This window comes from Drosophila nasuta, chromosome 2R (assembly GCF_023558535.2).
Source record: "Drosophila nasuta strain 15112-1781.00 chromosome 2R, ASM2355853v1, whole genome shotgun sequence".
NCBI classification, from domain to species: Eukaryota; Metazoa; Arthropoda; class Insecta; order Diptera; family Drosophilidae; genus Drosophila; species Drosophila nasuta.
The window spans coordinates 11532279-11604367 of record NC_083456.1 but is presented as its reverse complement, the minus strand read 5'-3'; the positions used below and the strand labels follow the sequence as shown (position 1 = coordinate 11604367).

The 72089-nt window shown below is 38.7% G+C and overlaps 1 protein-coding gene across 1 annotated transcript; it reads left to right on the top strand.

The window, feature by feature from the left end:
* The first annotated feature begins 19739 nt into the window (after positions 1-19739).
* On the top strand, positions 19740-43994 carry LOC132785041 (neurogenic locus protein delta). The gene is made up of 6 exons (XM_060791005.1): positions 19740-20605; positions 26591-26902; positions 30326-30392; positions 34201-34449; positions 37726-37780; positions 40172-43994. The coding sequence occupies exons 1-6, from the start codon at positions 20549-20551 to the stop codon at positions 42030-42032; spliced, it is 2601 nt and encodes an 866-aa protein (XP_060646988.1). The 5' UTR covers positions 19740-20548; the 3' UTR covers positions 42033-43994.
* Positions 43995-72089: the final 28095 nt, after the last annotated feature.

Here is a 72089-nt window from a genome sequence, read left to right as displayed (position 1 = left end):
TACAAGCTTAGAGAAATCTTTTCAAAACACGTAATAAGTATTTTTAGCACCAATTTTTATATTGTAAAAGAAAATACCTTTCTCTCAAATTTTAGGAACTCTTAAAATTATAAACTTTCAAGCTCTTTAATTTGAATAAAAATCCATCATAACGAACAGTGAAATATGTGTTATTTCTCCCAATTCTCCCTTTATAATGATAGCATCTGAATGAACATGATATATCCTATTTCTTTCAACTTTAATAAGATAGAAACTAAAGAAAAACATCTCAACATATTGAAAAGTATTTAATTCAAAATCTTTTATATTATAGTTTATTAGAGGTAGTTTCCAAAGAACTCTTATTCTGTCTGAAATAATATTTTACAATCTCTCTCCTCAGAAATCCACCGTCAACCACAGACTGCATTGTGCCTGGGCATTGGAGCATACTGCCGTATCTCACGAGGCTATACTTTAGCTATCAACCTTTTTCAACACATTCAATAAATTGCATCACATCGGGAGCAAGAAGAAAGCGAGTCGCTGTCCTCGTCCCTGTTTTGACACCATTAAATGCACATTTCTGGCATTCAAAGTCTGTGAAGCATAGACCAGAACTTTGGTTGCGTGCGTTGTAATAAATTTTATATAAATTTGACAAAATGAATCAAAACAATACAGGGACGAAGGATGCAAGGATGGCCGAGCGAAACGTAGCAGTTAAAATGCAGCGACACGCACGAAATGCGAAACAATTGCAGCACGCGGCAGGACACAAAAACCCTGACGACAGCAGAAACAATGGGCCAAGTACTTGAGTGGACAATGAGCCAAGTCTTTTCTTGGTCCTGATAAGACTCTCGGACTAAGAAATGCTGGCAAACGCAAAGGCAGAGGCGGCTGCATGCAGCACCTGGTGTTTGTTATTTACTGACACGGCCAGGACAATGAGCAAGGACGACGGACGTTGGCAGTACAGTTTTGGCAAAAACGCATCAAGATGCAACTGCAGCAGCGCAAACAGCACGTGCTCTAGCTTGTCCTTAAGTGGCTGGCAGTGCTGCCACTCGAAGGACATATGGAGTATAACTCTGTTTTGTGTTGCAGCCGCCGCATCCCACGAGAAATGGGAACGGCTCAATTATGAGCGTCAAATTAAATTTTGGTAACACAAACAACCCTTTTGTGCATCTCTCTCTCTAGTCCTTGGTCCTTGGACATTGGCCAGGTTCAAGTTGAGGTCCAGGTGGTAAATCCCTAACCCGTCGACGACGATAATTACGCCATGCGCCGCGCATTTGACTTGGCTTTGAAGGAGCCCAAACTAAAACTCAAACCCAAGCCTCAAACGCGAACATGAACCCTTCGGCAACTGTTTCAATTTCAACTCTTTGCTCTTGGCTTGGCGTCTGCTGCTTCTGCTGCTGCTATAATTCGATGGCATCTGTAACCGAGGGTTTTTTATCCTTTCGTTGTTTTTAGCCACGTAGATTTTCAACAACGTCGTTCATTAGTCCATCCTTTTTTTTCCATTTCATTCGATCCTTCTGGCCCTCACTATGTTTCTTTTTCTGTCTTTTTGGCAGTTGGTCATTACGCATGCACTGGCAGATGCTCTTTCTTCATCTACGTCTTCGTCTGCGCCTTCGCCATCGACTTCGATTCGTTTCGTAGAAGGGTCAACTGTCCATTTGGATGCCGTTGGCTGCCGCCTGTAAACAACACCTTTGATTTTGAGCTCAAGTTGAAGTCGAAGTCGATGGTAAAGCTGGCAGTCAAATTGAATTCCCTCATCTGCTTCTGTTGCCTTCATCTGGCTGCAGTTAGAAGGGTTTGCCCTTAGTCCTTTGGCTCCTGCTTTCGATGCGACGCTCTAGATAAAGCTTCACAGCGGCTGCAGAGAGTGAGGTAAATTAAAATTATATATAAATAAAAAGAAAAACTTTGCAGCCGTTCCTTGCTTCCTTGGCAGTCAATTTGGCTAACAATGTTTTAAATCCAAGAACTGACAGCCAAAAACAACTGTTTCGCATGTTTTGCTTTCTGATACTAATCGGAAATCATCCAAATACAATATATAATGAGAGACAATCGTTGAAATAAAGTACTTTGGATTATATCAGAATCATTTATTTCGGTAAATGTTATACAAGAGTACATAATAGTTTAATACGTATTGTTTAAAAATACTGAGCATGTAATTTTTTTTTTTATATATTTCTGAATATATTTTCTACTCAGTTCACTAAGAGAATAAAATCTAGATTGAAAAAATGTTTATTTCATATTTTTTCGATCTTAAGAAGAACCATCTTGATAGGTTAAAACAATCTTAAATCAAGATTCTTATGCTAAATTTGCGTTTTAAAATGAAAAATATTTTATTCTAAGATTAAAATATTTATTGAAGAATGTTTTTTCTAGCACTCTTTTCTTTCTTTAAATATATATTATTTCGGATTCAAATATTTCGGTTTGAAATGCATCCCAAACTTATCTAAATCTGAAAGCCAAAAAAAAATTTTAAACATTTTCTAATGTATTCACATTATGCATAATCTTCATTAATGTCATGCTAATATAATTCTTTAAATAATAACAAAAATTTATTTAAAGATCGTTGAAAAAATGTATTCAGTGTTTTTATACTTAGTTTTCGATTTGTTTTAGTATCTAGAAAAATCCGGAAAACATTTTGCAAAGTACTTACTAACTTTGCTGACACATTATGCATAATCTTCTTTTATGTCACTCGTAATCTGTTAAATAAATTAATTTATTTTAGCTGCAATGTCGCAAATGACTCGCAACTGTGCAAATAATGAAATTAGTTGCAAATCCTTTGTATAAACAGTGTCTGAATAAATCATTTACGTAAAATGAGCACAATTTGCAAGAAGCTGTCAGCAAGCAACAAAGCAAAAGTAAAACAATGAGACGAAGAAATGAAAAATAAAATGTATAGGAAAAACTAACAATGATTTGGCGATAGTAAGGAGTCATGTCAGTCGGTAGCCAGGAAGGATATCGGTAGCCTTGGCGACAGACAGACAACTCAAACAACTGTCCACAGCTATGGCATATGGCGATAGATACTATTTGCTCGCATTCTATAGAAGTTTGTGGAACTCAATCCCTGGTCAAGCATCAGTGGCATCGTTATGGACTTTAAGTGGCAAGAACTCGCCGTCTGCAACGCCGCATGTGTCGTATCGGATGCCATACAACAACCAACAACACAAAAAAAAAGGACCAAAAGGAATCACTGTAACTCTGCGTCTGTGTCTGTATGTTGTAGGTGTTGCCAGGTACAACCCACCCAAGAGTCCGAGGTCTGCGTCTGAGTCTGCGCCTCCGTCTGGTGGCACGAAGGTCCTGCGGTGTCGTTTACATTTGTCATTCTTGTGGTTTTTCTTCGACTGCCTTTTGTTTCGTTTAACGCATCTTTTGGCATCGCTTACTGCGGCTGCGGCTGTGGCTGCCACATAAATTGCTTTCGTATTACTTACAACAATTTGTTGCCAATCTTTATGATTGAAATTGAATTCTATATCAAATGTTAATTCTCAAAATTGCGAACCATTTCCAGCACAATTTGCAGTAATTACTAAGCTTACCAAATTTAGCTTGGCTCAAATATCAAATATTGAATGTAATTTAAATTGCTGCTAAAGAATATAGGATTAATTTTATTGTTAAGAATCTTATGGTAAACAAATTTAACTATCTGCTGAAGACTCTAATTTAAGAAAATTCATTTGCTCAAATATCAAATATGAAATGTAACTTAAGATATCTGTTGAAATTTAGAAGATTCATTTTGTTGGTAAGCATCTTTAGGCATAAGGCCTATAGTCGCTTAGTTGGTTAACTACAATAATCCACATATTCATTTGTCCGTTCAAAACTCTTTTCATACCAAAAGAATACATTTAGGAATTTAAAGCCAGTTTAGCTACTCAAATTTCAAATATCAAATGTTACTAAAACGAACTCTGCAAGCCATATTTTTTAGCTTGTAATGCTACTTATACTACTACTTATAATTTGCTTAAAATATGTATCTTAGCATATTTCAGATACATATTTTACTAAGGCATTCTCAAAAAGAAGCAAGTTTATATCATTGGTCATAACACCATTATGTAATTCAGCAAATGTTCAGATTGGATCATATACAAAATTTAATATTAAACAAAGAATGCATGCTATATTTTATAAATATAAAGAAACTTATGGTCGCTTCAAAGGTTCTCTCCTCAAATTCTGTTCATTTAGCCATAGCATATATTAAATGTATCGAAGATAACTGCTGAAAAATTACAAATACATTTTATAATTATAAGCACTTTTATTTTTAAGACTGTTCAGGCAGTTTAAAATGTCAAATATCATATATTAAATGTAGCTAAAATAGTTGCCGGAGAATGCAAGATACACTTAATTGCTAGGTGTTTTATGGCCATCAAAGTCTCTGTTCTGAACTCTTGTTTTTTTTTTCAAACTGTGCGTAATATTTCTCAGCGCTAAATGTATCTAAAAGATACAAAGGTATTTTGCAATTTAGCGCACCCTTTTTGAGCTGGTTTCGTCCCTCGACATAGCTTTGAAATTACTTTCTGGTAATTGGCCAGATCCGAGTGAAAAATAGAACATATTGCTGAAAAGCTTGAAGCAGGCGCAAAACGATGTTTGGCCTGACCCCGCGGCAACCCCAGCGGTTAAAACTTCGAGCTGGGCGCAGAGACAACAGTTGGTCTCTGACAGCAGCTCTGACGCTGACGCTGAGTTTCAGTTTGAGTTTGAGATGGAGTTGGAGTTAATGTTGTTCGAGTAGTTGTAGCTGTAGTTGGAGCACCAACCTGCCAGTCTCCCCTCTCTCTCTCTCTCACTCTCTTGATGTATCTTACTCTCTGTCTCGCTGTCTGGCTGTAAAATTGCCAATGCGCATGCGCGCCGGGGCAACAATTTCACATTTAATGATAATAATGATGGCGATAATAGGCTAAAATTAGTTAAACACGAATTATAACTAAAGAAACAAAATACAAAACAACAAAAAAAAAGGGTTTGGATATTGCGAGGGAGCGCGCAACATGCCAGAGATAAAGAGAAAGAGGGACAGAGGGGGGCACTCAACTATTTCCTTTAGCAAGTTAAGTGCCGCCAGCTGTTGTTCGAGATTGGCTCTGGCAAAGCCAAATTGCCTTGGCTCAAAGTAAAGTTGGCCAACTAATTTGGCTCAGGTGCTGCGCACCAGCGAAAACGGAACAAATTTATAACAATTTTGTGATCGGTAGGTCGGTAGAAATTGAGTTCCATTTTCAGCCATGTGATTGAAATGCTGTTAACCAACAAAACTATTCTCTACGACTCTCTATTAAACACATTTCCCTCCAAGCTCTCAAGCATTTTTGTCACGTCCATAAATGATAAACATTTTGTTCGGCTGTCGAGTCTTTGGGATCATTTTATGGCTACTTACTTGCATTTACGATTATTTTGAGGTTGGCCTTTGCCTTTATTTTTGGGTTTTTTTTTGCCTTTGCATTTGTTTGTCACCCAAAACTTTGATCTGACCGCCACCGGGAGACAAGCGGAGAGTCGAGCTATTAATGAAGGTCCAGTTTAACGAGTTAACAGACTATTTAGACGGCTTTAAACTGCGCTGATGAGCTGCAAGTGGCTGCCAACTGGCTAACTGACCACACACAATTGAGCTGAATCTTCTTTGCTGCCAGCCATGGGACATTTTTCAAGCTCTGACAATGAGAATCATTTATAGATTGCACTCGAAGACCACCCATAATTACTTCCACTTATCTCATGATAATAGATTTGTTCACATTTAAACAACAACAAAAAAAACTCCATTTGATTGCATAATAGTTTAAGATTCAAATAAAAGCAACATCCATTTGTCTTGCTTTATTTCAAATTATATTGAAAGTTGCATTAAAAGCTAAAATTGTTAACTATAAAAGGCGCTTAAGACCCTGAGAGTCATGGCATGACTTTTAAATTCACTTCAAGTTGTCTGTTAGCTTAAATAATAACAATAAAAAAAAAATTATCAACTGCAATATTAGAAACTTGTTCCCATCATAAGATTTTTATGCAGGAGCTCAACTTTAAGCTCTATTAATAGGTTGAAAGTATCTGGGAAGTACATAATACGTTTAAGTACGTTCTCCAAAATTATAGAATATCAACTTAAACATTATCTGAGTTTTTATTAAATATTTGAAAGGCATATTAGTTTAAAGAAACTGAATAAATTTTCTAATAGAATAGACATATTCGTTGTATTATGGTAAAGTTACGGAATAATATTTCAGTTCCTTCAGCTGCTTGAACAAAATATATTCAACAGCATTATCTTTCATTAAAGTTGCGGTATATTCAATAACATACTTGAGATCCTTGCGAATTTGGAATCGGAAACCGTTTATTGAGAACGAATAAACTCTTCTTTTCATACTTGACCCAATTGCATAAGAAATTTGCAGCTGATCGCACATTAGACTCCAGGGGCTTGTATTATGGCTATCGATTTCCCGCAAGATGGAAATTATGCCTCAAGAAAATGAAGAGAGAATAAAGGAAACCACTCAGCGGCGCAGCTTGAACTATGAACTAAGGCACAGACAACGGAGCTGAATTGAAATATTACATGATGGATAACCAATCAAGCGATTATCCTTATAATTATAATGATGGACGACTGCCAGTCAGTCAGCTACTGCTGCCTGTGTGCTCCAGTTTTTGGGCCTTATCGCTGATCGACCACAAAATGCAATAAACAGAAGGCGCAATGCAGTCAAGAAAATTTGACAGGCAAGTTACCGCTTCATTTTAGCCGCACACAAAAGAGCCAAATGTGAAATGTATAACATATATAGAACAGAGAAGGAGGAGGAGGAGATCAGCCAAGGCATTCTTTACGCTTTGACGACAGCCTTAAAAGATGTCAGAATAGTGAGAGAGGGGGGGAAACTCATCTGCTGGATTCGTTACAGACAGGGGTGGAAGGAAGAGAGAGAGGGAACAGACCTGCACACAATGCGATATACGTTGATCTTTTGTCTGACTTTGAGCCATTGTCTCTGAACTGCCGAAGTACAGTCTCTCTTTGTGGTCTATTAAATGAAGATTTGTAGCCCGATACGGCATGACTTTAAGGATCATTTTCATTGCGCAACATAAGCCGAAGTCATAAGTCGAGATATATATATATTTAAATTAAATTAAGTACAGGCAAAAACTAATAAAAACTAAACGATCAAGAGCAGAGCCCACTTAATGAGGCGCAACAAAGTATCCGGGGAAGGGGGGAAAAACAGGATAATCAAAGTCATAAAAACGACGGAACGAGCTCGTAAAACTCTTATCCTCGCGGACAGATGCTAAAGCGGAAGGATACGCAACACTTTTATTGCACTTTTGCGCAAACAGATAAACACAACTATATAGCTATGACTATATAGATGGTCTGAGAATCGAGCGCGTGCCGTGCCAGGTTTATCTTTTTTTTTCTTTTTTTGAGCAGCTGCCACCTCGATAAGAACGATCCATCGAGTTCGCTTAGCTCTTTTACCTTTTCATTTAATTTTCAACATTTCAAATCGATATCGTTTGGCTTTGTATTTGCTTAGATTTCGGTCGGTTCGGAATACTATCTTATCTTCTGCAACGCTTGAACCCCTTATCTCTATCTGTATCTCTATCTGTTGCTGGTATTTGTATCTCTCCCATTCAAACTGAGTTTGTCTCCGGCTTAAGTGCTGTCCGCTTTGCACTTCTCAGTTCTCAGTACCTGGCACTGGCACCCAAAACTGAAACTGAACTTAACCCCAATATTTCTCAGAAATATTGTTTGTCTGCGCATTTGCGGAAAGCTTAGCACGCGCCAAAAAAAAAAGATACAAGATACATGTATAAAGTATTTTTTGTTTGAGCTGTGTCAATATTTTTTGGATTCCTTCGGTATTTTATGTAACGGCATTTTTGAAAAGGGAATTTCTTATCAGAGGGGATATTAGAAACATTCCACGATTAGAGAGGTAAAGGGTTCAAAAGAACGAATCTATCTATTTTGATATTATTTTTCTAAATAATTGAATATTTCTCACAATTCAGGTACAGTTCCGCTTTACATTGATTACAGTCACAATAAAACATGCTACATGAAGAATGAAGAAACGTCGCATTCAATAAAAATAAAGAAGTCAACAACATCATCGGCGACAACAGCAACAAGCAACAAGCGACAACAACAAGGCGAAGGTAGAGATAATCAGCCCGCATAAATACAAATTAAAGTGCAGGCGACTTACGGTTAATATATGCAACAACTACAACAACAACTACAACGACAAGAGGGGAAGCAACAACAATGATAAATACAAAAAAAAAAGAAATAGCATAAAAATTAAATTTGTCGCGTGTTTGCCGCCTGCTGCTGACGAAGTAACCGAAAAGAGAGACTTTAACTTGAAGTTGAAGACGAACTTGGAGTTCGAGTTGTAGTTGAAGTTGGAGTTGGAGTCGAAGTCGAAAGCAGAAAGATGGCAAAACCAAGTTAAAGCCAGCGACTCTCGAACTCGGGCCCAGCATTCATTGCTAATCATGGTAATTATGGCAATGAAAAAGTTGCCCAGGCAGCACAACCAACTGAAGAAGATACGTAGAGTTTGGGGAAATGATCATCCAAGGAATACCCTGTAGTAAAGTGTAAGATATCTAAGTAACGAAAAATAAATTAATTAATTAAGAAGTCAAAAAAAAACTAAATAAATTAAAGAAAAAGTACAAAAAAATAAATTTGTTGAAAGGTTTGCCACATAAAGTCATTTAATATTTACTCTATTAATTTGAATAATCTATAAAATAATATAAAATATTTGCTTGAATTTCACTAAAAAATTAATACTAATAAACATGCATAACATTTAATACAGTCAAAATAGAATTTGTACTTATATCTAATAGTTTATAAAAATGTGAAAACAATAAAAACAATATTTCAACAAATAAATAATTGAACTTTCAAGAGAAACTCTTTTTATAAATTACATTATATTTTCCACGCAAAATTTTATTGAATTAAATGTATAATAGAGTATTAAAATTATTTGAAATTAAAATATGTAGTTTAAAAAAAAAATCGACAAAAAATTGTTTTAATTTCAATAAATAATTTATTTTTTAAAAAAATATTTTATTTTACTTTATTTTATAATAGACTTTTAAAATTTATTTCAATTAAAATATATTCTAAGTGTTCAGCCAATATTTTAAAAACTTAACTGTTTTAAAAGGAATATAGGTCCAATTTTTTACAGAATACAAACCCATTTCTTATATTATATGTCGTATTTAATTTGATCTATATTTATTTATATTTAAATAGAGTCAGAGTATAAAATTTATTCTTTGCAAAATAATCTGTTTGAATTTAAAAATAAACTTAGGTTAAAACATACATGATTATATTAGTGTATTATAAAACATGATATTTATAGTTAACAAAAGTCGACTATACAAATCTGACTATCAGATGATTGTTACTAAACAAGTTTAATTGATTTCAATTATCATAAGATCTTGGTTCCCAAAAGAGAATTAATACAGGGTATAAACAGAAATGAAAACCCAACTGAGGAGCACTTCTTTATTTTTTCGTGTGTCTGTCTGGTTGTTGTCCCTGATAAATAATAAAAGAAAAAACAGTAAATACACCTGTTGGCAGCAGTTGACGTGCATGTTGTTGTTCTCTCCCTCTCGCTCTCTCTCTCTCTCTCTCTCTCTTTCGCTCTATGAGAATGTGTGAGTGTTGAGCGCTGTCTGTGTCTGTATCTTTGGATGTGAATGTGACTGACTTGTGGCTGCGCATGCGCAAAAGTTGTTGCTGCTTGCTGCTGGCAGAAAAACGGAAGTTTGTTGGCATCAACACAAACACCGGATGCAGCTTGCCTGCTGCTTCTTCTTAAACTGCTGCTTCTGCTTCTTCTTCTTCAACTGCTGCCAGGACAACAACGCATTACTCGTAATGTTGTTGCATTTTGTTGTTTTTTTTTTGTGTTTTTGGAGTGCAACAGGTTGTTGGCTCCCATTGGCAAAATGTGGAAAAGCTTTGCTAAATTATTTTTTATTTTGTTTTCGGGGAGCGACTCTTAAAATGATTAGCTCTCCGCAGGGAACCCGTTTTGCTTATCTCACTTAAGCAACCCCGAAAAAAGGGTTTTCATTATGCTTAATCTGACCAATTCCCAGCTGCCGGCTTCGTTCTCATCAACGGTTTTGGTTTTTTAACTCAACTTTCCATTAACCTGTAATCTGTTTGATACACATATTCTCACCACATGTGTTTCTCTGTGTGTGTGTGTGTGTGTGTGTGCATCAGATTTTCATTATCGCTTAAAAGTTCATTAAAAATGACAAAATGCACAGGAAGCTACTGCGATTATTTTGCATGTGATTGCAAAAGTTGACAAAACTCATTTAAATATTACTTTCAATTTGGGTCAGCGATTCCATTTGTGGCCCCAAGTAATGCGATTTGACAGCCAGATATGACAGGTATCTCGTAGTTTATATTGAAAAACGGTGTAAAATATGATAGTCGAAAAACGATTAAAGAATGAAGGAAGCTTTTTCAACAGATTTTTACAAAAGATGTTACAAAAGTATTATTATATATTTTATATATGTATTTACCAAAGGAATTTACAAAAGTATTATTATATATTGTGTTAAAATATCTATGAAATGTTCAATAACATTTGAGTGTGTATATTACTAAACTGTATAATAGATAAAATTGTAACAACTAAGCCAAATGATTTTATGTTTTTTATACACACTACTTATAGAGCATAAACGTATGTAACCGGTAAAAGACAGGAGGAGAAATCTTCGTCGAAATAAAGTATTTATATTCTTGATCAGCGTCAACAGCCGGCACGATATAGCCATGTTAGTCTGTATCTGTATCTGGTATATTTTGCAGTATATGGTATATTTTAGATACATTCAAAATATACCATAGAGTTGACGCACTATACCAATATACAATAACAATATATCAAACGCATTATTCAGTATATTTTTGTATTTTTGGTATATTATTTCGGTATAATTTTAGAATATGGTATTATTGAAAATGGGTTGCGGGTATCTCATACCTTTAGCAGACTCGAACTTTGTAACTTGTTTTGTATTTTCTTCATGCATTTGTAGCTTCTAATTGATTATAGTATACTAAGAATATTTAGGTAAAATAATAATTGTTATTGCCATTTTAACATTTTTTAAATTTAAAATTTTAATAGTGGAATAATATATATAATAATAATGGTTGTTGAAAGAATAGATAACTACTTCGGTATTATGTTTAGATTTCGTAATATAACAAATTCCGAAAATATATTAAAATATTTTTACATTTATCCTCTTAATGTTCCCCTGTTTAACAGGGATAACCATCGCACCAATAAATTGCTCTCCTAGCATTTAGTTTTAATGCCAACTTTTCGCCCTTAAGTGAGACAGGAGACAAACTTTATTGACAAAGCAATTTGAAATGGAAAACGCGGAGGGGGATTTGGCTTATTTGTTATTTTGGCTAATTGCCGAAATGGTAAGACTGCAGGATAGCAAGGATAACAGGATAGTCAGCCAGGACTAAAGTAAACAACATTAGCAAGCAGCAATTTGCTGATATGACGACGCTGTCTAGACAGTCAGGTTCATTGCCAAGGGTCAGTGTCAGTTCAGTGTTGAATATAATATGTTGTTTTTTTTCAGTTATTTTAAATACAGGTGCACCTGCAGTGTCTTGGAAATTAATCATTTAGGCCGAGGGAGTGCGCCTCAGAACGCCCACCGATGTTACCAAATTGCAGACGTGAGTTGGCCCAAAAAATAAAATAAGAAAACACAAAAATGATTGTGCAAAATGGCTGAACTAACAAATCTCTTGGCCGCTTTCTCTTTGTCGGCCCGCCATGTAGATGGAAAATGGAAAATAGAAAATGCAGCGACTCAGCAGCAGGTCCTTAGATCGAAAACTACGTATGTCAAATCGCATTTTGTAGGCACGCACTGGGACGTGTCCTTTGCGAGCTGCCGCCTGATCCTTTGGGTTTTCCTTCGATTGGTTTCGTTTTGTTTTTTGGGTATTGCCCGGCAATGTGTTTGGAAAATTCATTAGGCTTCGAAGTGGAGTGAAGTTAAGTGAAATAGAGTACTGTACTTGCCAAGTGCAACATGTGTTGTACATAGGATGGAAATGGTCGCATATCGGAGTACTTGACGCGATAAGATATAGGCACTTGAATTATTATAGCATATGCTTCGGAGGCCATTTTAAGTGATCCTTGGAATCAGTCGAAGGTTTAGCATTGTGGGCAAAAATGCGATGTGAAATCAATTTCAAAGAAATATTCAATATTCCATAAGGCAAAGGCTGTTTAAGAATTTAGAGAAATGCCATTTGGTAAGGAATGTGCAAAATAATTTAAAGTTGTAAGAACAAAAAAATAAAAATAGTAAATAAATACAAATAAATGATAATCTAAATTTACACTTTATGTATACTTTTTTAAAAACCATATTATTAATCCTGAACTAAGTATTTTTATGGTGAGATATAATGATACCAAGGTTCAATTAAATAACAAGTGATTTGAAAAGAAAATACGTATTTTAAAATGTTATTAATTAATACTAACAATAATGAAAAGTCAAAAGCAAATCAGTGAGACATCGAAATATATGTGACTACCGCTCTTTAAAACCTTGAACTTGATTTAAGATCAATAAATTTCAATAAACTAATATTATTCACCCTCTATAAATTCAGAAAGTATTTCTTTTATATTAAATATATAAAAAGTATAAGTATTGAATATCATTATTGAGGTATAATCCATTCCTCCTTTAAGTTTAAGTTGCCTAAAATACTTCTCATCAATTATTTGCCGATTTTAATAATATTGTCAAGTGAAGTTATTTCAATTATGCGTCATTGTACAAATAAAATATTAAATACTAATACAATATAATAATAGATAAACAAAATCATATTCCCAAATTGACCGCCAAACTAAAAACCTAATTAAAATTGCAGACAAGACACGGAACTCTTCCGAAAAGCATCTCGAATTTCATCCACACTAACCTCACACTCTTACTCTTATCAAGCAAATATTTGATAAGTCTCATAGACCCAGATATTTGCTGAAGCTGGAAACCCTTTTTGGGGAAACTCTACTTCACTTAACATTTCCCTGAATGCGCCTGTGAAACATTTCCCTCACTTCCCACGCTTAGAGAACTTCCGTTTGCATAAGATCCTCAGATACCAGATTCAAACACAATCCAAAACAAGAATAATTCCCACACAAAACAACGCGCTGAGATTCCCCAAAGAGCCAAAAGGAGGATTATGCAATACACCTGATATACACCCTCGCATTTGTTTTTTTGTTTTTTGCCAAACTGAGCTGAGGGTGCTCCTTAGTGTCTCCCTCTTCTTTGCTCTCTATCTCGCTGTCTCTGTCTGTCTTGTGGTCGCAAAGGATGCGCCACTTCCGTTCTCAGAGCGCTGAGAAATCAGATAATATTCATTTCGACTGCTGCCAATTAGGACAACAACAGTTTCTAACAGAAAGGATTAAGGACTAGAAATTGGCACTTCACCAGCTGTTGCGGGAGTCAAGATGAGAGTGAGAGAGAGACTCCCTGGGACAGTGGGAAACTGGCGAAAATCACATGGAAATTCACACGGAAGTAAATGTCGAACAATCAAAACAAATCTCAAAACTGTTCTCAATCTATCGAAGGTGCTCAACAGCTGCTGTCGCTGCTTCTTCTGAGCCTCCTGGGAACATCGAAATGGGGATAGTCAAAGTACCTGCTGTTTGCAACATGTGTGTGTGTCTGTGTGTGTGTGGGAAGCACACATGTCCTGCTCTCGGTTGAGTTCTGTTCTCGATGTTTCCTTTCACTGTTTTACGGTTTTGCATGAAATCAAACATAAAAATGTCGATTTCTGTGTTCCTTGTGTTTTGTTACATTTGCATCCTGTGGGAAACTCATCGTTGCACTGCGAGTCCTGCGAGTCCTGAGAAAACTCGGTGGAGTACACCTGCCAAGGGTGGCAGCGATAGTATTGCGGTTGAGAAATCTTAAAGAGACAAGGGAGAGTCCTTTGCGTGAGGAATGTTTTATCTGGAGAACTGAAGGATGAATTGAAGTAGTGATGCTAAATTGATTGTTAGGTTTAGGATTTGGCTAGAATAATGTTAGAAGAAATGAAGATTGTTCGAGAAAGTTCGAATATCCTCGTTATAAGCAGTAACAAGAAACTCTAATGTAGTAAGACAATGAATAGATTTACTTCATCAAACGTTCTGTCCTATTAATTGTAAATTTCTTAGCGAATCTAGGTAAAGTAGAGTAGCAAGGAAACTAATTAGTATTTTTATACACTGTATTTACATATGTACAGTAAAAAGAAACTCATTATAAGACAAAAACTAATATACTTTATCGAACGTTCCGTCCTATTAATTGTAAATTTCTTAGCGTATCCAAGTGAATTAGAGTAGCAAAGAAACTAACTGGTATTTTAATATACTATATGTACGTATGTACAGTACAAATAAACTCAAATATTGTAAGACAAAAAATAGATTAACTTCATTAAGTGTGCCCTCAAATTAACTTTAAATTTGTTAGTATATCCAAGTAAAGTATCAAAGAAACTAACTAGTATTTTAATATACTAAGTAAAGTAACAATGAAACTGACTAGTGTTTTAATATACTAAATGTATATTATTTATTTTAAGCCCAATGAAAATAAACAACAGATATTTAATCATAAATAAAGAAGCTGACTGACCTTTAAAAATAATATATGTAATTATTAAAGACAAAGACAATAACTCAAAAACCTTCGTCAATTATCCTGATTGCACAGGATATTTTTCGAGTCCGCACACAGACACAGTCTGAGTAAATGCTAAAAATGAAGTCATCTCATATTTGTGACAGACGCTTAAAACTTGCGACACTTGAAGGCACTTGAGAGCAAGGAGACACTTGACTTCGTTTGCAGAGACTCGATTTCCAATCGATCGAAGAGACAAACATCCGGGCAAAGGACCAAGTCGAGAGACACTTGTTGTTATTATTTGGCGACATCCGACATCCTTATTTGCATGGCGTGGGCAAAGCGCAGGAAATGTGCGCGAGGCAACTGCAAAACTGGTCACAGCAGCAACAACAACAACGGCAACAGCAACAACAACTACCTGCTGCGTTGTCATCGTCGATGTTGTTGTTGTTGTCCTTCGCGCAAAACCGGAAGTAGTCAAGGCTCAAGGTGCAAAACAACAAGCCAGCAGCATGTGGATGATGGATGGCTGCCTTGGCTGGAGACTGTGCCAGGGACACAGACTGAGACTGAGACTGCGATAGAGACTGAGACTTGGACTACGATGGCGGCGTAGTTTCGCCAGGACACGCGTAATTTGATTCGCGCTCATAGACAGCGACATCAACCGAAAAAAGGATCTACACCCGCGCTCGCTTGCCTTTGTTCAGTCAGGAAGGAAGAAAGGAAGGAAGTACCTTATGAAATTCCCACGAACTGCGAACTTCTTCTTCTTCTTGAGCCTGTTGCTGGACTATCGCAAGGATCCACGCCATCCACACTTCCGGTTTGCTACGTCGTTGTACACAACTTTTTACGCATCCACCACAACACCAATTCACAAAAATTCACTATTCACAATTCACGAATCGCGCCTTTCCAGTTTCTGCAATGTTTTCGATGAATGAAAACGCGCAAACGAGTTATGCTGTTTCATAACAGGATGTTTACTGGTATCCCCAACAGGCTCTACTCCTCTTCTCTCTCTCCCTCTCTCTCTCTCTCTTTGCGTCTCTTTCGTTTTATTGCACTTCACAAGGACACTACTGTGGAACATGTGCTGCGAATTCTTGGAATCATTTGAATAGCAGCGTCCAGATAATTATCGGAAATTCCCCAAACCAAAGCTGGACACACAAAGCACAAAAAGGATACAGCAAAAAAAAAAACATGAAAAAGGATGCAAAATCATATTTGGCTGCAAATTAAATACAAACTCATTAACTAGATTATTTGGCAGATAAAGTTTCATGAATGAAAATATCATATTTATTTTATAGAAATTAAATAATAAAATAAAAACTTATATCGCATTTGGTTACATTATTAAATATTAAATAATATCATGAAAAGTAATATATTTATAATTAAATCTCTATATGGAACTGTAAAATACCCGCTACCCATTTTTAATAAATCCATATTCTAAAAATATACTGAATCAATATACCGAAAATATTAAAATATACCGAAGATTTGTCTGTCGGTATGGTAATGATTTATTTCTTTTATTACCAACTACTCATTTTCAATAAACCATACTCCAAAAATATACTGAATTAATATACCGAAAATATTAAAATATACCGTAGATTTTGTTTGGTATGCCGGTATGGTAATGATTTATTTCTTCTAATACCCGCTAACCATTTTCAAGAAAACCATACTTCAAAAATATACCAAGTTAATATATCAAAAATACTAAAATATACCGAAGGTGGTATATGGTATATAGGTATGGTAATGATATATTTCTTTTTAATACAACTATCTATTTAAATTTGAACTATTTTGTATTTCAAATGAGTTAAAATAAAAAAAATAAATTGAGTTTTTAAATATTTAATACAAGTATGTAGAAGAAAGCTTATACTATGTATATGTATTGTAAAAGTAAGCGCTAGCTGATGCTCGACTTTATTTAATTGTAGTCTTGTGCTATCAGACTGTCGATAAATACAAGTATAAACAGTTCATAAGTTTTTCGTCAGCCCAGCTGCCTCTTTTCTGCCTTTTCCCCCTCCTTTTGCACAGTGTCACAGCCACGCGACTAATTTCCAGCTTTTTAACAAAACAGAAAAAACAAGTAAACCTAAAGAAAAGAAAAAGAGAAGAAAACATCAAGTGCGTTGGTCCAAGTGAAAGATGAGCAAAGGCGAAAAGAGAAGCTGCAGAGAACGAGGCGAGGAGATCAACAAGTGATCAACTGATCAAGTGAGCAACTGGGCAACTGATCGACCGATCGTCAGTTCGCCAATTGGCCAAATCGCCGCGTGCGTGTGGAGTACATGACCCCAATTTCTTTTGGCTGTGTGTTTTTCGGTCTCTTCGTGTGTTTTTTTTGCGCTCTCTTCGTTGTCTTTTTGTCTTGGCTTATTATTCAAAACGGCAAGGTGCCCGGCGGCTGTAAAGACAGCAAGGCGCAGCAGGGAGGGGAGTGTGGGGACACCCTTTTGGAAGGATGATGTATGTTGCGCTTTCAATTTGGAGCAGCAGGACATCTGTTTGGCCAACCTGGACTCTTGGCTACCTGCGCAGCCCCAACACCAAAAAAAAAAACACACAGCACAATACAACCGGTTTACAGGTGCTGACTTGGCTCAGAGTCAGACTCAGACTCTGAAGCTGAGGCTGCATCGCTTTGGCCCTTTCGGCTTTGCTGCCCCACAGCCCGCAGCTTTTGGCGGCCATAAATTTGTGTTTAATTTAAAAACTTTTCACTCTTCTCGCTCGCATTTTACTGCCTAATTTATGGCGCGAAAAGATTTTTGTTTAAATATTGAACTTCCCAGGAGTCTGCACAGCCACAACTCCAACTCCATCTCCAACTCCATCTGCATGTCCATGTCCATGTCCCACTCCCAGTCTCAGTTTCATGCTTGAAAGTGAGGTGAAACTCTTGGTGGCTCTTGTAAAATTGGGTGTTGACTTGATTGCATTTTTATTATACCCAGCAGCCAGAAGGAAAAACGGGTAGTTGGAGGCACTTCAATAGATCAGCAAAAAATAGTTTTATTGCTGCTGTAATTGGAAAAGAAAAGGCTTCGGAGCGGAGCACAACACTAGCGACACCTAGCGTGTAAAACGTTGTTCCATAGAACATATAGATCTCTTTAATCTAATCTATATAAAATATTTTAATTACTAAATCAGTAATCCAATCTATATAAAATAGTTCCATGCAATCAATTTATATGGAATTGTCTTAATATTATATTTTTTTTTAGTTTTTCTTTTTTTTGCAATTTACTGCATATGAATGTATATTTTATTCAATATTTATATAATTATAGTTTTATCTATAGATTTACATATATTGAAGTTTACTTTTCAAGTTGTTTACTTCTCAGCTGTTATGAAATAAGTTATAAGTTTACCATATATATATTTTGTTTTAAATATGCGACAATTATATTTTTATGTTATCCTTACCTATACATGGTATCTTGCTGTTGAGCATGCTTCTTCCGCATGCTTTGTTGCTGCACTTTTTACACTTCGACTACTCCTTCTTTTACTCTCTGATCATGCAAATGTTCTCGTCGCCCCAAACAATCCACAAAAACATGCAAATTAATGAAGACCGATTTTTATATACAAATTTCGGACAACTCTATTGAAAAGCCGCCCTGGAATCGATTCGCTGGATGAGCTGCAGCTTCCCTTTTGGGTTATTTATCAGTGTGTCTAACCCCTCGATTCTCTTTCTTGACTTCCCAGCAGTCTTGGCTCCTTTTGTGATTTACAATGTTTGCTAATGTTAATGGAACAGCATTAATCTTTTTCAATTTTCCAAGTCTCAAATCATTTTTTTGTTAACCTAACGTTCTCTCTTAAAAATAAAGTAAAATGAAAATAATTGTTGAATATGCTTTAAAAGATTAAGGAGAAATCTTTAAATTTAAAAATTTACACATTCAAAATTAATTTTTTTTAGAATAGTTTTTTATGAAAACTCTTCAGGATGTTAACGTAAATTATAAAAAATATTTATTTTTAATTAGTACAAATGGTTACATATATTTAATAAATGATTTTTTTACCAACTCTTTGCATTCCTCTTAAAATTTCTTGGGCGTTTTTTTTTTCTTGTTTTTTTTGCTTCTGAGCGCCAAAAACTATTGAAAAGCCTTTCACATGTAAATCACATTTCATAAAAGAGCTAAAAATCCTTTTATGCGGAGTTCCTGCAGCTTATCTAAGGTTCTGCTGCCCCTAAACAATAAAAAAAATCCCGAACGAATAATCAACCCTTTGATAAACAGGAGGGTTCAAAAAGAAATCATACATTTGCGATTTTTCGCGGGCAACATTTGTACCCAACACTTAAATATAACAGCTTACACTTAAAAATGATTTAATTGAAATGTATATTTTAATAAAACGTATTTAATCTAATGTTATTCATTAAGGTAAATTATTAAATGTTGCTGACTACCAAACACCTTATTTCGCAGCGCAGCAATGTTGCTGCAACATTTCGCTCAGCTCGCAACATTTTCAAGAAATGTACTAAATATGCACACAAAACGCGTTTCGCTCTCAGCAACACCAAAACACACAGCAGCTGTCCCGTTTGCACGCGCAGGCGCACCCAGCTTACCGCTCACATATAGCAGATGTAATACAGGGATGACCACGAAAAAGTACGTGAGTACGGCAGACGTTTTGTGTGTTGCGCTCACGAATGCGCTCTCCTTTTGGGCGCTCTCCCTCTCTCACTATGTGTGCGCTCTCTCTGCAGCAGAGCGGTCGCCGCTAAAAAGACAATTTCAAAAATAAAATAATGTCTGCTTTCATTCTGTTTTGGATTGTTGCGCTGTGCGGTTCGTTGCGGCCAAATACGCTCAGTGGCTCATATCGCTCTTACGTCGTGCTCACATCGCAGCGTTCATCGTTTATCGGTCGTGTGTCGCGCGTCGCTTTCAAAAACCAAAAAATATATTTTTGTAGCACAACCACGAAATTTTCAATTTTTGAAAGTGCAACTTAAATTTCCAAATAAATAATAAATATCAAGAGTGAAGAAGTTTTAACGAAACACAATTATTGCATGTGTTTATGTGTGTGCATGTGTCTATTTTTCTATATGGCGCTACATTGAGAGTGCGTTTTTTATATAGAAATCATCAAATTTACTAGCGGCATTTTTTGTGTCCCCCTTTCCACCCTCCACCCCTTTCACGTGTGTGTGCGAGAGTGCGTGAAAGAGAAAAAGGCCGCAAATCGCCAAAATAAAAGAAAAATTATTTCGTATTGCAATAAAAAACAAAACGAAAAAATGTGGCGCGTGCACGTGTAAAATAAAATAGCAAAAAAGAAACACACACATAAAAAACAACAACAAAATGCACGCAAAAATAGCAACAACAAAAAGCATGTGCCGCAGTTAGCTGCAAATAAGATAAAAATATATGAAAAAAGAATTGCCAAAAATACAATACAATAAAATACGCAAAGTAAACTATAATATTTTGATGTTGTAATTGTGTTTGTGCGTGTGTAGCAGCAACAACAGCAACAACAACATTGCCGCCTCACAAGGATTATTACACTAAAAACACACAACCAACAACTTCAACTTACTTCAATAACAGCAACAACAACTAAACCAATAAACATGCATTGGATTAAATGTTTATTAACCGCATTTATTTGCTCCACAGTCATTGTGCAGGTGAGTTTCAATCGTCCTCTTGCTTTACCTTTACATCATGCATTAATTTTCATAGCAGCAGCTACTTGTTGTTGCCTTCCTTTGCCGTTTTCTTTCGTTTTTGGCAATTCTCGCTTTACACACACTCGCACATAGTCACATGAATGCGCGCCTGCGTTTTGCAGCTGCCGTTTGCATTTGTATTAGTGTCTGTCGCCTCGTTTTGCATGCGGAGCTTTTAGCGTTGCCAGTTCTTACGATTACACCAATTTTAGCAGTTTTACAGCCAATTTATGGCATATTCGTACGCATATCTGAAATACCTCTGTAAATAGCTAAATTTTGTATAACTTGATCATTCTCCTTAACTTGAAACCCTTAAAATGCATAACAAATTTTAGTTCTCATTTAATTTTAAATTATCGCAAGCCAACTTTCTTTTGCTGCGTCAATTATTTGAAACATAAATTTCTTAGTTAATTTCACATTTTAAAATGAGTTTTACGAAGTTGCGATTTTTTTCTATTAATATTTTAGAATACCTCATAACTTATTCTATGATTTACTAAAATCATTATAAATGAAAATGAACGCAGCTGAAAAGTGCAACATTCTTCACATTTAATTTAGGATTTTATTTTTATGTTACTTTAATAAAGTACATTTCCGTTATTCCTTAAAATAATAATATCAATTTTAGGCAATACGAAAATCTGAAAAATAGGCGACTACTGTAATATGATATGCTAAGTTTCTCCCCTTTCAAAACAGCTGAGCAAACAGGGGTTGGTTTTGGGCAAGGGCGTCGACACCCTTCGCTCACTTCTCGTTGATACGGTTATTTTAGATGAAAACTAGTTTTGGATTTTTTTCTCGATTGCCAAACAGGTCCATGCCGAAAATTCAACAGCCTTTAGACAGGCTCAAAAAATTACCACCAACGGCGTATGCCTTAAAATTAAAAAAAAAGAATGAAACGATATGCGTATAAAAAAAAAAAAACGAGAAGCTGCTCGATTTCAATACGTGCAGAGTGTAAAGTCAGAAGAGAGTGTGTCGGTGTGCGATGTGTGTGTAAATGGCAACATCTGCCGCTGTCAACATTTTTGCATGCGCTTTTTACATGGGCGTTTTTGGCTACACTTTGCGTAGGTCAACGTCAACATCGTCGTCGTCGTCGTCGTCGTCACACATGCGCAGCTTGCTTCTGCATCTTTCATTGATCTTTAACGCAGGCAGTCAGCAGCATCCCCTGGCCACATTGCATGTGGTTCTCCACTCAGCTTTGACACGTTGCGTGCTTTACTTTTGCTCTTGTTTTTTTTTTTGCGCCGTCGTCTTCTTCGTTTTCATTTAGTTGCTAATTTTAACAGCACTCGAAAAACTGTCTTGAAACCTCCTGCGGTCTCGAGAGACGCCGATTCCACCAGCTGAAATGTTTTACAAGTTCAACTTAAGAAAGTGCAGCTGTTGTTGCCTTGCTTCAGGACAACACAGACTTTTTTTGCCTGCTGTTTGGTCACACTAATTTAAGGCAGAGCATCTCTCACTTTACTTTGGTATTAGAATTGATTGCGCTCTCCCTCTCTTTCTGTCGGGTTGAGTATTTTAGTCTGTCTGTTTAACATATTATACCCAACATGCAGTATAATTGTTGTTGTGCTTGTTTTTGTTCTCCGTTTCATGCAATTTTCATATTAACATTGAGACAGCGTTGACGGTTTGAGTGAATGGATGAATGAATGGCGCTATTTCATCTTTTTCTTAGCTTTTGTCTCCGTCTTCGTATTGCGCACTTTATAACATAATTAATTGCAATTTAGAAACGAATGTGTGTGCGAGATGTGGGGGAGCAACAGAGACAAAGATGTGGAAGTAGTGACTCCCACACACACAGACACACACACACTGGCATACAGAAGCTGTTTCCCAAGCCCGTTGTTAACGGTTGATTGTGATGATGAATTTAAATGATTAATAAACAACGTAGCAAAGCCAAAGGGCACACGCTATCTCGCTCTCACTCTTCCTTTCTTACAGTACTCTCTAAGTACGTATCTCTCTATTTCTCTGTCGCTCGTTCTTGCTGTTTGGAGTAGCAAATGCTAAGCAAACACCTGTAAAATGAGTGTGTTCAGTTAGTTTGCACATGTGTGTGTGTGTGAGTGTTTGTGACTAACCCACAACATTCAAACTGTCAGTCAGTTAGTTAGTCAGGCAGTCATTGTAAGTTGACGTTGAAGACACTGCGCAGAAATGGCAAAAATAAGAAAATGAAGAGAGAGAGGAAAGAGGAGTGCGATGTGGTCTTAACTAGTCGCGTCAGGGCTGAGTGATCACAGTATAAATTTACCATAGCTCGTAAAAACCAACAGCTAACTGAGCAAAAGCAAACTGAGTCAAGCAAAAGGTAAACAATGCAACGCACTATTTTCTAACACTTTTAACAAGTGTCTTCTCCTCCCCGTCTTCTTCTTCTTCTTCTTGTTCGTTCCCTCTTGGCATTTCAGCTTTCAAGTTCTCTCCTCGTCAGTTTCTCTTCCTCTTATTTATGTGTGCCCAAAAGGTCTTCAAGCGTAATAAAGTTCATAGTTGAAGGCAAAACAAGACAAAAGAACTATAACAAGTGTATAAACAAAAAAATTCATAATAATAAAATTAAAACAAAAAAAAAAATTATGAATTCGGATTGCAACAAGTTTTTTTTGCTTTCGACAAAAAATTCCATGAAAATGTGTTTGTTGGGAAAGCATGGAAAGAAAAAAGATTTGCTGCATTTTCTGTGTGTGGGGGCGACTTAAGCGAATTTCCCTTGCTTGGGAAATTATGCCCAGCTCTCCCCAAAAAAATAAACGAAAAAGCAAAAAGTGTGAGAAAATATGTTAAACATTAAAATGGTGTCAAATTGTTGGACAAAACTATTGTGGTTTCTGTCATTGCACATCTTCAATCTTTGCAGCGCTTTGTTTCTTCCCAACAAACACGTGTGTGTCTGTGTGTGTGTGTAAATGTTTCAGTGTTATGCAAATTGATTTGCTTTGTACATATTTTGACAACTGCCTGCACCTTTGTTTGACTCTCTTTCTCCCTATGTATTTGTGTTTGTGCGCTGCATATCAAATAGTTGGATAGTTACAACTCCCAACTCCAAGCTTCGACTCCCATCACCAACTACAGCTGTCTCGCTCTTGCACTTGCCTTTGCTTAACCTTCCTTCCGCTTATTGCTTTTTCTAACATTTCTTTTATGCGAGCTTTTTATTAATTCAGTTTCGTTCGCTTGTCTCCAGCATCAGCAACGCATCATTGCTGATCGTCTATTAATTCTTTTTTCTCCTTATATTATTCCATTTTTTTGTTGTTGTTCTTGCCTGCACTGATCTTCTTCAAAGCGCCGTTGAAAACAAGTTTTTGGTCGCTCTTAGTTGCTCTCAGCAGCTGCCAGCTGCACTTTATGGAGTACAAGCAAAAGCACAAAAAAAAAAAAACAACAAAAAACAGCAACAACACTTCAATTCACTTTTAAGTCACGTTTTGCTCTTTTTTTGCGCTTGATGCTGCTCTTTCGCTTAAGTTGCAGCCGCAGCACCAGCTGACAACAACAACGGCAACAACAGACGTTAAACTGTTATAGCCTATGGGGCTTTTTTATGCTCTCTCACTCAAGTTGCTCTCGCGCTCTCTTTGGCTGCTCTCTCTCTCTTTTAAACATGGCGAGCTCTGCAAGCATTGCACTGCTGTTTGTTGTTGTTGCTGTGGCTGCTTCTTCACCTGGCGTTTGGTTTGCTGCTTACACCTTTTGCTGCGCCTCCGACTAAACTCGGCGTCGCGTCGCTTCGTCACTTTGTCGTTCTGTTCGCTCGTTCGTTCGTTCGTTTGTCGTTCGTCCGCTCGTTCGTTCGTTTGTTCGTTTTAACCATCAATGTTGACCGGCAAAATCGTATGCCGTGGGAAACAATTCGGTTTTACTTGTACATTTTTTTCAACGTTTTTCTGCGCCTGCCTGTTGCTGTCGACGTCGCTGCTGCTGTTGATGTTGCTGTTGCTGCTGCTGCTTCTTTTTGTGCTGCTCTTTTGCGTCCGTTTTGCCGTGTGTTGTTTTGTTTTGGTTTTTTTTTTCTTACTTCTACTCATTTTTTTTTGTGCTGGCCTGCTGCTTATTAATACACGTTTTGTTGTACGTAGCGCAGCAGCTTCGTCGTCGACGTCGACAGCGCAGTCTGCTGCATTGCATTTGTCTGCGCGTTCGTTGCTTAAGTCTTTAGTTTTGCGTGTATCTTGGGCGTTTTTTTTGCTTTTTCGTTGGTTTGGCTTACTCATTTCTTTAGTTTTTGTTTGATTTGCACAAGGTTTATGGTGTGTTTGCATTCGCAATTGCAATTGGAATCAGACTCGCAATAAAGCTTTATAATTGCATTATCTCATTTATCGACGCCCTTCTTCTTCCGACTATTTTTCTTCAATTGCCGCTGACAATTACAAAAGGAGTCCGATAAATGTTAGCGCCAAGCCCATTAAATGTTAGTTATGCGGCTTTGCTACAGTTTTTTCTTTTCGCTTCTTATTCTGTTCCCCTCTTTTATTATATATTTTTTAAATTACATCTCGTATTGTGGCAGCCACGCTTCGGCTTTTTATTTCGTTTGGTTACCCCAGCGGATTACACCTGCGCGTCGAAAGGGGCCACAGCATCTGAGGTAGGCTGAGGGGCAACCTCAGACGACGCACTTCTGCTTAATTGAGCAATTAAACACCCATGTTCGTACAAAGAGATGAAGTAAACCAACAACAACAGCAACAACAACAGCCAGCCACGTTAACAATAAAAGCTTCCCAAGCCAACCACATGTGGAGCACCGACTGCTGCTCTGTCTGTATGTCTCTCTGTCTGTGTTTGTGTGCTCTCTGCTCATGTCTTGTTAACAATTAAATTGTCATTTTAACAAGCTTCACTTGTTGTTGTTAAAATGTTAATTGCCGAACAGTTATAGAAAATGTTGAGCGGCAATCAGAGCAATAACTCTAGAGCGCCTATTTTTGGGCATTGCCTTGTTGTACTAACGTATTGAGAGCTTTCTGTTGTGCGCCCATTTATGGCTGCCTGTGAAGTCATAATTACTATATGGCTTAAGTGCTCCCAGCAAAAGTCCATATACACTTGACGACGCACCATAATCAGCGATGCACAAAAATTTCCCTACAAATTTCCCAATATGGGAAATTTTCTAATCAACTCAATAACTCAATTAAATGATTTGATAAAGTGTTTAAAAGTGTTTGCCAAATCATTCATGCCATAAACTAAATTTCCCATACAAGGAAATTCTCTTGAAAGTGTCAAATACACGCGCTGACCTATTTCACAAATTCGCTTCACACCTTGTAGTCATAAAATCACCAATTCGAATTAATTGAGAAATTTATGATGACGACGTCGACTATCAAAAGAAAGAAATTTGCAAATCTAAATATGCAAATGCGGCGCTTCAAAACCAAAACAGAAAACTAAACAAAGTTGGTCTCTCTTTTACCCAGGTTAAACTTGTAACCCGAAAAGCCGAAACGAAGTTAAAAAAAAAATCGACCGCTTGCTGTGCATTTTGCTTTGCTTTTTGTTTGCTTTGCTACGTCGTTCTTGTCTCTTAATATTTCATAAGCCAGTTTTGTCCTTTGCATGGGTCTCTTTTTATTGCCTTTGCGCGAACTGCAGCCAAATTGCTACTCGATATTGGTATTTTTGGGGGCTTTGTTGCTGATCGCCAAGTAAAATTCCACATTCAGTTATTTGCAGCTCCTCTTTTCTCGTTTTTTGGTTAAATACCATGCTGAAAGATTTATTGTTCATGTTTGTTGGTTTGTGGGGATGCTGCATTCTTGCTGATTTTTCGTGTGTAGTGTCTGCAAACCCAAACTCGATCTCGATCTCTACATCGTGTCAACTTTAATGAATTGCTTTTTAATTTGATTATACTAATGCCATACTCTCTTTGCTTTCTTTGTTCTCCAGGTTCACAGTACCGGCAATTTCGAAGTGCGCCTCAAATACTTCGGCAATGAGCATGGACGCGACAGCGAGGGACATTGTTGTAGCGGGGAAACGGATGCGACGACAGGCAAGTGCATTGGCACATGCAAGACGCGGTTTCGCGTCTGTCTGAAGCAGTATCAGGCGACCATCGATACGACATCGCAATGCACGTACGGTGATGTTGTGACGCCGATACTTGGCGAGAACTCATTCAATCTATCGGATGCGCAAAGCTTACAGAACAAAGGCTTTTCCAATCCCATACAATTTGCCTTCAACTTTGCCTGGCCGGTAAGTAAACTCTCGATTCTCCCCAAATAACTCTAGTCTGTAAAAAGTATATTTAGCACTGACTCATCAAGGTCTCACTTCAGTTGGGACTTCTCCCCGCCCTCGGGGACAATTCTACTCACTCGTTCAGTCAGTCAGTCAGTCAGTCAGTCAATAAAATGCTGCTCAGTGATGTCTCCTCTTCAGTGTAATTTCTTTTTAATTCTTTCCTCTTGCTAATTTGTTTGGGGGCTTTTTATAGCACAACGTCTCTCTCTCTCTCTCTCTCTCTGGCTGAGGCATGTGTTTCCGCCCGTGTGTCCTTGTCAAGGGTTGTTGGCGCAAACATCTGTCGGCTATTAAAGTGCGCTGAAAAACGCGTGCGCCACCGCGTCGCACCACCAGCGACAATTTCCAGCCCGCTGCTTCTACAGCGAGTGAAAAAGCGAGCGAGTGAGGATCCAGGGTTACATTCAACCCCTAAAGAGCGAACGTTACTTTTCTCCCATATGACTTTTGATCGCGTTTTAGCAGATTTAAATTTATTTGCCGCTAGAAATACAGTTTTTCATTTGCAATTCAATCGACTTTTGCGCTTCTAGTGCAACTAAATACTTTAGATCAGCGTTTAACTGACGCTTTCAGCCATGGTCTTCTTTGCGCACGTGTTTGCTTAATAAATTGCTCAAAAAACAGAAGAAAAAAAATTGAAATACTGCAACAGAAATTCTTCTTCGCTGCACCTTTTATGCTCGAGTGGCCAAGTAATATATGATGGAGGTAGCATGCCATGCATTTCTTAATTATTACGGGGCACATTCGCTATATACCAACTCACCCCACACACACAAACACACACACACAGCTTGCTGCCGCGCTTACCTTGTGCTGAAAGTTACTCAAGCTGCAACGCGGCGGCAACCCGCTTGCATTTTGTAACGTATTTTTCAAGCGGTTTTCGTTGTTGCTGTTGCTGCTTTGGCTGTTGCCCGCAGCGTGTGTGCGGCTTACTTAAGGGGTGGATTTTCTTCCCCTCTCTCTCTGCTGCTGTGTTGCTGCCAGCATACACTTTACTTCCTAATTGTTTATTGTGCTACGCGCATGTGCAGCGTCACTATTATTATCATTACACAAATGTGTCTGGCTGGCAGTCTTTTGTGGAAGTGGCAAAGTCATGCTACGCTTGGGGGAAGCGAAGAGACGAGAAGAGTCGCTAGCTAGATGTTGGCACGTGAAATGTGTAAGTTGCATACATATTTTATCAGTTCTCGCAGCGAGCCAAGTGCAAAGATATGCATAAATATGCATGTAAAATGCAATTAGCGAAATTTCCCAAATGGGGAAATTTACAGCAGCAAGCTTAGCACGCGACAAAAATATAAAATATTCATATTTACAATATATAGAAGGGAGGGAAATTTCAAGAGAAGTTTGGCACACTTTAAAGCTTAAAATATTCATATTAATATTATGTAAAAATAAGGAAATTCCTAGATACAAAAATAGATAGGCAGCCAAAGGGAAATTTCGAATTATTTCATCTATTATTGACATTTGCAAACAGGGAACTGACTATTTTAATACAAATAAATGCTGAAAATAGAGCGCAACAACACTTTCAACTTTAAATATTTCTAGGTCAAACTATAAATTTAATTATAGGAGGCGACTAGACGCGACCGGTCGTCGCATCAACTAATTTAATGTTGCACTTAATTAAAACGAGGCACGGGGCACGCATGCCATGAAAGCAGCACGCCAGGGATATGTTCTTCTTTTTTTTTTTTGCATCAGCAGCAGCAGCATTGGGGGTTGCCGGAGTCATCATCTCCCCTACTCCGCCTTATCCGCAATGCCAGCATGCGCCTCCTCTCATTCAGCTGTGCCTAAAAATAGTCGAGCGACAGCAGCAGCAACTTTGACGCTCCTCATCGTTGTCTGTGGCTGAACTTTGTTACTTCTGTCCGTCTGTCTGTTTGTGTGTGTGTGCTGTCGAAGTCCGTCTGCGGGTGTCTTCTCTTGTCTTGTCTCTTGTCTCGGTTGCTACGTGGCTACCACTCCTACTCTTGCGCCCTATGCATTTGGCATGCACTTCACCCTATGCTGCAGATATTGACGTTGATATACAGCGCCATTGCACGCGATCCACGTACGTTGCACACCCAAGAGTATGTGTGCTTGTGTCCGTATGGATGTCGCTCATTTATTTTTGGAGCTCATACATATGCACACATTTATATATCTTTTTTATGTTTACTTATGTATTTTATGTACGGCTGTTTTCGTCATAACTCAACATAATGTAACATGGTGTCTATAGAACTTGCCGCAAGTCACTCCATTCAATATAATAAATTTCCCTATTTGGGAAATTTTTAAAAAGTGGCAAATCAAGCATTTTGAGTGTTTGTGGTTTGCTAAAATAGAAAATATAAAATTTCCCTCGCTGGGATATTTTGTACCAAAAGGGAAATTTAAGAATTTGATCGCCCTCAGCAATTGCAACTACTGTATGACCAAAAACTGTTGTAGCATTCAATTGATTCATTCGTTTTATTCATTTCATTTGGCCATTGTCAGGCCGTCTGATGATGATCAATGTCTGATTTGTTTCCTGTCGTGCCCATCAACTTTATGCCCATTTGCGAATGCAATTTTCAATGTCTGGCCACACCAAATGCACTCAACTCCATTCAGACTCCACTTGAACACTCCACAGCCAGCTGGAGGTTATGCAATCTGCCTTATCAACTAAATTAATTCTACATCTGACTCCCACACACGAAAAATCTACTCAACTGACGACGCAATCGAAAGTTAGTCAAAAATTAGTCATTTACATGCAACGCAATGCTGCATCGTCAATCGGTCCCTCCGAAAGCTACGCAATCTGACGCCCAACCAAGTGTTAGTGTTAGAGACACCTCTGCAAGTCGCTTTGAGTAGTTCGTCGAGTCTCTCTCTCTCTTGCACTCTCAATACGCATTATGCATTTTGGATTTTGTGTCATCTCTGCCGGTTTTTTTTCCTCTTTGCTTCTTGCCTCTCCCTCCCCCGACTGCTGGCTGCATTGGTAATCAAGTGTGAATTGAGGGCGCTGCCAGTTGCAAGTTGCATTTGCATTTGCATTTGCACTCGATTGCATTAGTGGCTTGTATTGGATTGGATTGTGGATTGTGGATTGGTCTCGTCGTCTGGCCTGGTCATGTGGGCGGCGTTAGTTTCGAGCATGTTTCGGTGCTGTCATAATCTGTTTATAATGAGCTTTGTGGGCTGTGGGACTGCGATTTCGATTTGTAAAAGCTTTCGAGCCATTAGGTTAGTTATGGCCCAGATGGATATCTTTTTAACTATACAACAAAACTGTTCATTTCCCGTCTCTCTAGCCAAACAATTTCTGATGAACTTTCTTTAATGTGCTTTCTTCTTCTTCTTTACTTACAGGGCACTTTTACACTGATCGTCGAAGCTTGGCACGATACGAACAACAGCGCGAATTCGCGTTCAAACAGTAAGTACACCCAAACCAAAATAAAAAAAACATTATGAAATTCATATCCTGCTAAGAATATCCTGTGACACAGTTATTGCTTCCTCGGTCATAACCGTCGCATCCTGTCGATCGACGACAGGATCACCGACACCTGATCTGATCGAATTTCTAGTTTCATTTTCCAACTAAACGCAACTAACCAAAGCTCTCTCGACACTTGTGTGTATAAGATTTCCGGCACATTGAATGGTTTTAAGTAACCCTTTTTTATGCGCTTAGTTGGGGATAAACCACGACTTGTCGCCTTTGTTGTCTGCTCGCCTTGGCAATGAACGGAAGTGTGCTGAGGTCGACTCATCCTCTCATTGTCTTGGCTTGTGTCTGCCTTGTTTTTCTGCTTTTTGGTTTATCACGAATTTGTAGTGCTAGGCACAGGACTTAATCGTTGTTGATTATTTCGCTGTGGAATTTAGCGATCGTGTAGAGCGTGTAATTCATCTTGGAACAATGCGACATGCTCCCAGAGATTTCCACTCCCGATAAGGACCACACACCAAACATACATACAAATATCGATTTAGTCTAGTGTGGTCCATTACCAAGGACATTCAATCTTGTTCTTCATTTTCTTTTCTTTTTTTTTTTGTTAATTTTCTCTTTTTATCTGCTGCAGTTTTTCTTCTTGAATTTTCCCACACATACACCTGGCTGCAACAGCTACCTGCCTAATTTCTACCTGCATTAGAGATTTCTCCTCATCGTAGAAACAATTCATTGGAATTTCTTTCTATTTCTATTTATAAGTTGGCCTAGTCCTTTGTTGGAATTTTAATTGTTTAGCAATCGGGCATCCTGCTGAGAACTTTGCTTGCCAGCTAATAGATCTTTATCTGGCTCCGTTTTTTGCAATTTCAATTTAAAGCAGTTGCTGTACGCGCTTGTCAAGGATTAATTTCATTATTTCAAAGTTGTTGCAGTTGTTTCTCCTTCGGTTGTTCGATCTCCCGCATACTTGAAGCTGCATAGCAAGTTTACGCCTGTCTCGAGTGCGTTGCATTGCCAACGAGTTTAGCAGCTCTTTTTGTTATATTCATTTAACATAAATTACATACAAAAAAGGAACAGCAGCTAAGAAAAAAAAAATACAACAAAAACGAAGAGGGAATACAGCACAAAAAGAAACCTGCAACAAGCCACGAGACGTGGTGAGGGAGGTGAAGGAGGCAGAGGAGGAGGAGGAAGAGTCTCTATCCGTATCGGTCTCAGTTTGGGATTCAACTGTTGCGACCTTTTCGCCGGCTTTGCCTGCAGGCAAACTTGCCACAAGTTGTGTGCCTCGAGGAGAAGCTGTGAGAGTGAGAAAGGAGAATGGAGAGAAAGAGCAGGGAAGCACACACACACACACACAGCTTGACCGCCTTCGTTTTGCGTCGTGCAAGGTGATTCTTGGCTTGATGCGTCGAAAATCTTTCAACTCATGGCTCTTAAGATTTTCGCTGAAGTTCTTTATTTTTTGCGTGCTTTTTTTTCGTTGGTTGTTGTTCACCTATCCCTACCTACCAATTAATCTCTGCCAATGCCAAAGTTGTTAGTTGCACGTTGTTGTTGCACGCTGTTTTGCTGCTTTGGCTGCTCGGCTGACTTGGCTGGCGATGTTGTTAAAATGCTTATCTTTTAATTTTAACTCATTGGATCAAGCGGCAGCCCAGCAACAGTCGCAGCGAATCCCGCGACCACAAACTTGTTGCCGCCGTCACCGTCGTCGTCGTCGTCGTGTGTCTTGATAAAATGGTATTTTATAAATTCCTTTAGAAGAAGTCAGAGCGCAACGTCGACGACGGCGACTGCGACTAAATATTTGCAGTTGTCGAGTTGCCTTTACACTTAAGCCTTGCCCCTTGTCGAGAGTCAAGTTTAAGATGCTGCTTGTTGCAAATTTGTTGCGCACAAATTTCACTCATTTGTTTTCAAGTGTTTAGCAAATTTCCCAAGTGGGGAAATTGCAACTAGAGTTGCTTGCAAACAGCCTAACAAGCTTCAGATGTGTTTTAGGATTCTAATTGGATAGTTTATAAAATTTCCCTAGTAGGGATATTTTTGGGAAATTTGTTGAATGACTTTCTATAACCTATAAAATGACTTTCCGCATTGGTCTCACGTTAATCATGACATTCGCGGCTTCTGTCAAAATTCCCCAGGCAGGGAAATCTTGAATTGATAAGACTCAGCTGATATTTCCGCCTAGAGCGACCATTAATCATGTTATTAGGGGCCAGTTTTTCAATAATTGCGAAAGTTGTCAAACGCAACTTTTCAATTTGTGTGCGAATTGTGTCTTTTGAATCCTTTTTTATAGATAATTAAAAAAATGCCGTTTTGCGTAAATATTTGCGCATGATTTTCTATATTTCCCTCTGCACACAAGCGCACACTTGTAAGCTGGCAACAACTGGCCAAACTGGACCCCAAAGACTTGCAGTCAAATTGTGCGTTTCGCTTGAAGCGTTGCCGGCACGTCGCCTAATAACCTGTCATGCCACAAGTCTCACATGTGTGTGTTGCAAATGTAAATAAAACCACAACACACAATTCAATTCGGTTATGCATTTTTTGTATTATTTATTTTTTGGCATTTTTGGGGAATGTTGTTGGCTTGGCGCGAGCGTTTTTCCATGTTGCCACGTCAGGTGAGGCAAGTTGCAACTTGGCTTAGAATTTCTGCTGCATTGCTGTAATGCATATTTTTGGCTGTGGTAATTAATTAGTTTGCTATTTGGATATGGATATTTGGGCACTAACCAGTTGGTTAGCTTGTCAAATCAATTTACGTATAACTCTCTCTCTCTCTCTTGCTCTTTGAATCTGTCTCTCTTTAATCATGTCAATTGCTGCTCTAATATAAATCCTGCTTCAGTGACTTTCACTCTTGGCTCATCTTGCGAGCAACTTTTGCTTTTGTGGCTGCAGCGTGTTCCTAAATATGCCACACAAACTTTATTCTTATTGCGGCTGCAAGATTTTTAGCATTGCCGAAGATTTATGCAGCGTTTTTTATACTTTATTTATATTTATTTAGCATTCGCTGTTGTTTTCTTTAGTTTTTTTTTCTATTCGTATTTCCAAACTAAACAAAACTCTTGGCCCGCTTCGGCTTCGAAGTCGACGTCGACTTCGAGTTTGAGTTTCGACTTGGCTGCTTGCAATTCGAATAGTCATGCACCTGCAATTTACTTTATAGACCATGGCATAATGTGGCTACACACATACACACACTTGCAAACAAGTTGCCATCCAATAGACCGGTCTCAGCTCGAACAGCTGAAAATGCAACTGTCGTCTGTGTCTGCTTCGCCTTCTCTTTGGCTTCGTTGTCTCCCTCCCTCTCTCTCTCTCTCTCTCCTTCCAGTGTGTGTCGTGTGTTGCATGGCTGGCTGACTTGCTGCCTGACTGTTGCCAGTTGCCGCCCGCCGCAGACACTGCAAAAGAAATATATATACTATAAATGTATATATATATATTTGCTGCTATCCGCATACCTTGGCACTTGACTTGCAGTTGCTGAGTTTGAATATGGATTTTTGTACAAATCTGTGGCAAGTTTGGTCTATGCTTAATCTTCGAAAACAACCAAAATTCCAAGCAATAGCCGCAAGCATTTAACCCATTCTCACTCTCGACTCCAATTAATCTTCATTAGGGTCGCAAATGCTCCTCTTTTTTTTTTGTCTTCAGTTTCTCACACACTCGTATCTACACACTCGTTGTTATTATCGTTATCTTTATGCTTATATTTATGTTTATGGTTTCGGTTTCGTATCTGTTTCAGATCTGCTCATCCAACGACTGTCCGTGCAACAAGTTCTCGATGTCTCATCCGAGTGGAAGACCAACAAGTCCGAGTCCGCATACACATGGCTTGAATACGGCTTTCGTGTCACCTGCGATCCCCACTATTATGGCTCCGGCTGTGCCAATCTCTGCCGGCCACGCGATGATCAATTCGGTCACTACACATGCTCCGAGACTGGCGAAATTATCTGCCTAACGGGCTGGCAAGGCAAATACTGCGAGAAACGTAAGTAACTTAATTATATTGTAGTGTTTAAGAAAGGGAAATTTCAAGTTAGTAAGGGAAATTTGAGAGTAAGTTACTTAATTATATTGTAGTGTTTAAGAGAGGGACATTTCAAGTTAGTAAGGGAATTTACAAGTCAGAAAGGGAAATTTGAGAGTAAGTAACTTAATAATCTTATTAAGAAAGGGATATTTCAAGTTAGTAAATGAAATTACAAGTCAGAGAGGGAAATTTGAGAGTAGTAATATTATAAACTTTAAGAGAGGGACATTTCAAGTTAGTAAAGGAAATTTAAGAATTTTGTATTTAAAAAAAAAGGGAAATTTGAGTTTAAATATAGTTATGACAACTTCTCGAGGGGAATTTTTGAATTATTTAGAAACAACCAAAGCTATTCCTTACTGTTGAATCACATCCTTGAGAACCGGTTTCACATTTTTTATCGAGTGGCAAATATCATCAAAGTCGAGATGGGGGCCAAAACTACTTGAGTTCCATTCTCCATTCGCCACAAAATGATTTTTACATTCTTTTGCGCTGAAGCTCTTCTCAGTCATGTTTGTTGTAAATGTTGCTGTTGTGAATGTTGTGTTTGTTGTTGCCTTGTCAAGTGCCGCGTTTCTTGTGCCGCACTTCACGGGCAACTCTCATTATTATTGAAAATCACTTGCTTGTCAAATCAAATGAGATGATTGTACACAAAAAAACAAGACAGAGAGACAGTGAGAGAGAGAGAGGGACTGAGACAAGGAGCTGCTAACGAATTAAAAGTATAATTATATTTTGTTTGTGAATGCGTAGCTATGAATTCGATGATTTGACGAAAATTTGAATACAAAAATTATTCAAAGTGGAAAAAATCAAAGTCAAACAAATAAATTAAAAATCAATGAGGAGAAATCATTTGTCATTTGGCATGTGGTATGGGGCATGTGGTATGGGGCATGGGGCAGAACAAACAGGCGCAACAAAACGACGTAACGAACTGAAAACCCAAAATGAAATCACATGAGGAAGCTCAGGCCACAAAACAAAGCAAAACAAAACAGAAAAGCAACAGCAACAACAACAACAATAACAAAACTCGGACACAGACCCTTTATAGTAGCAGCTACCTAGGCAGCATTTACCTGTAGATCACCAGAGAGGGGGTAGGAGGGGAATGTCGAAGAAGAAGGGACACACTGTGAATCAGAGCACAAAACTGAAACTGACGAAGAGCACAAAAATCTTCCCACGCCAAGTGCAAAGGGGCCCCCGAGGAGGTTCTCTCCATATACACACATACATATACATATATATTGAAGGTGTGGTGGACACACACACCAATACACACACACACGCATAGAGGGGCATGCAACAGCAGCAGCAACAGCTTCTTGATCATCATTCTCGTTGACGTCGCTTTTTGAGTATCTTCCTGCAAAGACGACGACGACGACGATTGTCGAACGTCGTCTGCATGCCGCACATTGCTGAGGACGAGAACGAACAGAAGAAGGTGAAGAAGAAGAAGCAGACAACATAGAAGAAGAAGAAGCCGACTTCCTTTAGGGCTGGACACGGCTGATTACACCTTAAATGTGCCTCAATCGTTCGGCTGCCTTTGCCTCTCGCTTCCTTTTTGCTGCTTCGCTTTTTTCGGCCACAACAATTTTTTGGTGTCCTTCTGCTGCTTTTGCTGCTGCTGCCGGTTAAGCAACTTTCCACAGCAGCAGCTGCCTCTTCCGCTCTTCTGCTTCAACTTAAATGAGCTTAAATTAAGGCAAAATTATTTTCCAGCAGCAGCAGCAACAGCAGCAAAATAAAAAGCCAAAACGTGTGGAGCGATCGAAGCCTTTATTAAATTGGCCCAAAAAGGTTTTTGTCTGTTGTTGAATGAAGCTTCGTTCGATCTGCGTGCATTTTAATTTCAAGGAAATGAGCTATTTGCAGCTAAAGTTTTGTTTTTTTATGAATGAATGAATGGAGCACAGCTGCTGCCCAAAAAAATAACAAAAAAAGAGTTTGTGTTGCACTTGCAACATTTGCCAAAGATACAAATGTATCTGAGGGATGCTCAAGTGAAAGTAAATAGCAAAGCGGCCAAGAGATAGAGATAATCGCAGACTCAATCTAGAGCTTGCGGGCGTGTGAAACAACAACACAGTGAAGAAGAATTTCTTAGCCACGTTTACTTGGCTACCAGCTAACAACCGGGTAACAACAGCAATCTCACTTTCGCAGAACGTTCTCTCGACCATGTAATAAAAATCATTGCCAATTGCCAATATTACGGCTTATATATATTATCTGCGTGTGCGGGGGAATTAAAAGCAGCAGCAAGGAGAGGGCAAAGGGGGATGGGGAGGGGGAAAACACGTTTTTGTGATTTTCTAGCAATTTTCCCGCATGCTGCTGAATGAAACTCAAAGCCAACGTTTTAAAGAGCTGCCTTTTTGTGCATTTGTGCATTCGCAATCTTCACGATTCTCCAGCGAGCGAGTGGAAGAGTGAAGAACCCTTGCGACACAAGGCGGGCGGGCGCAACTCCCCTACTTCCTGTGTGCCACAGCCCAACAACGCGAGGTCCATGCCACACAGCCCAAGAAACATGTTTGCCACATTCTTGAAGCCCTCTTCTTCACTGCTTGCAACTCCTTTTCTCTCTCCGTCTCTCTCTCTCTCGCTCTTTCAATACACAATCGAAGTTTTCGTCGAACCTTTTGGAGCTTGGGAATCTGTTTTCGGGCCGCTTGTGGCAACTTGTAGTTGTTGTTGTTGTTGTTGTGGTTGCTGCTGCTGCAAGAGCTCTTCGTTCGTGGCCATGGGATTATTTCATTTTGTGGTGTTTCCTTTTTGGCCTCGTCGCGCATATTAGAAACAAGTTATTCCTGCTGCGGCTCGTTGTTGTTGTTGTTGCCTCTGCCTCACAGTTTGAGAGTCACTGGCGTTTTCGGGGCCATGATTCATTTGAGCCCCCGAAATTCATTTCTCTCTCTGCTTTTATTTTGATTTTAATTCGAGAAGATGTTTTAGTTTTTTTGTTTTGTTTTAGTGGTTTTTCATTGCTTTGAAACGCGTGAAAAAGAAAGTTTTATTTTCCACTATTGTTTTATTTCTTATTAAAATCGAAATGTGGGCGCCACACGCATGTGGCACGCATGCTGTGTGGGCAGGTGTTGAGAAAGTGTCGCCATTATGGGCATTTAGTCAATTTATACGAAACTAATCAACATATCAATTAATTTGATTGACATTTAATCCAAACTCCGCTTCTTCTTCTTCTATTTACAGCCAAATGCGCCAAAGGTTGTGTCCATGGTCAATGCGATAAGCCCAATCAATGCAAGTAAGTACAACAAAAATAACAACAACAAACATCAAAAACAATTTAATTTACATACATTTGCATTATGCATCTAGTTGTTGCTTAGCAACATTTCTCGGCAACATGTTGCTAATTAAGGCTGATGAGCTTTTTGTTACCTTTTTTTTTTTTTGTTTGCTGCACGTTTTTTCTCTTGGTTTGTTTGCCAAGCTCGACAACAACAAAAACAACAACAATTGTCATTGGACACACCTTTTTGTTTTTGCTTGTTGGCTACCAACTTGGTTAAAAGGGCAAAAGCAACAAACGTTTAGTGTGGCACGTTTTTGTTTTTATGCACAAGGAAATTCTTGGCTTGAGTGCATTGGCTGTCATTTGATTGCCGAGCGGTTTTGCATTACAATTTTATTCGAGTGCCGCTGCTGATGCAAAAAACAACAAAAAAAATATCGTCAAACACATAACCTGCAAACTGCAATTGAATTACAAAGTTTTCCCACATTTTTCATAGGGCAGCAGCAACAACAATGACAAAGCAAGGTGTAAGCCAACACTTTTGACGACGCTCGCAAATATTTTATGCATGAAATTTCAAGCTCAAATCTCAAATAAAGCAAAAGCAAAGACAACAAAAACAAAAACGCAAAAGCAGCTGTTGACTCGCGTTGCCAACTCTTTCGAGTGCAGAAAAGCTAATTGCGCTTAGATCTTTTCTTTGATCGAAACAGCACAGGATGTTGATCATTATTTATGCATTGCTGGCCAATAAAGTTTCCCCACCCCTCGCTCTATCACTCTTTTTCTTATTCTTCAACATTCCCAACGGAAATCAAACATTTTGTGGTTCAATAATTGTGCCAAAAAACATAAAATTCAGACACATCATTGCCACAAGCAGCAGCAGCAGCAAAGCCAAAAGTGTTATTGATTGTGATTTTGGGATAAAATGTTTACTTTATAAACACAGACCCCTTCGCCCTCCTCTCTCTCTCTCTGCGCTCCCCTTTAGTTCGTAGAAAAAACCGCAAGCAGTTACGCTCAAGCATGCGTGTGCCACTCACAGCCCAAAAAGCAAAACCATTGAAAATTAAAGTGCTTTTACTTCGAATGGTGGGAATATTTTAATAATTCTAAGCGCGCACGTTATATGACCAAATACACACTCGCACACAAACACACGCATACTCATTGGACTGGTAGTTGGCAACGCTGTTGTTTTTGACATTTCTGCTTGTGTATACACTGACGCATATCAATTACCACTTGTCTGTAAGCTTGCTCTCACTCTTCCCCACTCCTCCCCACACACCCTCACACAAATACACCTACTCTTCGCGACTGCTTTGAATTATTGCCAATTGAGAGTTTGTGGGTGAAGGATTTGTCTTTCGTCTTTGTTTGTCTTTTGTGTTTACATATGAATCGAACTTGCATTTGCTGCCAGTGAGAGCGTATGCGTACGTGTGTGCGTAAGTTTATGTGTGTGATTGTGTTTCATAGGAAGCGCAATGCAAAGTGGAACGCGCAGCGCTGCGTTTAAATAAATTAATTTTGTGCTTGCGATCGTGAGAAATGCAAAAGAGCCCCCCTCTATCTCTCTCTCTCTTTCTGTCTCCCTCTCACTACATTGACTGCGGATATGCACACTTGAAAATAACTGCAGCAACAACAACAGCAACAGGGTCGCATCATTTTATTGTTTCTTTTCTTTTTTTGCTTTTTGACTTTCAAGTTGACATGCCTTTTCCTTTGACTTACCCCCTTTTCTCCTTTCGGCGCACGGCTGTCAAGCGCATATCCCGCCTTGGGGGCATCTCACAGCACTTGAGATCATTTGGGCAAAGCAGAAAATGGAGATGAAGAAGGAGCAGTAAAAGTGCACATCCAACGCAAATTGCTCTCTCTCTCCCTCTCTGTCTGTCTGTTTTTGCTTTGCCCAGCCAAGCGTTGCTGCGCCCACATAGGCAATTACATACAAATACCAATACAAATGCATATGTATTGATTTGTGTGAGCGATTTGCTAAACAGGTGATGCGTTGTGTCTGTCTGTCTGGTTGCTTCGTCTTCTGCTGATTCGCTTTGCTTGCCTTTCGCATTTGCTCCAAACTTCAAAAGTAAACCAGCGCCGCAAGCGCAATAAGCGTGTCCAGCGTCCGCTTTAGTTTAGCTCTTTTTCTTTTTTCTTATTTACATTTGCATATTTCATTGATGAAACATTCAAAGAGAGAAAGAGCGATAATACTAATTGTAGTTGTAGTTGGCAGCCCTTTTTCGATAACTATCGATGCACTGGCAAAGCGGGTCGATATCACTATATCATTAAATGTAGTAATCGATACACTCGCAAATCGGGTCTTTTGAATTTGTGAACTTTCAACTAATTTCCTCATTTCTTTTTCTCTATTTGCAGCTGTCAGAATGGATGGCGTGGACCACTGTGCGACGAGTGCGCACCTTATCCCAACTGTGTGCACGGCACCTGTGAGAAGCCTTGGCAATGCATTTGCAAAGAGGGCTGGGGTGGTTTCTTCTGCAACCTGGATCTCAACTATTGCACCAACCATCGTCCCTGCTTGAATGGCGGCACCTGCTTCAACACCGGACCCGCTCTCTACACCTGCCAATGTGCGCCCGGCTTCAGTGGCAATGACTGCCAGACTGAGATCAGTTCCTGCGATGCCGATGTGAATCCCTGCCAGAATAACGGCACCTGCGTCAACGAGAACACAGAGCGTGGCTACAAATGCCTCTGCCCCATGGGCTGGAACGGTCGCCTCTGCGAGGAGAAGCTCTTGACCTGTGCGGATAAACCTTGTCATCAGGGCAGATGTCGGGATACGAATACGAGCAACAGCAAGCAGGGATTTCAGTGTGATTGCCCCACGGGATACAGCGGCACAACTTGTGAATTGCATCTGGACAACTGCAGTCCCAATCCCTGCCAGAATGGCGGAACTTGTCAGCCCAATGGCAAGTGCATCTGTCGCGAGGGCTTCACGGGCGCAAAGTGCGAGCAGAACATCGATGACTGTGTGGACAACAAGTGCCAGAATGGCGGTACCTGCATTGATCTGGTCAACCAATATCGCTGCCAATGTGCACCCGGTTTCCATGGACCACGCTGCAGCCGACGTGTCGATCTCTGCCTGACAATTCCCTGCGCCAACGGCGGTAACTGCACCAATCTGAACAACGACTATCAGTGTGATTGTCGTCCTGGTTTCACGGGTCGCGACTGCTCCATCGATGTGGACGAGTGCCTGAGTCATCCTTGCCACAATGGCGGCACCTGCATGAATCGTGTCAACAGCTTCAAGTGTCTCTGCGCCAACGGCTATCGCGGAACGCAATGCGATGAGGAATCCTACGACTCGGTAACGTATGGAGCACATCAGTATGATGCCACCACACAGGCGCGTGCCGATGGTCTGACCAATGCCCAAGTGGTGCTGATTGCCATCTTCTCTGTGGCCATGCCCCTGGTGGCTGTGATTGCCGCCTGCGTTGTGTTCTGCATGAAACGCAAGCGGAAGCGTGCCCAGGAGAAGGACGATGCTGAGGCCCGCAAACAGAACGAACAGAATGCGGTAGCCACACTGCATCACAATGGCAGCGGTGTCGTCGGCGTTGGCGTCGGAGTTGGTGGACTCCCGGCTGGAGCTTTGGGCGTGAAACGCGGCAGCAGCGGTGGCTTGACCTTTGACAACAGCAACCCGAACATCATCAAGAACACGTGGGACAAGTCGGTGAATAACATTTGTGCCTCGGCTGCTGCTGCAGCTGCTGCCGCCGCTGCGGCGGACGAGTGTCGCATGTACTCGGGCGCCTTGGCCAATTATGCGGCTGCCGCTGACAACAATGCCAACTCGGAGTTCTGCGGCGTTGGCCAAATTGCGCCGCTGCAGCGCGCCAAATCGCAGAAGCAACTCAACACCGATCCCACGCTCATGCATCGTGCCTCGCAGCTGCTCTCCGCTGGCGCTGCAAGTGGCGTTGCCTCCGCTTCGGCAGCGGCAGCAGCGTCAACGACGTCACCTACCAAAGACTACAGCTCAGCAGCGGGCGGCGCAACGGGAGCGGGCAGCGAGGGCAAGGGTAAGCGGATCTCAGTGCTCGGCGAGGGCTCCTATTGCAGCCAACGTTGGCCATCCCTGGCCGCTGCTGGCGTTGCCGGCGCCTGCTCCTCACAGCTGATGGCTGCGGCTTCAGCGACGGGCAGCGGGGCGGCGACGACGCAGCGCACTGTGGTCTGTGGCACGCCGCACATGTAAAGACAAAGACTGCAAAGGGACAGATGGGGAAAGAGAACGAGAGAGAGAGACGCCAAATGGGCCACACGTGGCTTTGTTGTTGATTGAAGCAGTGCAGTCGTGAAAATTGTAACAAGCTTAACTCTACACCCACACTCACACACAATTGTAAATTATTTAAATTTCGCATGAACTGATCAAACATTCATTCATTCACAATCGATAACTTATCGATGAATTCGACTCACTTGACTTGGCGCTCGTCGGCGCGGCTTGTAAACTCTCCACGGCATGTAGACAAAGCGCCAGCAGCCAACTAAACACAAAAACTCTACACTGGACAAACACAATACAAACAAACTCTACACTGACGTTTTGCATGTTACTGAAAAATCTGCTTCAATTATTATTATTATTATTTTGAAATAGTTGCGATAAATTGTACATAATTAATTCTTTACGCAAAAAATCGAAAACTCTACACTAGGCGTTAGATTCTAAGCTTAGAATTATTACAAGAATAATGAAAGAAATTCCTCATTGACGCGCAAGCATTTTGTACATAGTAATTATAGGAAAAAACAATCGGATATACGACATACACAAAAAAAAACATAAAAAAAAATACTTAAAAATTGACTATCTCGCGCTCTAACTTTAAGTGTCTAAAGTAAATACATTAAGAATATGCATTAGGCATAATTAAATTTAACTCTAGCTTAATTTAGCCTAAACAAACAGACAAACAAGCGAAGACAAACAAAACATTTAGTGATTCTTGTTATAAGTTCTTAATTATAATTTAGTTTCTATACCACAAACACACACACACAAACACTCTCGATTCTTATTTCATACGATTTTTTGTTTTTTTAAACATTTCTTTTATATGATTTTTTTTGGCATTTTTTTTAATTTGGAGCTACTATTTAAAGCAAAAGGAAGTCAACAATATTTATACAATTTACACATATATGTAAACTGAATTGAATTTATAAATCTTAAGCATAAATTATATGAAAAATTGAAAACAAATTCAAAAACACGAAACAAAATTGAATGAAATATACAAAATACAACAAACAAAAAAGCACGCATATTATAATTATGTAGATGTTGGTAAAGTCTTAACACACACACACAGAAACACAGAACAGTATAGTCTTATTATAATTACTTTTGTTATTCTCAACAATGATTTACATTTAATTTTGATCTCAAGCCCATTGAACGCAAGAAAACTGTTTGCGAAATTCCAAAATATCAAAATTAAATCTTCAAACTTACAGTTAAATTGCAAATGGTTCCTCGTTAGTGTAAAAACTAGTTGTAAAAGTGCTAAATACAATACATATATATATTTTTATACATTTGCTACTTAAAAGAAAATGAAGAAAACGCTAAACTCTCCATACACACAAAAGATCAGCGCTCATCAATACTTATCTCAAGTAATTTTTGTATATACTTAAAATCTCTCTTTATACACATTTTGTTATCTACGCTCATTCATGATATATGCTTAATATACATTTATATATATACACACCTATATATAAATATATATTTTTTTTATAAATATTTAATTTTTTAAATAGTCGTTTTTAGTAATTTATATTTTTATTGCAAACTCAAAAATTCGAGAAACCCCTTACAAAAAAAAAGAAATCCAACACACGCGTCAGATTGTAAAAAAAAGTTCATAACACCTTAAATACACACAACATATTTATACAAAATGATAAAACACATACACAAAAATAGTAGTTACATGCATACAATTGTAATTTAGTGTTGTACTTACGATTTAGTCTAAACAATTTTATGAAATTTTAGAAATTAAACAAATGAAATGAAAAACGCAAGAAAGAAAAACAAGCAACAAAAAAACAAAAAAAAAAACGAACAAACAAAATGCAAAAGAAAAAAATATGAAAAAAAAAACAATAAAAATTTGTATGAATGAATTCTAAAAAAACAAAATGGCTTTATTACTTAACTTTCAGCTGGGGTGGCAACTCTGCGGGATTTACGAACTGGGAACATTAAAAAATGAAGAGATCACTACGAGGAAGTGCTTGAGATAAACAAAATAAATATTGACGTTTATTATGCAACATTTGCATAGAGGAGAGGAAAATTAAAGTAGATTCAAGTGCTAAAAATGTAATTTTAATTGCATGCAAGGGCGCAAAAATACATCAAATAGAGGAGACAGCATCAACTAATTAAAGAGAAGAAGAAAGCGACAGTGGCTGATGGACTATGGGCACAAAATCAGTTATTTTAAAAATGTTTAGCTTAGTATTGAAATTTTAATCTTCAGTTTGAAAAATTAAAAAGATTGAGTGAGAATTTAGAAAAAGTTTATCCAGCTTAACTGATTCAGTGTTTATTTTTCAGCCTAATAATATATAGTTTGGCTGAATAAAATAAAAATAAATTAAAATTTTTTGTATGCAGAACACTGTGGAAAAGTGAAATTGCGCTGAAATATGTTAAACATGAAGTGAATATAAAACGAAATGGAATCTTTTAAAGGAAAAAAGAAAGGGATTGTCATTTTAGATTATGTTGAAAAGCCGAATTAGGAAGCGAAAAATAACTTCAGCATAATTCAGCAATATTTAGTTGCATTCAAATTTATTCAAATTATATTAGGCTAACAAATCCATCAATTAAATATGTATAATAAACTAAGACCTCTGCACCTTATCGCTGCCATCAATTTGAGCACTTGAAGTGCCATTCTTTTCCATAGTAAATTGCCGGTCTGTGGCATTATAATCGTACAAAGGCAGAGCCTGGTCGTAGTTCTTAGTTGCAGCCTGGTCACCGGTCGCTGCAACAAAGCATTAACAATAAATTCTCGCATGCCATTGTGAAATTCTCACAATAATCATAAATAATACTTTATTTTTACTTCTTAAACGGCGCTGCTGCTGCCGACGCTTGCAGCGTCAGTTAATGAAGTTGCTGCGGAGTGCGTATGCTTATGGGATGTTGCAGCATTGTTGCTGCTTTGTTGCCTTGTCAACATGGGCCACAAATATCATAGCTATATAGTCGTAGTCGTTGATGGGCGATCCGAGATGCGAGATGCGGCTCGAGACTCGTTCCTTTGCCTAATTAAGCAACTTTAAACTTGGCAACACAAAGTGGCAAGTCATTTGGACAGTGGGCAGCAGCAGTATACGCATGTGTGTGTGTGTGAGTGTGTCTGCTATATCATTTACAAAACAATTACGCATACGCCATGGCGGCAAGATGCATCAGAAAGAGAGTGAGAGAGCGAGAGCGGTCCACTTCAATGTTAAACCATTAAAATGCACTATGAAAATATTATGTTAGGTTGTGCACACTTAAGAGAGAGAAAAGACGGAGATGGAACTTGGACCCGTGACAATGCTCATTCAAACAAGAGATTTTACGGTCTCGTTTCGTTTGTTTGTTTATCAAGTTGCGTTTACTCCACATTTTGTCATTTCATGGGCCTAAAGATCGACGACTCTATCACTTGGCACCTAATTGTGTTTACGTAGGCGTCGTTGGGTCCTTCACAGCCAACTCGAAATTAACTCATTGAAAACCCGCTTCAATTATGTTTAGACAAACAATAACAACGAGCCACAGCGTTGACAGTAATAACTGACCCCATCATGGATGCCAAAAACAACAACAAACACAACAACAACAACAACATCAACAGAATCCAAATCCCAGACTCTGTTTGTATTTTTATGCCTTTGTCTGCGCCTTTGAAACTAGTTGAAAAATGTTTGGCTCAATTCTCATAATACAAAACCGAAAAAATCCAAAACCAAAGGAGAAAAAATAAAAGAACAGAACTGAGAAAAAAAGATCAACAAGAAGTTTGTGTTCTTGTTCTCATTCTTGTCGCTTTAGCTTGTCTCCTATATAAAGTTCTGTAGTCGAGTTTTTCGGATTGTTTTTTGTATTTCTTGTTGTTGGTTGGTTGGCTTTTTTTTTTTGTCGAATCCATCGTGCATTCATTGTCTGCAGCTAATCGCCATAAAAGATCTCGCTTTTCATCTTCGTGACGCTCAACTGCGTTGTTGATCTTGAAAATTTGCTCTAAACGAGCGGAGCAACAACAACATGAACAACAATCAAACAACAACTATAGCAACAACAGCAACGACAACAACAACAACATCAGCTGCTGCTGTTGCTGCTGCTGCTAGATACGAAATCAAAATACATCGTAAACTGAGACTGAGCAATCGGATTGCTGGATTTAAATGCGCTCAGTGCACATGATCGGAAATTGTTGCTGATGCTAAAGGATTTACCTATCAACACTGCGAGAAATGCGGTAGCTAAAAGTTAAGGTTGCTTAGCAAGGAGTTTCAAAATATTAAATTAATAAGGTAATACTTTTCTATGCTCGAAAAGGAATTTTAAACAGAAGGAAAGACTATCAATATGATATATATTTTAATTGAAGAAATATAGTAAGACTTATATTATTAATGTAGCATTAATAAATGTTACTCTACTTACTCATTTATATAAACTATTTTATGATCCATTTTGTGATGACTATGTAGAATCCGTTCATTAATAAAATCTAAACAACAATATTGTACTTTTTTTTGTATTTTAATATAACTCAATTTAATAAGTTTTTAAATCTAATCTTATTTTTAAATCTATAAATTTTTTTAAAATTCAAAATACTATTTGTAAAATTGCAACAAGTGTCTTTAGATTTTTCAAACAAATAACTAGTTTTGGCTTCATCATATTGTATCACCCGCAACCTTCCTCACCCATTCATACTGTCAAGATCATCCCCATTTCGCTCAGTGTTGGGCTACTCATATTTCAAAAAGTGTCTACGAAAAACGAACACCGAACGAAACCGTAAATGGGCCATAATTTAATGAGCTCCATTCATTCATTTCGACAATTACGTTCCCAAATGAGAAAACGAACTAGAGACAGAGACTGGAGACTTCAACTGCTCACAAACAGCTCCAATTCTATCAAAGACGAAGATGAAACCGAGGAGGACGAGGCTGATGCGGCTGTGGATGAAGATGGAAGAAGGAACAGAAATGGAAAAAAAGGTCATCTTATCATAAATAAACTGACATAAAATCAAGAATCAAATTCAAAGCGAAGACAAGGCAAGACAACAAATCCGTGGCCAAAAAGTACATTGTGGAGAATTACACAATAAATGAAATGCAGACCAATGGAGCGCACTCAGTCGGTGAGACAGGAAGGCAGCAGGGGAAGGGGTTGTTGCTTGATGGAGACGAAGCCAGAGACAGAGACAGAGACAGAGACAGAGACAGAGACAGAGACAGAGACGTCGACGGCAACTTGGCACGGAAAGACGCCAGACAAAAAGCGCACACAAAAAATGATTCACTATGGAATTTTATGAGCTGAGAACATTTTCAAACTGCCTTCAATGCCATGGGATACAACTCGGCAAGCGAGTGTTAGTCTCTGACTGTGACTATGAGTGTGAATGTGTGAGTTCGAGTGTATTCACCAGCTGAGAGAGCTTAGCAACTGAAGTAGCCAAAGTCGATGAATGGCTTATCTATTCGGCATGTAAATGAGATCGATAAAATATTAAAGTAAATGCTTAGAGATGCAGTCCGAGGTACGACAAAATCTAGCCTAAACCTTAAGCCTTCCTTCCCCCTCTCTATTCCCACTTGAACCTAATTGAGTGTGAAGTCGCTGGAGAGCGATTTGTGGGGATTAAGATTCAGCTATCTTCGAACTGCAGCTGAGTTTTTGGATTCAGGTAGCGCCGTTGCCCATTTAAACCTAATAAATTTCATTTAAACGGACAGCAAACAAAACGCTTCAACTTCATTTCTACTGTTATAATTTATTTCACATAACAAAAACAATTCCCGAATACGAATACAAATCTGCATCCGCATCTGTAGCTATAGCTGTAGCTGTATCTGTATCTGCATCCAAATACAAATCCATTCGAGAGATAAGAGTGCAGCTTCCAAAGCCTTTCCCCACCATCATCTCCATCTCTCCTTGCTGACTTTGACTTTGTCTTCGTTGTCGCTGCATAATTTGTCGTCGCTTGTTTTGGGTTTTGTTTTTGTTCTTGTATCTTGTAGATACATTTGTAAGTTGGACCCGCTTTAATTCGTTTGAATTTTGTTCAAACGGCCAGCGCCAGCAGCAGCAACAGCAGCAGAGACAGAGATCATCGTGTGTGTCTCTGATCTCGGCTTGAGCTTTTTTTTTTTTTGGTTGGTATTTTATTAATGATGTGGGAACTTCTGTTCTCTGAGCTGATTTCTGTTATGTGTTTTCTTTCTTTTTGTGCGTTGTCTGCGTTTGCCTTGTAATGCGCCCATTTAGTTTTCATTAATTATGTGAAATACTTTCATTAATATCGTACTCAACCAGTTGGAGATTTATCCAACTTAAATCCCAAACACACTGAACACACAACAGCCTCTGGGCGCCGCTTCAGTAGGTTGAACTTTTGCATTCTGACCTGATTTGCTCAACTTGACAAGTTCAATTTGTAAAGATGAGTTCTAATTCAATTTAGAAGATATTTTTATTTTAATAATTTTGTATTTCATTGATAATTATGGATACTTATTGATACTTTTCTCTATCGTAAATTAATCTATAATTTTCAAGTTACTCTTAATATTAATTTTTATAAAATATCTTGGATTGACGCTAACTGGTAATCTTTATATCTACATCCACAGATCTGCTCATGGTTGTCCCTTAGTTAAAGTGAAATTATAACTTTTCATTCCAACATTTATTTATAGCAATATTGTGACTAAAATGTGGACATCCCCATATTTGATTAAAGCCTTATTTTTGCTGTCATTAAATTATATTTTGTTGATATTTTGTATGCTATGCTGAAATTTCACTTTCTCGTTTTACCTTACATGGAAGATCATTCAAAGATCTGCCACAAAGAATTTTGAGATTAAACCCAATTGACCCACATACTAAAAAGCGAGTCAGTTCTGCTTGAAAATACTTAAAGCTGACGCAAAATGCAGTATTTACCGGCAAACAGCAGAAGTCAGAAAGTTGGTTCACACTATTTGGAAATACGTATCGAGAAAAACAAATACCGCAAATATAAATATGCAGGGTGAAAAAAGCAGAGTCGAAGATGCCAATACCGAAAAAAAACGGTTTTCAATTCGGTTTATTTGTCTTTGACAAACAGAGAACCCAGAAAAAATGGTAACCAAAGAGAAGTCGCATTGAAAAACTTGAAATAAATCAAGCACATGCCACAGAGTGGCAGAGAGGAGAGTAAGAAAGAAAGAGAGGGGAGAGTGCTGTAGCTCTAGCCTCATAATCATATTGATGTATTACAATAGTTTGTGGAAGTACACGGATCGTCTCGTGGCTGTAAAAACAGCCATAAAAACTACAAAACATTGCTGTGAGCTTCAAGCAAAAGAACCCAACAAGAGTTACAATCCAAATGAGTTATAAGTGTTGTTGTTGTTGTTGTTGTTGTTCTTGTTTGTTCCATCTATACCTGCAACAACAGAGCATCCGACAAGATTGACATGCGTACGCTGCGGAGTCGAAGTCAAAGTCAAAGTCGGAGTCGGAGTTTAGAGCCAATGTTTGGAGTTCCCTTCAACCTTTCCCTCTCCTCTCTGCTTGAAAACAATACGTGAACCAACTGAACCGACTGCTGTTAACGATGTGGGCATTGAGGCTATATAAATAATGGAAATGCATACTAATTAAATTGTGAGAACTTTGTGTCTTTGCTGCCCCTGAGATCTCAGAGATCTTCTTCACCTAATGCCCAATGATTTGCACTCAACATCAGTTTGCTTATAGATAGCATCTCCCCCACCCTCCTCCTCTATACTCCACTATAATATTTTCCCTGCAACGAGATGCTAATTATCACCAGCTGGCCATTCGAGAGTGTGAGAGTGTTGCCACACTAATTGCATTTGTCAATAGCTTGCATTATCGACTGTCTGCCAGTGTTTGTCCAACAATTTCTTCTTTGGTTCTCTTCTAACAACATGTAATTCTTTTGTGCACAACGGTTTCGCTTTTCGTGCTCATTCCAACGAGTTGCTGATTACATTTAAATTGAAAGTTTAAATTTAACACTTCGTCTCTGCATAATTAAATACTATGTTCACTAATTGAATTACAAGTACAACAAATTATATAAAACAAGTGAGAGTGAGATACCCGCTACCTATTTTCAATAAAATCATATTCTACAAATAAACCATTAAAAATACTAAAATATACCTTGGTATATTAATATAGTACTGCATTCAAAATATACTATAGAGTACTAAATATTCCAAATTGAGTTAAGACCTCATGGCAGTAGACGGACAGACAGACAGACAGACGGATAAACGGACACTAATCAAGAATATATATACTTCCAGGAATACTTCACCTGCATTTTCGTAAATGTTTGTTTATTTATTAAAAATGAAATGTTTTGTAGTGTTTTCTTATTATTTTTATACCCGCTACCCATAGGGTAGAAGGGTATTATAACTTTGTGCCGACAGGAAATGTATGTAACAGGTAGAAGGAGGCATCTCCGACCCTATAAAGTATATATATTCTTGATCAGCGTCAACAGCCGAGACGATCTAGCCATGTCCGTCTGTCCGTCTGTGTGTCTGTCCGTCTGTGTGTCTGTCCGTCCGTCCGTATGAACACCTAGATCTCAGAGACTATAAGAGATAGAGCTATAATTTTTTTTCGACAGCATTTGTTATGTTTGCACACAGATCAAGTTTGTTTCAAATTTTTGCCACGCCCACTTCCGCCCCCGCAAATCAAAAAAAATCGAATAACAAGCGTAATTTGAAGCTAAGGTTGTGAATTTTGGTATATATAATAATAACTATAGTAGTTATGATTCCTGAAAATTTGATTGCGATCAGATAAAAATTGTCGAAGTTATTAAAGAAATACTTTTGTATGGGCAAAAACCCCTTCTTACTAGGGGTCTGAGTTGCTTTGGCTGACAATCTGGTATATTGAGCCGTCCATGGTATATGTACTATATCGATATACCACATATACCATTTGGTATATTTTAGTGTATTTGCAGTATATTTGGTATATTTTGAGAATAATACCGCAAAATATATTGGCTTTAATCAAATTGGGTAGCGGGTATCTCACAGTCGAGTACACTCGACTGTAGCTTTCTTACTTGTTTATACTATAGTTGAAAATATATTGCCCACAAATTTTATAAGAAATAAAGTTTTTATTAAAGTTAATAATTTGTTCACTGCTCTTATATGTATTGTATGTATGCTGAATAATTCCAAAATACCTCGCATATAAATTTCATATATAGTACAACATGAGCTAAGAATTTTTTTTTTTGTCTTATATAAACATTTCCTTGTTTATTTTGAACTATCTATAACCATTGCATTCTTGATAAATAAAGCTCTGTAGATTACTCATTAGACCACTAAAAGCATTATTTTTACATATCTGCCACATGAGACAATTATGCCTCAGGCTCCAAGTACAACAGTAGTTGCAAGTCGTAACTTGCTTGCCTCACAAGGGATTCCAAAATCTCGGCTTCAAAAGAGTTTCACGACTTTGCGTTCAACAATGACGACAACTTAACTTTGCACACATCTCTTGTTTCGCCTGCCCCATTCCCCCTGCCCCTTCTTGCCACTTTTGGCTCCCACTATTGCTCTATGTGTGTGTCTAATTCCAAAAAAGCCAAAAACACAAAAAAAAAAGTCGAACACAATCGAAGAAAATGTGAACAATTGAACAAGTTGCGGGCCTTTGGGCGTCTGCTGATGGAAGGAAGCTCGATTGCTACTTGCTGACAATGCCAATGCAATGCACAATGTGGATACCAGTTACCAGTTACTGGGTACTGGGTACTAGTTACTCTCGGCTGACACAACTTTCAATGCACAATAGAACCGAAAACACATCGAACAATTACGGTACTCGGTACTCAGATCATTCGGTGACCGCTATACGCCTTAGTCTCAGCCTCAGCCTCAGCCTCATGCTGTTGTTGTTCTTGGCTTTGGAAAATGTCCAAACATTGTCGGAAATTTGTTAACTTTAATTTCTGTTGCTTCTCGGACAGGTCGGTTGCCTGAACAAGCGTTCGCTGTACGATGCAAAAGGCTTGTGGATGATTCCTTTATGTCTCTTCTCCTCTTTTCGATCGATACGAATGAAAGTCGCGGGCGTTGTGCCATTTTCCATCGCCGTTGTTGTTGTTGTTCTAGCTTTTGTTGTTGTATTGTCTTTTATTGGCCAGTTAATCGAAATTATGACAATCCTTGCAATAGCTTTTAACGGTTTCCCGCATCGACATTACGAAGCTGTGCCGTAAATTTGTTTGTCAACTTGTTCGACAGCCGCGCCGCTGAAAATGAATTGTTGGTCTATTAGTTGCCCACTCCAATCCACTTCACTTCACTCCACTTCACTCCACTCCACCAAGGCAGTCCGCCTTTTTCACCGCCTTGTCGGATTGCTAGTTGTTGTGTTGTTGGTAATTAGGAGTTTATGGACTTGCTAATTGACAACCGACACGTCTTTAAAGTAAATATGGAATGTGCTCGAAACTATTATGCGAAAAATATGCATATTAAAACAATCTTGATTTATCGCAAATTCACAAGTTTAATGCGCCTTTTTGATGATTTCATTTAATAATATTTATTAGGCGCATAGATTGCATTTCAAATTTCAATTCGTATATGGTTATTCTAAAAGCTGCCATTTAAGAGAATTTACGTTTAGCTGTGAAACTATTTTTATTGCCTGTTCATTAAGAAAAAGAATTTGCATTTAGCTTGAGGCACTCTGTTGGTTTAATTGCAGTTCCTTTGCAGATCTTTAGTCATAATAAATATTTTGAATTACATTTATAATAATTGATACTTTTAAGAATATATAGTTACAGATGCTAGCAAAAAGTTATCGAAATAATAGTAAAAAGTAACGAATGTGTTGCGAATCTTAAAAAGTATACTACAATAGATAATTTTAAAGGGAAATAATGTAACATAATATAAGAACTTTTAGGAAAATAAATGATAATCAATGATGAAGGTTTGGCATACTAAGTAATTCGCAACATCTAAAATATAATATATAATTATAAATACTAAATTGAAACTCTTTAACTCATGTTAAATTAATAAAGAAGAGAGTACAAGTTGACTTGGCATTCATTATTAAAAATCATTAGTTAATAGAAAAATCTTAAATAAGAATTTGTATATATATAGCTACTAAATAATTTATAAATACTAAATCTATAATACTTTATTTATGCTATGCTTGTCTCTCAGGCTATTCACAATCTTTGAATTGCTATTACAAGAATCTGTCGATAAACTTTGCTTTCATAATTAAGCAGACTGTTTGCATTCCGTAACCAAATTAGTTAAATTATGCATACCGAAAAAAAAATCAATAAAGAATTGCTGGCAAATCAAAGACATTCTTACAACTCTCTTATGACAGCGATGAGGCCAAAACTGTGGTTCTTTGTGTGGAGTCGGGGAGTCGGAGAGTCCATAAACGGAAGTCAGAGCTCATCAAAAGCGATCCAAACAAAGTGGCTCTCAGCATAGGTGACATTTTTGGAATATCCATATGTATATAGCATATAACTGAAATAGTGGTAAGAGTCTTTAGAGTTGCAAAGTTGCGAGGGACAAAAGCTTTCTCAGCCATTGCAAACTCGTTATGAGGCGAACACAAATCAATTTAACGATGGCCTAGCCCAGTTCAGTTCAAGCTGAAGATCGGGTTTTTCGAGGCTGCCACAACATCAATCGCAGTCGCATTCGCAATCGCAGTTGATGTTGAAGTCGCAATCGCAATCACAATCGATGTTCATTCACTATCAGAGTGGGAAAAAGACAACAACCGAGTGAACAACTTAGCAACTTGCAACTGGGCAACTGGGCAACTGTCGGCTTTGGCGGCGTCGAGTTGGACTTCCTGTTGTCGCGTCATTATTGTCCATCATCATTTCCATTCGTAATGAGGCGCTGGCTACTAAAATGAAGTTGATCTGCAGTTCATTTAGATGCCGCCACAGAGAGTGAGTGCCTCACATAGCGGGCGGGGGTTGACTGTTTTGGCCCTGCACGATTCTCTTCTCTCCTGCCCAATGATCAGCTGTGACAATTGTTCCTGCTTCTTGCTTCTTGTTGTTGTTCTTGCCACAGCACACAAAAAGCAATGCTAGGCATAATGTATGGGCCGCAGAGCCTTGTGGCAACCTTATGTACAACATTTACTATGTTCGCTGACATTCTTCGCGTAATTCTTCAATTTCAATTGCATACTGCGATAGACCCAGCTACAAACAGCAACAGCTTCCCAGTTGTCGTTGTCGTTGTCTCGTCGATGCAATGTCTTCGACTTGCTTCTTGTTTGTGTGTTTTTCCAGTTCTTTTGTTTCGTTTTTCCTTTTTGCCAACAATTGTCGCGACATTTTTCTAGGTAAAACTCACGATCAATTGGCGACACGCTTCTTCTTGGCAGCCAAAACCTGTCGACGTCTGCGTGAGTTGTAGCCCCAGTCTCAGTCCTGGTTTCTTCAGTTCTTCAGCTCTCCAGTCTCGGATCTCTTCAGTTGCAGCCTGAGATGCTTCTCCTTCGTTCTGCCTTGGCATCCTCCGATCGACGCATTGTTCTGAACCGGCAGCAAACAGCAGCGATAAAAGTGTTTATCATGTTTGCAATTATATGCTAAAATTGTAATTGCAAATGTTTGCCTAAGCTCTAAAGGGCCTTTACTTTTCCAGCCAGACGTCAGCGTTGAGCTGCTGCATGTGAAACCTGAACTAAGCTGAGCTGAGCTGAGCTTCACTTTGAAGTGTTTCGTTGTTTAAATGGATTTCTTAAACGGTTCTACTGAACATATTGTATTTACCATTTCAATGCTGAGAACCGGATGTGAAAGACTTTGTCTTGACCAGCGCTTCCATCGTTTAAGGTGTGAATACACCACGGAAGCATAAGCACTCACTTTGGTTATTCAAATTTAACGGTTCCAAGTTAAGATGAGCTTAAGCTATGTTCAAAATGATGAAGTGACAATTATTAAAAGAGCAATAATATGCTGCTTTGAATCTACTTCAAAATGGGAAATAAATAATGAATTTCAAATTACTTAAAAATGATTATTTCCATTATCGGATAGTATCGGTTAGATCTCTGTTTAACATTCAACTGAATCATCTTTATTATTTAAATTAACATACTTAGCCACTCTTCAGAGAACACTCAGAGATCTAGTAATCTTTTTGTCTATATTCAACAATTGAGTTGGTTGTTCATTTTGGGGGTCTCTTTTGGAAAGCATGTTAGAAATATTCATTTGATAAGAATCTTTCAAGATAATTAAAAGTTGTGAGAAAAACCCACGGCATAAATTAGAAACGACAAGAGAAAAAGGAGGCTAGTTAAGCTGAAGAGTCGTTGAGGCATTTGTCTTGTGATTGTGATTATGGATTATGGACGTGAAAACGGGTGGGCGCACCTGAAAGTGAGGCTCATGCATCATACAAGGCATCCAAGCATCCAGGCATCAAGTGGCCATAAATTTAACAACTGACCTCAGCTGCATCAACACTCCATCAAAATCTCGGCACTTAATGTTCGTGTGCCCACCCAAAAAAGGCCATGTGATGGCGATGGCGATGAAGATGATGTTGCTGATGCTCAACTTGACGACGGCGACTCCGACGACGACGAAGATGGTTGCAAGTGCAACATGCAGGCAGTTTGGGTTCAGTACTGTGTCTGAGGTGCATCCGAAGTGCAGCTAATTTAAGGAAATGCTTACTCAACGCAACACCGTCCGACGACACCAACAATGAACCAGGTTTAAAGCGACTCAGTGAGTTTGTGGAGACAAAGAGCGAAAGGGATGGAGACATATAAAGAGGCGCTCTGTGCCTACATCAGTATGGAGGCGTTTTGCTGCTGCTGCTGCTGTTGCTGCAACGCGTGGCGTCCACTTTTGGTTGTCAAGCAAATTACATATATGATTTTTATGTGACAAATGAGCTTAAGATGTTGTCGTTGATGGGACAGTTCAGTTTCGGTTGTGCTTCACTTCGTTTTCTCTCGCTTTGGCCAGCTAAGCGAGGCACGAAGATGGCAACGTGACACGCAAGTGCCCCACGTGAGTTGAAGTACTAAACGTACTGCAAAAAAAATTACAAGATGGCATAACTAATTGTGCTTATCAGGAATATATATTAATGTCGCAAGTGCTTTACAATTAAAAAGGCTGAATACTTGATTAACTAGTGATTGTTGATTAGCTTAATTTACTTTTGTTGAACGTGTTGATTAGTTTGTGTATACATTGTATATAAATATATTGTTGATTATTGATATATTGATTAGTTTAATCTATTTTTGTTAAACACTTGCAGCAAATACGTCTTTAGATTTTAGGGGTCACCTTATAAAAATCACATCGATTAAGTTTGCTTAGAATATCAATGCTTATATTACATTTGATTGGTCATTTTAGTTATTTAAATTTTAATATAGTTTCTTTTGGCGCTTATAAGTATATCGAAATGTATTTACTTAGTTTTAGTTACTGAAATATTTGTATTGGAAATATTATTTAGTTAACTTCGATTCAATTCTAAATATGTATACATCGAAAGCATTTGCTTATAGTTCAATTTAAATTGTATATAAGTTACTTCCAGCGCTTTGAAAAATAAAGTTAAATAATGTATTATTTAATTTTAATTATTCAAATATTATTTGTTGGTCATATAAATCAATTCACCCTTCAACTTCATCAGCATAGATCATCTCACGCACATCGCAATTTGTCCAAAATGATCGCCTCACGCACCCATCTCTAGATCACGTTTACAACATGCTGGAGGCTTTTACTATTTTCTAGTCACACTCACGCACTGCGATTGACATGCTGACACATATCGCAGTCTTGTTTTTATTTTTGTGCGTTTTGTGAAGGCTTTGGCTTGAGCTGTTGCATCTGCTTTTCAATTTTGTTTTTATGATATTTTCTTGTAAAGATTTGCATATAAATGCTGAACATGTGTTACGCCCGCGCTTCTTGTTTCCGTCTTTCGACTTTTCTTCAATCTTCTGTTGTGTTTGTGTGGAAAAGTGAGAGTAAAGGTTTCGACTCGATGCTGCTGTAGCTTTTGTCTGCTATTGGTCGTCGCTTTGCTTGATTTATCTCTCTCGCCCAGTTGAGTTGAGACTAGCATGCAAGTATCTTTTACGACGTGTTAACTTCGAGGTAGGTAGAGACACCTATCCATCTCATTTGGCAGTTACATGCAACTGCACATTCCATCCGTGTTTTCACTGCATTAAAATAGTTGCAAGCTGCGTGAGTGCATTCAATGCATTCTCTTCGATTGAACCATTGTCATAAGCGCAATCGTTAAATTTGGCAAATATGGTTAAAGCGGGTCTTAACTTGTCGCAATGCTCTGCAACAAGCTGCAGCAAAAGTATCTCACAATTTTCCATTAAATATCTATAATAGAACCTGTCACTTTGGCATGCTTAAATGCCACTTTGATGTTTACCTTGATTAGAAGAATGATTAACTTCTAGTAACTATAGTACCTATGATATATACAGCAAATTGAATATAGTTTTTAAAAAAGTCTGCTATTGTCACATAGTTTTAAATCAGTCACTATTTAAAGCATAGATGAATCATTGCACTAAAAACAATACTTATCGTTTAATTTCCGTCTTTAATCAATGTAAGATAATAGGGAATGTTGCCACATATGTATATTATCAGCACCTAAAAGTAAATTTATTATAATTATTAAACAGCTTCTTTTGACATATTTAAGTCTTTATATCGCTATCTAAAGTACATTCTGAAATAGTCTTCCCTTTAGGAGCCCTTCCAATCATTGTCAGGCATCGGATAAAGTATTTGCCTGCCATTCCCAAGCAATTCTCTGAGCTAATCTAGGCAAAGCAGACATAGTTGACCTTTGGCCTACAACAGATTTCTGCGTTGACATGCAAAATTCTAAAATGCATGTGGATGAGTTAGAGCCAAACTCATTAAGTCGAACAAGTGGCGTTGCGCATGCCTAGGCCATGGCTATAAACAAGCCTTTATCTGGGCAAAAGTATGCGAAAATTCCATATGCGACATTATTCTCATAACCAAAGAGCCTATTAGCTAAGCCAATACACTCGCAACTACTTCAAAGTGCAGTCTGAGATTCCCTCTTCGTCTTGTTGTTGTTCTCAAGTTCTTGTTCTCTGTGACTGGGCTGCAGTCGAGTGTTGGACCATAAATCACAGTGACGACGATGCGACTAATTAAAAAATCGACACGCTAAACTGGCAAAAGACGAAATTAACATTAACTCTGTGGCACAGTCAGCGAGTCAGCGAGTCAAGGGCTGCCTCAGGGGGAAACAAACACCCGCCGACAGACGTCAAGTTGAAGTCAAGACAAGATGGGAATCAACATTTTGGTATCTCGCAGCCATAAAACAAAGCACAAAGAAGAGAGAACGGAGGGTGCAAGCGTGGATGCAACAGGCGCTACGTCAATCGGACTGATTGCCTTTGTCCTTAGCTTCAGCTTTAGCTATAGCTTTTGTCTCCTTTTGCGCCTCTTGCATTTGTTTACCCGACTACAACAACGAATCTTCAACAACGAGACGTCGAGTACTCGTAGAACGTAGAACTTACAGCTCTTGTGGCCACTGGTCGCCTGTAAAAATAATCGACAATAATGTCAACAAGTTTTTGCGTAAGATACTCGTATTCGTTCTCTCTGGGATTCTCGATGCTCGATTCTCTTTGGGATGCAGCACTCTGGCTGCTCAGCTTGTTGGCGATCAGTTTTGCTTGGCGTGCAGGTGATCAATGTTTGCGATCAACTGCAGCAACCGGAAAGAACGACTCGTAAGTCAACAGCAGATTTAAGCAGTCGAAGTGCACTGCAAGAAAAATATGGGTAGTTTGGTACTTACTTTTATTTATATTTCTTAATTTAGAACTTAATTTCAGAGTATATCATACATATATATTATTAAATATATATATAATCAACTGGATGTTAGTATTACTTATATTTACTTACTTGTATTTTTTAGTATATTAATTTAAAGTGAATTTAGAATTAATCTTGAGGATTAAAAGGATTTTTATAGAGTAACAAAATACATTTCAAGAATAATGGCCGGTTTGCTAATACTTTTATTGGTATAGTTTATTAATTTACATAATTTCTTATTAAACTTAAGAGTTTAAAATATATTTCTAGAACAATAATATACACTGCAAGAAAAATATGGTTAATTTGGTATTTCCATGATTTCTATTTTGGATTACTATAATTTATTATTAATTTAGAATAAAAATAAAAGCTTGCCATATTTTTAGAGGTAATTAATTTAATAGTTTCCATATTTTTGGTTTTATCAATTTTATTTCTTTTTCACATTATCGATGGTTCACTTACATTTTTTAAATGTGTTTAACATTAACATTTATTATGGCTATTTACATTATATCAGCAAGCACTATGAGCAAGTTCTTCTATTCTTTTTTACAGTAATCAACCAATCTATGAAATCTGTATCGAGCATTCAATTATTAACTGCATACTTTTCTTATTGCTCGCTTTTGTTTGTTGTTAAAAAAAGCGTTTGGAAAATCTCTTCATGCTTCATGTTCAACCATAATCTTTTCTTACAGTGTATCGACCCACAATCAGCTTCTTCTTCGATAGCCACAATCTTCCGCTGTCCACCCGTCTTTTCAAGTCTCTCCCCCTTTGCTTTCCCCTTTCGTGTGCAGTCTGCAGTTCTCTCTCAGCATTTTAGCCAGCGACAAGGCTCGTCATCAACGCTCAGTGTTGATGGCATTAATTCGATAATGCATAAAAATAAGGAATACGCTTCATTGGACTCTAATTGCTAAACGCAAACAGCAACAACAACAGCAACAACAACCGCAATTCGTATACAACGTGAAGATGACAACGACAGTTGAAACATCCTCAGTCTGCATTAAAGCCAGGCTAAGACTGAGTGAGGCTGAAAGAGTGCGGTTGCAAGTGCATTTGATGGGTCTCGAAGTGGAAGCCCTTTTGGTTGGTCAGGTTGGGATAGGAAGCGGGCGGACTGATCGACGACTGCCCCAACAACGTTGCGTGTAATTAAAACGCAAACTTGTCCCGGTGCCAGTGCAATCCTGGATTGCCATGGATTGCAGTTTGAAGTTGAAAGTCGAATGGGTAAACGAAGAGGGAAGCGAGAAGGGGCAGAAGTAGGTGAAAGACGGAGTTAGCCGGGCGCACAGGCTGATTTCTTGAAAGATTTGTAAACGTAAACTTTCGAAAAAGAAGAAATAAACCAGAAGTAAATATCGACAAACGTCGTCGTCGTCGACGTCGCCGTCGCCGTTGTAGTTGTTGCGTCTCGAAGAAGAAAAATTAAGAAAAACTTAAATGAGTTAAAAATTCCACACAACTGCGTGAGAAGTTGCCGCCAGTCGAGAGTCGAGAGCTGAGAGTCGAGAGTCGAGAGGCAGTCGCAGCAATCGAGGCTGCCTCTTGTTGCCGTTTGGTTTTGTTTTCGGTTTTGCGGTTTATGCATTTGGCCTAAGCGAGAGGGATACAGAGGGAGGGAGAAGAGGTGAGGTGAGAGACAACGAAGCAACCAAACAACGTTGCATTTATTGATTGCCGCGCTGCGATTATTGTTTAAACTGTTTTCAATGCGTTTACTTTGTGTAAATATTATTTTTTCAATTTATGAGCCACGCCAAAGATGCCATCCATCCGGATGGTTCGTTGGATGCATCCCATTCTCCATTCCCCTGACCCTCTCCTCCCTCCTCCTCTTTACTGCATTCTGCGTCCCCTTCTCTCATTATTCCCAGCCGACTGTCAGCCTGGCTGACAGACAGTTTGTCTCTCGGTTTGTTTTATTGCGTTGGCGCGCAGACAAATATCAATTGAAAATCCAATGAATCGAAATTGGAAATCCTCAAGATACAAAATCTTCATCATTAAAATTGTGTCCCACTCCAAAGTGTACTCTGCCATGGGGAATATGCGATTTGACAAGATTATGCGGCATTTGGTTAGGTTGACAAATTTGTGATCTTAGACTTTGTTTAAGACTCGATATTGAATTTATACACTTGACTGCATAAATTATTGTTTACCTTTATATCAAATCAAATTTATAATTTATATATTAATGTTATAATTAATTTATAATACTTAAACAAATATATCTTATATTTAATATTTATTTAAGAAGTCTAGTATATATAATAGTAGACTTTGGGATTTTATAATTTTCAATATTTTTTATTATGAAATTTTAGAATAAATAAAAGTAAACAATAAACAAAAAAACATTTATAATAGTTTTCTTAAACTTGAATAAATTAAAAATCCATATGTAGTAGATATAATATATTAATAATTTACGAAAGATCGAATAGATTAATATTTAATCTATTACTAATTTAAAATATTAGGGCACTTTAATTTCATTTAAAAACTATTTTGCAATGCTAAAAACATAAATTACGATTGACCCAATAGAATGAAATTTCATTGATTCATTCTAAAATAAGAAGAGGTTACTATTCAAAAAAATCGAATAATTTGCTTTTCGAAATAATGTTTTGTACTCAAAATTGAAGAGTAGCTTATCGTCTACTTAACTTTCGTTACAACATTCCTTCATCACGTTTGAAATATGCCGAAATGCTTTAATATTATTAATTTATTATGATTTAACGGCAGTTGCTCGTAATTGGCATTCTCAGCATTGCGTTAGCTTTAATTTTCGACGAGTAAAGAATTTGGTTTTGGGAAAGTTTCCGCAATTGCAGACAGAGGTAAGCAAGAAGTTTAAAAAGTATTTAAAAGGAGCTGTTGACACAAAAAGTAATTATATAAAAACGAATGATTTTCCTGCACGCTTAACAGTCGTATCCAGATAAAAAATGGGAATGGGAACTCGCACAAAACAGCTGTCAGCGAGGTTGATAACTCAATAGAGAGATATGTTGAAGTGGACTTCGAGTGTGTGTGTGTTGCACATGCGCAGCATGCCACGCTCATTTGGCATAACGAACATTTGTAGACAAGCGCCATCTAATGCCAGTCGAAATTGGAGTTGGAGTCGAAGTTGAAGCTGGAGACGTCTCCAGCTAGCAGGCGCTGCGTGTGACTCGGTGGACATGCTGGGTGCGACAAGCTGCCAAAGATCAAACGTTGTTGTCGCCAACAGCATGCGGCAGCAGGTAGATGATGACGATGCTGCCTCGGATGTTGATGACGATGATGATAATGATGATGCGGGTTGATGTCCACAACAAACGAAATTGGCGAAAAAGAAGTGAGCACGTCTCAGTCTCAGACTCAATCGCTGTCTGACTTGGCAATCATAATTATCATTATGATGTTTTGTGGCCAGAGAGTTGCAACATGTGGCACGCACACACACACTCTGTCCACTCAGAGTCAGAGCAAGCTAAAGATATATGACCATATAGCTCTGATCTAATTAATAGGCTGCATAGTTTTTTGCACCTGCGTTTGCTGCGTGAAAATTTGTTAAGTTTACTTTCAATTTTCCAATCTCCGCCTGCCCCATCTGGATTGATGCACAATGTGTTTACTCGCATGTGTTTTTTATGGCAAAACACGATCGCTACGTACGTTCGTGTCCAGTTCCAGTTGCAGTCGCAAGTTGCAAGTTGCAAGCTGCCGCTCGAGCTGCACACATTATTAATTTGTATGATATAATCGGTTTTTGGGGAGGCGTGTTTCCTCAATTCGCGCCATGTACAAAAAATTAGTTGCCATTTGTTTTGATTGATGGAAATCCATAATAAATGTTAAATCGTTATTAAAGTCATGTTGTGCTGCTTTGATTGCCGCTAATAAGCGTAATTCATAGCACATTAGTTGCCTCCAATAGTGTTTAGTTTATGGGCATCAATAACTTTACACTGTCGATGCTTGAAGACGAAAGAGCGAAGATATTAGCAAGTGTTTAGAATATAAATTATTGTCAAGAAAATAATACACTATCTACATTTAATGTTTGGGATTAATAGAGTCATCTCAAGGAGTGTGCTTTGTAAGTTTTTTTAGCCCACACACCATTTAATTTGACATTCTTAGCAATTTTTTAGAATCGTTAATTCTCCTGTTTCATATACATATGTGGTATATTTTGAATGTACTACAATATATACTAAAATACCACACTTAGCTTTCGGCATATTTCAGTACTTTGCGGTATATTTATTTGGTATATCTAAAAAATAATATCGCACTGCTTTGCTATTATTGAAAACGGTATCTTACAGTCCAGCACACTCTATTCAGGATTTCTTACTTGTTTTTTGTCTAAAATTACAAAACACACTTCGATATATATTTCTAATTAAGATTTTTATTGAGGATGCTCTGATGGAAGATGAAATTACTATCGAAAATCAACAATTGAAAGTAAAATAAATCAATCAATGGTATTGATATCTGAAAATCAAGATTTATTCAACTAAAAAATTCAAATAATAAAAATTGGATACTTTAATGTTAAGGAAAGTGACTTTTCCGAATTGAATACAATTCGATTAAAGCTGACATTACAATTTGTCTCGTTTTACAAGAGTTTTCGCATGTAAAAATCATAAATGTTACTCTTAACTTTAATGTGCCTAGTTGATGAAGATATATAGACAGTGCGAGCAATGTGCCGATTTAATGCCAGCATAAATCTTACGAGCAAACCAAACGCGAACGAAACCAAATGGAACGAAATGGAAGTTGAAAGCACAGCAATGTCCATTTTGGCCATTTCGGCGTGGCAACACTAATTGGATATTCACACTTTTACACATTTGGGGCGGTGTAAATGAGGCAAAAAGGAAAAAGCGCCACTCCCAAAATAGGCAACTGGTAAGCGCCAAGTGGCAAGCGGTAAAAAGACATTCAACGCATACGCAAAAGTAACAGCAAGAGCAGCCGCAGTGAGCATCAGTTACAGCCAAGTCAAGACAAGTGTGTGGAGTGGGCATTGTGTGCAGTTTATGGCCAAGATGGAAAAATGGTAACAAAAGCACTCGTCATGACGCTGAGTATCTTGGTAACAAGAGCGAAATGTATGTGTGCGAGTGTAGACCCCAAAAATAGGCATACCAATGTGTGCGCATGCGCGGAATTTATGGTGACATTTGAGTGATTCGCACAACGTGTCATGAGCTGCTCTCGAGGATCAACAGGAGCAGCGGGAGCAACGTTACGTTTTGGTGTAAAAGCCAATTAAATTGGTAGATAAGTGGAACATTGTCGGCATCGGAATCGGCAGCGGCATCGGCATCGCGGTCGACTGTCTGACTTATGGCCCAGCAGCATGTAATTGCATTGAAGTCGCATCCAGCTCGCATTTTGGCCGTTTCAACTCTGCCGATTATCCCAGCTGTCTTGTTGTTGTTGTCCACTCCACTCAACTTAACTCCACTCCACTCCAATTCATTCCATTCCAGGCTATGCAATGCATATAAGTGGACCACAAAATTAGCGTAATTTTCATTCGCCACCGACGCAGCCAAGTGGCTGGCGACTCTGGGCGACTCTCGGACAAGTGTCAAAGTGAAAGAGGTGAAATGCGAATACGATTGCGAATTCTCTCGCACAGGTTGAAATTCTTGAGAAATGCAGATGCAGAGCTTCAAGCTCCGGTCACACACTTTCTGATCTTTTTATGGCGATAAGAAGGCTCGACCTCTTTTGCGCATATGGCACACATAACGATTATTCCATATTTACTTATTGTACTTATTGCCCAGCTCTTCAGGTCCCAGGACTTGAGGACCAAGCTGAGATTTCGCAGTCAGTCCCAGACACAGACCCAGAACGAGAGACTGCAACGGAGTCTGAGACTCAGACCGCAACGCAGGCATATTATTTGCGCGATTAAATTGATCGCGGCTGCCTTTCTGCTCTGCTCTGCTCTGTTTTGTTCAAGTCTGGGGTCTCTCCTTCAGGCTCTCAGCATCAGAGTCAGAGTCAGAGCCAGAGCCAGAGTCAGAGTCAGGGGCAACTCTGTGACTCCTACTGTGCCTGTGTCTGCGTCTCTGTCTGGACTTCAGCTCGAGTTCGAGGCTTCTGCAGCAGTCAACTTCACGCTTCGCTCAAGCATCACCAAATAAATTTCATTGAGCGTCCCTGCACAGTGGTACAATCGACATAAAGGAAGACTAAAATTTTATAATTTAAATTAATTACTGCTTATGCGTATATATTTAAATTTCTTAAAAATAATGTGGAACTTTGAAATTTATTAAGAAAGATTTATTTAATAATAAATAATATTAAAATTTATTATTTTGATATACTATATTTTTCATTATATAGTAATTTATCAACTGAAATATTCAGTATTGAAATTCTAAATTGCTCTGCTTATAAATTACTATATAAGGAACTATGTGATGATACACTTGAGGAATGTGTTTATATTATTTATATTATTATTCCAGTAATTAGGTAATATTTTAAGGTTTAAGCATTGAAAAAAAGATCGAATTGGCGAATTATTTGATTAGAAATGTATTACGATATCGCAATAAATTTATACTTATTATGTTAGAATTCAAAGTATAAGATTAAATTAAATGTCATTTACTTATAGATTAACCTTAATAATCCTATCACAACATTTTCAATTGTTACGATAGCAATATCAACTTCAGAATGATTTAAAAATAATTTAATTCAATTTATCAATATTTTATAATTATTTCTAAGTTATTCTTTTATCATCATCCAAATATTACGATAGCCATATCAACATTATACAAAATTTTTTTTATATTTATTTGATTTCAATGAACTTTTTTAAAATATCTGTTCAATGTATGTACTACGTATTTATTTCAAATACTATTGTGATATTTGTGTGTATATGTTTGAGGACACTGTGCATAGTGCAGTAATATTACTGTTGCAACAGCACTCACTTTGTGTGATCCATGGCGATGCGCGAGACTGAAGCTTCTGCTCCTTGCGTTGCGCTGCGCTGCTGAAAAACGCATTCCAAGTACTTTACCTTTTCCTTTTTGCTGTTGCTGTTGCTTGGCGTTTACCTTTAACTTTACCTTTGCCTTCGCACTTACCTTTACCTTTACCTTTACCTTTGCGTTTAGTTTACCTTTTGGGTTTGTGTTGAGCTTTAGTTTTACCTTGGCATTTTAGTTTTGATCGCTGAGTGCGCTGCATGCCGCAGCGCATGCTTCATCTGTTGCATGTAGTTACCGCTTTCATGGCTAAGTGGTTGACTGGACATGGTCATCTTATTTCGCTGCTTTGTGTTTTGGGTGAGCAGGCCTCATCCCGAACCACATCCCCATCCCCATCCCCAGCCTCATCCTCAATGTTGTCGTCATCCTTTGGCTGTTCCTTTTGCTGTTGCGTGTCACGTACAAGCAATTCGCATGTTTCAAAAATGCTTTGGACATGGCTCTCTGTTTGTCTCGCTTTTTTTTTAGGTGGCTTTTGCCACAGCAGCGAGGTTTTGCTTTCGGTTTTGATAGTCGCCGTCAACTTCGACTTCGACTTCGGTTCTGTTCTGTTCTGCTGGGCGCGGCATGTTCTTGCCACAACACGATGCAACACAAGACAACGCGGGGCAGGCGAAGGCACATACTTGAGCGCATGCTTAAAAATAAATGTTAATTCTTTTATTTATTTCCTTTGTCAGATTAAACGGTTTAAAGGTTACACAAGCGCGTAAAGGATCCTCCTGCTCCATAATGACTGGCTGCTGTGTAAATCAGTCACGATGAAGCTGCTAAAAAATAATGCATTTAATGGCCAGGTCATCGCAGGCAATAAGTAGTAAATATTTTACGAACTCGCCAGGCGGATACACAAGGTTATCTAGACTTACATACAAATGATGGAACTTTCCTTCCTCCTCGATAGCATTGATAAGATGTCTTCTCTTCCTTCTACTGACCCCTTCGTATCTCACTTTTATCGGTCATTCGCACTTACACATCCCAATTAAACACACGACAACTCTGCAGTGCTTTGCCCTGCCCTGCCCTGGCTTGGCGAGACTTGGCTCGGCTTGGCCAACTCTCGTCTGATATAGCTGGCAGATAATGTGTGGAGGCAGTTGACTCCCTTGGGGCAGTCACATACCAGTTCTCACGCTGCGTCTGGTCACCTTTTGGTGACCAATGGAAACCAGTACACATCAATCTGCTGGCAGTGTCAACACCCCAGCAGTCGCCAGTTGCCAGTTTGCAAGTTTGTAAGTTGCCAACTGTCTAGGAACCAGGTAAAGGCAACTGGGCAACGGCACCGGTTACCACCAACTGTTCCACTCCTGTTGACGTGCGATGCCCTAAAAGGATATTGCACTCCTATTGACTTGTTAATGTGATCACTTTAACTGACCCAAATATAGTCAAACGTTTCAATTTGTGCAACGCTTTTGGGCAATTGATAGCCATGATGCCCACAGCCCACAGAAGTCAACTCGATGTCGAGTCAGTCGCTCGCAGTCTCTGACTTGTAGTCTCGCTTCCCAGTTGCAGTGAAGTCGCAGTCGCAGTCCCAGTTTCAATCGCAGTTCATCGTCACCAGCGGACAAGCGCGTAACGCGGTTGTAGAGCGCCTTAGGCCTTAGGTCTTTTTACAGTCTTCAGCGTGGAGTCCGCCTCTGCCTACAACTCAACTCAACTCAACTCAACTGAAGTCGACTCCACTCCACTTGGCTTGGCTTCATTTCATTTCGTTTCGTTTGGCTTGGCTGGATGTTGTCTTAGATCGTCTGACGCCAGTTGACAGATTGCCCCGAGGCTAAAAGTCGCTGTCTGTATTTGGGTTTGTATTTTGGCTTTTGCTGGGTGTTGATGAGTCAGTGATATGACTATAGTTGGGAAATGCTTGCAGCAAGTTGAATGTGATATAGTGGGAAGCCTGCGTAATTGAAATAGATAAATTAGGGATTGCGTAAAGTGGCATTAAAACGCATCCTTTCACTTTTACATATAACACTAATTCAATGCACCTTAAGGCATAAACTTGACCATAAAATGTTAACTTGACTGCAACATATTAACTGAGCAGCGGGCCACACGCTACGCCAACAATCATTGATCATTCGTTAGCTTTGGCCAAACTTATATTGAAACATTAAAGATGCTTATAGTGAGGAGGAATGCAATAGGAACAAGACTGGACTGGCTAAAGAGAAGGAGAACAACATCATTGAAGAACGCATTTCATTAACCTGCTGCAAAGCCCAACGACTGGACTCCGACTCCACGCTGCAGTGTATGAGAAGTTATGAGCGAACGTGAGGCGCAGCATGGATGCTGCGGTAATTTTTCCTTTCCTTTGCGCTTTTTTTGTTGGCTTGCCGCCTGCTCATCTCAAAGATTATGAAAAGTGCCTCTCGCTGCTCGTTGCGTATGCTCGCATCTTCAAAGGCCAAAATGCAGTCCAGGTTGCCAGTTTGCCAGGTTGCCGAGTTTGCAATCAGGTTGCGACGATCTCTCAGTCAGAGTCAGAGTCAGAGTCAGTGCCATCATCATCCGCAGTCGACGCCAACTACAAGAACAACGGAGCTAAGTGCAACGCTCAGCATGTGCAACAACATTAAGAGAACGACGTCGACGTCGCAAATGTTGCCCAACCATTTGTTGGCAATCTTAAGGGCCATAGAATAACACTGTTGCAACATAGAATACTGCGTCGTGTGTGAATGTGTGTGTGTGTGTGCATAGCGTCTTTTTGGGCTGTTTCCTTTTGGTATGCTGCGTGTGCTCTATAGGTGGTCATTATCACGACTCAACTGCGCGTCCTATGGGCCTGGGAGCTGGGCCAGATTGCACTGAGATGATGGAGCGATGCAGTCTTTAAGCTGCGCCCTAACCTTGCAACGTAATTGCACTTTTCAAATGCTTTTTGCAACGCACTAAAATGTAGAATAATATTATAACTCATTTTAAAGATTTTTATTAAATTTAGTTCATAGTAAACACATTAATTTCACCATTTTTTGAAAGCTAATTCCATATTTTTTATTACTCTTTAAAACTATTTTGTTGTATGCGTAATTTTATTACACATACGCACTGCTGTGCAATTACAACTAATTATGTATGGCCCAAATCTCGTCATAACTAAACAACCCCAATCAATGTAGTGTAAAAAGCACACACAAAATTCTCGTAGCCGTTTTTTGTTGTTGTTGCTGGCAAAAATCTCAGCAGCAGCAGCAGCCACAGCAGCCGCAGCCCAACCGCATATTCGAACTGCTGTTCTACTTAATTTGCCGCTGCGTGCGTTGCCGATTTGGATGAGGCAGCAACTGCGCCTCGGACTGCAACTGGGAGAGGAGCCACCAGCAGATATCGACGAAGCAGACGGCACAGCAGAGATACTCAAACCTTTCCACCGCAGCGAGCAAACTCAGCTTTCAACTTCAGCTGACCAGCAAGCAACAACAATTACCGCATTACCGACGCGCTGTTGACTGACTGACTCTCTGACTCTGACTCTAAATGTGGCTAAGGATGAGGATGAGGCTGTGACTGTGGCTGAGGTTGAGGACGTTGAGGGCGTCGTGACATGGCGGTGGTGGTGGCGGTGGCGGTGGCGGTATCCGAGTGACTTCTGCGCCACTTTTGCGGCTCGGTTTTACTTATTTGATTTGTTTATGCAGATTAAATGCAAACGATCTTGATAATGACATTAACCGACAGAAGAAGAAGACGACAGCGTCAGGGACACGAAATGAGAGAAGTTTTCAACTGGGAACAACTGCGACTGCGAGTGCAACTGCGACTGGCTGGGACTGTGTTGTCTGGATTGTTAACTTGACAGCTTTTGAAGGCAGCTTCGTGAGCCTCGCACCGCAATCGTCATGAGCAGCACCAACGGCAACAGAAGTGAAAGAGCAACAGCTGAAGCAGAAGAGAATCTCCACGAAGATGGATGATGGAGAAGCAGGCGGAGAAGGAGGATCTGTAGTTTGTCCAGTGTCTGACCCAGCGCCGCTTTTGGTCAATGTGCTTAAAATTAATGCCCGAAACTGAAAACGCGTCTGAACTTTGGCTGCCCTGTCCGTCCGTGGCTTTCCCCTCGCTCCTTTCTTCTTCAACAACTTGTAGCCTAATTAGTTGAAAAACGGATTATGCCAAGAGCTGCAGCTACAAATGTCGCAGCTCATTAAAGCCGATGCTGTTGTTGCTTTGGATCTCGCACCTTGCCGCTTGATATGCGAAATTGTGTAGTGCAATTTTTGTGTTTTACCATCGATGGCCATAAACAAAATGCTCAACAAGCTTTACAGCACTATTAACATTAAAAGCAGTTAAACACTTTAGCTTTATTGTACCGCACAGCACATCGACTGAGCCTGAGCGTTAAAAATCGCCATTAAATTGGCCAACTCGCAAAAAAAATACACAAAAAAGCAAAAAAAAAAAACGCCGATTTAAATTGCTGACTTCATAATTTTTGTTGGCCCGAAAGACCAAAGCAAAAACAAGCAAATCAATATCAGCCATATTTTTATGCTTGACGCATGCGCTCTCAGCTTCCGTGGCGTGTGTTTTTTCATACCTCTGATTTTTTTTTTGTGGTCTTTGATTTCTATTGGGGCATCGATTCAATTTCGAATCCCTCTTCACGGTTCTCATTCGGTTCTGCCGCCTGCTTCATTATCATTTAGCGACGTTTTTGCGACTTTTCTTTTTACATTTCCGGTGGTCGAGTCAAAATTAATCAACAGCTTCATGGTTATCGTGTCCAATATCATCATCAGTCGACAGCTCAGCCGCAAAAGTCAGCGACCGCATCGCAGTCCAGGAGTCCGCATCGATCCGCAAGAAGCTTCATCATAATTATCGTTGGCTTCTCCTTTTTTGGTTTTTTGTGCTTTTTTGCTTCACTTGTTGCTGCATTTGTGAAAAGGATTTATATTTGAAAAGGAGTTGGCAAACTTCAATCAAATGATGAGTTTGAGTGAAGCGTCTGTTGAATTTCTTCTGCTTCGTAATTGTAGTCAAATTAGTTATGCAAATTTATGTTTGCAATATAATTATTGGTATTTACTGTATTTGTTTAAGACTGTCTATTAAAATTCAAAATCAAGATTGCTTTTAAATATAATTTTAGATATTTACTCAGCCTGACAATTAATATTAATTTTAACAATTGCCTGTCAATAATTCTTTCTTTAATATTTACTAATTTCCAACTTATGTTTTCTCTATATTTATGTGGACATCGTAACGCATTTTCCCAACGTTTCTATTGTTGTTAGATGGTCTTAAATGCAGCTGGCAATAATATCCTAGACTGGTCTACAAGTATTTCGATTTTTTTGTAACCCGCACCGTAACAGCAAAAACAACAACACAGAAAATAATGCCAAAAGTGAAAGCTTCGGGACAAAGTCATTTGAAATCAACTTAATGCCAGCATTTCATCTTCATCTTAGACAGAGAGCAACAACAACTACAGCAACTGCAGTCGACAACCAAAACAACTCGCAGTTATTGAAATTCAATGTAAATCTATGGTGATATGTCATACAGGCGTAGAAAATGCGCCAACGACAAGGCAACAAAAAAAAAATACAACTCCAACTGCAAGTGGAAACTCAGTCACAGGCTTCGACATGGAGTCGGAGGCAGGTGCTCGATGGCTCGCTTCCCAGGCACCAAAGAGTTAACCAAATTTTCGTTAAAACGAAAGGCAAACTGTGCACGTCATCGATATTTTGTAAATGCATTAAATATATGTATTTAATTCGAGTTAGCTAAAACGAAACGATACGAATTGAAACCAAGCTGCCTGACAGAGAGCCTGCAACAGGTTGCAGCTTGCAACAGTTTCATGTGCTGCCTCTTGTCCGGTTGCGCATTGCAAAACTTGTCAAACGCAAACGCAATCGATACGAATATCAATCAAATCCATAGAAAAAAGCTCCACACAAAAAA

What these genes read in the sequence shown, in the direction of transcription:
- LOC132785041 (XM_060791005.1), top strand. Translation starts at nt 20,549, where the DNA reads ATGCATTGGATTAAATGTTTATTAACCGCATTTATTTGCTCCACAGTC. An exon ending in CCTTCAACTTTGCCTGGCCG is followed by an intron (nt 26,903 to 30,325) that starts GTAAGTAAACTC and finishes CTTTACTTACAG; the next exon opens with GGCACTTTTACACTGATCGT. An exon ending in AGGCAAATACTGCGAGAAAC is followed by an intron (nt 34,450 to 37,725) that starts GTAAGTAACTTA and finishes TTCTATTTACAG; the next exon opens with CCAAATGCGCCAAAGGTTGT.